The 60,948-nt window shown below is 34.3% G+C and overlaps 3 protein-coding genes across 7 annotated transcripts; 1 reads left to right on the plus strand and 2 right to left on the minus strand.

Moving 5' to 3' along the window:
- Positions 1-14,115: 14,115 nt before the first annotated feature.
- On the minus strand, positions 14,116-15,576 carry LOC115987916 (E3 ubiquitin-protein ligase PUB23-like). The gene has a single exon (XM_031111528.1). It carries the CDS (start codon positions 15,524-15,526, stop codon positions 14,288-14,290), a length of 1,239 nt encoding a protein of 412 aa, XP_030967388.1. The 5' UTR covers positions 15,527-15,576; the 3' UTR covers positions 14,116-14,287.
- Positions 15,577-38,369: 22,793 nt separating this feature from the next.
- On the plus strand, positions 38,370-47,943 carry LOC115986949 (MND1-interacting protein 1-like). The gene is made up of 4 exons (XM_031110383.1): positions 38,370-38,465; positions 39,081-40,715; positions 46,863-47,407; positions 47,709-47,943. Exons 1-3 carry the CDS (start codon positions 38,454-38,456, stop codon positions 47,379-47,381), a joined length of 2,166 nt encoding a protein of 721 aa, XP_030966243.1. The 5' UTR covers positions 38,370-38,453; the 3' UTR covers positions 47,382-47,407; positions 47,709-47,943.
- A 4,762-nt stretch (positions 47,944-52,705) lies between these two features.
- Positions 52,706-60,717, minus strand: LOC115983249 (DAR GTPase 2, mitochondrial). 5 transcript variants are annotated; one of them, XM_031105888.1, is made up of 8 exons: positions 60,480-60,717; positions 58,477-58,581; positions 56,474-56,551; positions 55,577-55,673; positions 55,271-55,341; positions 54,649-54,745; positions 54,234-54,439; positions 52,706-53,058 (listed from the first exon to the last, which is right to left on the minus strand). In XM_031105888.1, the coding sequence occupies exons 1-8, from the start codon at positions 60,624-60,626 to the stop codon at positions 52,810-52,812; spliced, it is 1,050 nt and encodes a 349-aa protein (XP_030961748.1). In that variant the 5' UTR covers positions 60,627-60,717; the 3' UTR covers positions 52,706-52,809. The 5 variants fall into 5 exon arrangements, with proteins under 5 accessions (XP_030961748.1, XP_030961747.1, XP_030961751.1 ...); XM_031105887.1 differs by having other exon boundaries at positions 55,523-55,673; positions 60,480-60,716; XM_031105891.1 differs by lacking the exon at positions 60,480-60,717 and adding an exon at positions 59,913-60,068 and having other exon boundaries at positions 55,523-55,673.
- Between the last annotated feature and the right edge of the window lie 231 nt (positions 60,718-60,948).

A 60,948-nucleotide genomic window follows, 5' to 3' on the forward strand; every position in this document is an offset into this window, starting at 1 on the left:
ACTAACGGCTTTAACAAACTAACAGAAAAAGGAATAAACCAATAGGTACAAGACATGTGGCTTAATGACATGTGGCTTAATGACATGTTTAAAGCCTAAACTAATAACAGAAAACAACTCACATGTCTGCCACACGTGTTTTCACTAATCCAGAAGACACCATTTTTAACTGCTTCTTTCTTTTAAGTGGAATGTCGTCGTTTGCTTCTTCAAGTTTTCCCTTCTGCTTATTAAGTTTCTGGACAGTTTTCATCTTGAATTTCAACACTCCCCCACAAGTCTTGAGCTTCAAACTTTAAGAGTTGATCTTCCAAACAAGTATCTTTAGCAGTTGGAGCAAATATGTCAATCATGCCCAGTTTATTCATCTATCTAAAAAAGGATGGTAAACCCAAAGCCTCGATGAAACATGGAAAGTCCTTATTTCTCCTTCTGCTATTTTGTCTCTCACAAGGTGGAAATCCACCTCTATGTGCTTTATTCTCTTGTGAAATACTGGGTTAGCTGCAATGTGTAAGGTAGCTTGGTTATCACAGAATAGCATAGCACTTTCAAGGTGATCAATTCTCAAATCTCTAAGCAATTGTAGTATCCAAATTATCTCACAAGTTGTGGTTGCCATAGCTTTGTACTCTACCTCAGCAGATGAACTTGAAACTGTGCTTTGTTTTTTCGATCTCCAAGACACTGACTTTCCCAAAAATACATGAAATCTTGTTAAAAACCTTCTAGTATTCGGGAAACCAGCCCAATCTGCATCACAAAAGGCCTTAACTTGCAAGTCTGACTTAGCAGGAAAGAAAAGTCCTTTGCCAAGAGAACCCTTTACATATTGAAGAACTCTATGAGCAGCTTTCAAATGTGGTTCTCTAGGCTCAGAAGGGAACTAACTTAATCTGTGCACTGCATATTTACTATCTGGCCTTGTTAAAGTCAAATATAGAAGCCTACCAATCAATTTTCTATATTGACTTGAATCTGCAATTGTCCTTCCTTCTTCCTCAGGGAGATGAAGATTCTGCTCCATTGGAGTGTTGACTGGTTTAGAATCAATCAAACCTGTGTCTTGTAAAATCTCCAATGCATATTTTCTCTGATTTAAGCCAAAATTCTTGTCAAGTACTTGCTTTAGATCAGCAATACAAACAGGATCATTCCCTGTTAGAAATATGTCATCCACATACACGAACAACACTGTAAAGGATGATCCTTTAGTATATGTAAAGAGTGAATACCCTCTTGATAGAACCATCAGAATGATATTTGATTCTGTATACCCTCTTACAGCCAATAGGAATCTTACCAAGAGGAAAAGAAGTCAAGATCCAAGTGTTGTTAAGTTCTATAGCATGGATTTCTTTGTCCATAGCAGTTCTCCAATCTGGAGATTGGACTACTTGATGGAAAGATGTAGGTTCAATAGGGGTAGCTTGGACAGCAAAAACAAAATGTTTATAGTCTTTATTAAGATGAGAGTAAGTAAGGAAATTTGAAATGTCACATGGCAGACCTAAAGGATGTTTGGATAGAACAGTGTGACAAGAATAATCTTGAAGGTAAGAAGGGGTTTTATGAGGTCTAGATGATCTTCTAATGGAAGAAATAGGCCTTTGAATAGGATTAGGAACTAAATCAAGTTCAGTACTATCAATAGTAAGTGTAAGTGTAGAAGAAGGGACAAAATCAGTACTATAAGTAACATCTGCAGAAACAGGTACCGCAAAATCAGAAGATCAGAATATGTGGAAGTAACAAATGATGGGGAAGATGGTGAATCTGGAATGCAGTGTGGAAAAACAAAAGTGTGAAGAAGATCAGAATTAGAAGGAGAGGAATGAATGGAGGCAAAAGGGAAAACAAATTCATAGAAATAGATATCTCTAGAAATAAAAATTGTGTTGGATTCCAAATCCAAGACTTTGTACCTTTGATACCATGAGGTAACTAAGGAAAACACATTTTCAAGCTCTAAGAGCAAATTTATTTCTGTTGTGAGAAAGAGTAGAAATAAAGCACAAGCATCCAAAGGTTCTCAAATGAGTATAAGAAGGAGGTTGGTTGAATAGAAGCTCATAGGGACTTTTATATTTCAAAACTTTTGAAGGCAATCTGTTTATGAGATAAACAACAGTAAGTATGCAATCACCCCACAAGTTTAAAGGTAAGGAAGATTGAAACTTTAAGGCTCTGGCAACATTTAAGATTTGTCGATGCTTCCTTTCAACAACATTTTGTTGAGGAGTGTCAACACATGTTAACTAATGCAAGATACCTTTGGATTTAAAGAAATCTTTTTAGAAAAATTCTGTCCCATTATCACTTCTTATACATTTGAGTTTGGTACTAAATTGGGTCTCAACCATAGCAGAAAACTATGGAATTAAGAATTGAGCTTCTGATTTGGTTTTTAACAAGTAGACCCAAGTGCATTTTGAAAAATCATCAACAATGGTGAGAAAATACTAATAACCTTCAACTGCAAGAACACAAAAAGGACTCCAAAGATCAACATGAATTAATCTAAAATGAGACAAAGATACATGAACACTAGAAGGAAATGGCAATCTCCTTTGCTTTGATAAATGCACATATCATAACAATGTTCTTTATTGACATGTACATCAGGAACAAATTCATTCAACAAAGATAACTTGGCATGTGAAGGATGGGCCAAATGAAAATGCCACAAATGAAAGGTATTACAAGTCACAGAATTAGAAAAACCTAAAACTGAACAAGCAGAAGAAACAAATTGACTGTGTTGCAGCAGATAAAGACCTCTTGATTCCCTACCCAGACCAATTGTGTTCCAATGAACAAGGGCTTGGATGAAACAAAAGGAATCAAGAAAAATAAGGCAACAAAGATTAACTCTGGTCAATTGAGTAACTGAAATCAAATTAAAACTGAAAGATGGAACACATAAAACACCATACAAGGTTAGAGTATTAGAGACTTGAATAGTTCCTATATGAGTGACAAGGGCCTTTTCTCCATTAGGTAGGTAAACAAAACTGTGTAAAGTGGAAGTAATAGTAGTTAGGAGGGAGTCTGTGGCTCCAGTGTTTATAATCGATCCAGTCTGAGGATTTGTAGGCTGTTCTATCAACAATATGAGCAGAAAACAATGAATGTGACATATTTGGAGGATACCAAAAAGCAATGCCTGAGAAATTGGACTGTGTGGTGGATGCACCAAAGGCATTGAGGGGGCTTATGGCAGTGGATGCTGCATTGAGAGGACTCATGATAGTTGCAGCCTGATGAGCAGCTTGATTACCACCACTAGTTTCCTTGTAGGAATTGAGAAAATATAACAGCTGCTCACTCTGGGACTGACTTATTAGGCATTGAGGAACACCAAATTGTGATTGTGGCATGTTGATATGTATTGAAGCACAACAATCTGATAAGGACTCAAACACTACAGCAGATCAGATTAACTCAAATTCAAATATTGCAAGAGATAAGAACAGTTCAAGATAAGCCAGAACAGTTTCATATCTCATCTAAATGTCTATCTCATCTGCAATTTGTATTTAAAATTTATCTCTTTGTATTCAAACATCTTATCCCATGTAACAAATCTGATTATATATATGAAAGCCACTTCCAACGTTGAGTGTGTGGGAGCATAAGATTTACCTCATATATTATCATTGTTCTTTTAATATGAGAGTGTGTACGCCACTGAAATGGGACTGTGGACTGATGTATTGAGGAGAGCAATTCAAAATGTCTGTTGAAACAGCTTGAGAATTGAAATTTTCAAAGCAATTGTTGCTAGTCTGGTATGGCACAGAATTCCCAAACATTCCATTTGTAGAAACCTGATTAGCTGATGATTTTCCCTTTGGTTTATAACCTGGGGGATACCCATGCAGTTTATAGCATTTATCTACAACATGACCAACAATTCCACAATATATGCATATAGGCCTTTCCTTCTTTCCCCTCTTTCCACCTTGATGACCATGATTTCCTCCTTGATGATAATTATGATTTCCACCTTGATAACTCCTAGGCTGATCAAAGTTATTAGCATACAAAGCAGTGGGTTCAACAGCAACCTCAACTACTTTACCTATACTCCTACTTTTCTCTTCTTGCAAAGATCAAAGAATACACTTTGCTAATTGAGGGTAGAGGTTCAGTCAACAAAATTTGAGTTTTAACATTTCCATAGCTATCATTTAAGCCCATAAGAAAGTGAAAAACATGATCTTTCTGTTGAGCATCTAACTGAGATTGTTTGGCACCACAAGTGCAAGCACAAGTACAAGCAGGAAAAGGATGATGATTGACAATGTCATACCAAAGAATCTTGAACTTGGTGAAATAGGAACTTACAGAGAGTTGGCCTTGTGAAAATTTCGCAATTTCCTTCTTCAATTCAAGCAGCCTTGGAGCATTCCTTGGGGAAAACCTACTCTCCATATCAATCCAAAGATCCCTAGCAGTATTGATGTAGATCACACTTGCTGCAATGTTTTTTCTCAAAGAATTAGTTAACCATGAAAGAATGGTTGTATTTGTTCTGTGCTAGGCATTGAACAAAGGAGATGAAGGATCAGGCATAGGAATAGCTCCATTTCACAAACCAAAACTTGTTCCTTCCACTTAAAGAAAGAAACACAGCTTTTGACCAACTAGGATAATTCTCAGTACAGACCGATAAGAGGCTGAGAAACAAGCACAACTTCAACAGTAGGAAGAAAATAAGGACTCGAAGGGTTTGAGTTTTCATCATTCATTGAGGTAGATGTGGTATTCTGTGGAGGAACACGGTTAGCAGTACTGTTTTGTGAAGAAGGAATTGGAATTTTAGAGGTTATGTTTTGGCCAGAAGCCATTGATGAGCTTCGAGCTCTAATACCATAAAAGAAAGGAGAGCTTTTTTGCTAAATCTGAATCTTATTGATTAGAAAATGAAAAAAATGAGAAAGCTTAATTAACAAAATGTACAAGCTCTATTTTATATACAACTAACAGCTCTGACAAACTAACAGAAAAAGGAATATACCAATAGATACAAGATACGTGGCTTAATGACATGTTTAAAGGCTAAACTAATAATAAAAAAACAACTCATGTGTCTACTACATGTGTTTTCACTAATCCAGATGACACCGTTTTCAACCGCTTCTTCTTCTAAGTGGAATGTCGTCGTTTGCTTCTTCAAGTTTTCCCTTGTGCTTATTAAGTTTCTGGACTTGGTTTTCATCTTGAATTTCAACAGCCTGTGAAGCATTGAAATTTTTTCTATAAATGTATGGCCAAGTAAACAATTATAGTTGCCCTCTGTTGTGTATGTTTTGGCCTTCTCATATGACTCTTATACTAGTGCTGCGTTAGTACCTTCTTAAGGCGGTAATGTAGTGGGTCCAGATCTTAGATTGATTTAAAAGTGGTTTTTAATTTTTAGTTTTCACTGTTAAGTTATAGCTAGTGGGACTTAAATCCATTCTCACACCCTCCACAAGTCCACCCATTGTTAAGTTTGGGAAGGAGGTGCCATGTTAGTTAGAGCCCAATACATTGTTGATTTGTTGTGATGAATTTCCAAGTTGGTTGTGCTAGTCAATACTCAATTCTAACCATGCTTTGGAAGCACAGAGTGGTTGCCCTAGCTGGGAGGTACCATTAGGCAGAAGAGACTCCAGAACTGCAAGGTATTTTTTTTTTTTTTCCAGACTTTGAAATCACAGAGTGGTGGCCCTAGCTGGGAGATACCATTAGGCAGAAGAGACTCTAGAATTGCAAGCTTAATGTTATTATTATTTTTTTTCAAACTTTGGAAGCACAAAGTGATGGCCTTAGCTAGGAGGTACCATTAGGTAGAAGAGACTCCAGAATTGTAAACTTAATGTTATTTTTATTTTATTTTTTCAGAATTTGGAAGCACAGAGTGGTGGCCCTTGTTTATATACCTTACAAAGTAAAACTAAATTGAATTTCTAACTTCATGTTTTTTTTTCCATACTTGTTAGCATTCAATAATTAAGACCCTTTAATTTGGAATTGAATAACTGTGTCTATGTTTATATTTTGAATAAGGCTACTAAATTTTGATCATGTGAAAGAGTGCATCCAATTTTTTTTTAAACAAATACTTATTTCAACGGTTACAAACTGTTGAAACTTATCTTAAGACAACCTTTATCAACTGTTCAGTGCATGTGGATAAAGGTAATAAGAAAATTAAATGTGCATATGTTTGTCAACTGTTGGGATGTTCATTTCATTCGGAGACCAAATGATTGGGAGATGGATGTTATGGATGAATTTTTTCGTACTTTGGGTTCTAATTTACCTCCAACTGAGAATGGAGACCGCATAAGATGGAAGTTGACAAAGAATGGGGATTTTGATATCTGCTCGTTTTATAATAAACTACAAGGTCCCTTGCCCATTATCTTTCTTTGGAAAGGTATTTGGAAGGTTAAGGCTCCTTGGCATGTTTCTTTCTTTGTTTGGACCACCATATGGGACAAGATTCTTACATGTGACAATCTGCGGGATAGAGGGTTTGATTTTGTTGATTGGTGCATTATGTGTCGTTGTAATGGAGAAACGGTGAATCATTTGCTACTTCATTGTGGAAAAGCTTATTGATTGTGGAGTTTAGTTTTTAGATCTTTTGGGATTTCATGGATCTTGCCAAGATCAGTTGCAGATACTCTTTTTGGTTGGTGGAATTAGTTGGGAAAGCATTTATCTAGCATTTGAAATTTGGTTCCGTTGTGCTTAATGTGGTGTATTTGGAGGGAGCGAAATTGGCAGACATTTGAGGACATGGAAAGCACTGAAGACTAGCTACTTGCTTCTTTTAGTGGCTCCCTTTTTTAATGGTCTAGGATTTGAAGACTCACCTTTAGTGATTCTCTCCCTAAGAGCATCTCCAACAGAATTTCCAAATTTTTGTACTACTTGGAGAATGAACAGTGACTTTTACCTTTTAACTACCCACTTTTTTAAATGCACTTTCAACAGATTTTCTATCCTATTCTCTATCTCATTTAAATATCATTTCTTCATTCATTCTTTATTCTTTCTTTAATCTTCTTTAATCTTTCTTTATTCATTCACAATAACTATATTTCAAATTCCTAACAGCTATATTTTTAAATTTCCCAACGGTAACATTTTCAAATTTTTCAACAATTATATTTTTTCAATACCCCTTTTTTAAAGGGTCATTTTTTCAAATGGTAATATTTCTCAGTAGTCATATTTTTCAAAAAGACTTGATAAATTTCAAGATTAATATAGATTTGATAAATTTCAAATTACATCGAATTTTACCTATACAAGACTAACATAAATGAAGAGAAATTTCAAATTACAATAAAGACTAAAGACATAAAAATTAATGCGAGCATAAAACTTAAAATTAAATGATCCTACAACTCGCCATATCATTGCCACAAGTGCTCAACGAGATCCAATTGGAGTTTAGAATGAGTTTCTCTATTTCTAATTTTTTCTTGGGCTGCAATGAACGTTGCAAATTGACTAAATTCTTCTGTAGGCTCGTGGGACACTGTTGTAGGGATGCTTTCAGGCACTTGTTCATAATCAAGGTCTTCTGCTCCATTGGCATCACGTTCATCTTCAAGTTAAGTGCTCTTGTAAGCTTGGGACTTTAAAGAACACGTTACAAAGTTTCATTTCATGCTGAAGTTCAACCTCATCAGGAATAGAGCAATGGGAACTTTTCTATATATTCCTACACACATACCTAAGCAACTAATACCTCATTTAGCAAGACCCAAAAAAATGGTACCAATCATAGCCATTTAATGCACAAAGTAATGCAAAACATCAACTAACATTCATATTGGTGAGAATATATACAATCAAAAAAAAAAAAAAAAAATTCACCTCAATAGCAGCATCCAGTTGCAGAAGTACAGGAATTGGTGAACCGAGAGTAGGTGTAATAACTCCTGCTCTTTCTCAAGCCTTATGGTCCAATACCTCCAACTTAAAAATAAGAAACTCTAACCTACAATTACAAATGCACCTCAATGATTACATTATGACTAAAATTTGTGCATAGAAAAACACATATTTAATCATTATCAATGAAAATCACATTCAAAAACAAAAATTCACAAAATCATATGGAAATTATGACAATGCTCTTTAAAAAGAACAAAAATAAGAATTCCCAGAAAACATTTTCCAAAAACCATTCCAACCACATAGATATCAAAAACCCACCAAGCAAAAATGACAAACATGCAAAACCCAATATGAATTCAGCAATCAAACATCATTTCCATTACTAAGAATTCTTTAAAGTCAATGCAGCAGAGAACACAGCCACAATCAGCAGAGAATTCTTTTGATTAGAGCTCGAAACCCATCACAATTTCAGCTACAAAAAAACCCAAAATTCAGATTCTCAATATTTCCACACAAAAAAAAAAAAAAAAAAAAAAAAAAAAAAAAAAAACAGGGACAAATATTACTGATAAACAATAAAAAATAATAGTTAAAGATCAAATAATGAAATAATAGTTAAATAGAGAAAAGATCAAGAATAGAGTGAAAGACAGACAGAGAGAAAAGAACCAAAAACCCAAAACCTAAACCCAGATAGTGGTGAAGAACAATAGAAAATCATTCAAAACCACTATTGTTGGGTACCGATTTCAAAACCCAGTATATGTGAAAGACACGATGCAAGTTTTTTGGATTCTGATTTTCGTTGTTGATCGATATTCTCAGATTTCCATTGTTGACCGATGTTCTCAGATTTCTGTTCTTCCTCACTGGTGGTTGAGCCATGATTTGGGGTTCAAAATATCTAGGCAAATCGTTTTGTGAGAGAGAGCTCTGTCGATTTTGTGTTTCACCGTTGTTTTCTGATGAGAAGCAAAGAGAGAGTTTTTTTTCTAAAGAGAAGCAAGAGAGAGACGGAGTGAAGAAGAAAGAGAAAGGAAGGAAAGAGAAAAAAGTATTTTTTTTAATTCAACTGGTATTATTTTAAGGGCAAATATTCTTTGCATAAGCTACAGTAGCTCTCTAGGCCTGGAGAGCTATTGTAGCAAATCTAAAAAAAAAAAAAATTAAAGATAGAGAGGCTATTAGAGGTCTTTTTTGGTGTGTTTGCTCTCCAAATTAGGCTTTAGAGAGCCTATTGGAGATGCTCTAAGTTTCTTAATTCTCTCTTTTGTAATCGGTATTCTCTTTGTTTTCTCTTTTCTCTTTCTGTAATATTTGATATGTCTTATGCCGTTATGCATGAGATAGTTTTTTGAATATACATCTTTATTACTTTTTAAAAAAAAAAAAGTTTTAACGGTTTTTAATAATATTTTGACATTTAATAACAATTGATAAAGGTGAACCACATTTTTCAACAATCTCATAGGCTGTAGAAAAAACCTCTCAACATAGTTTTTAGTAGTGGTTCTCAACGGTCATTTTAACTGTCGAAAATGCTTTTTTCGACGGTTTCTAGTACTTTTTTCAACGGTTTATCTTAAGGTTTATTGTGGGATTAATCTAGGTGAGAAGCCTAAGTTATCCTACATCATTTTGTTTCATCATATATTTTTGTTTTTATAGATTTTCCCAATAAACTTTGTAATTTTATAGAAACTAGTGCTTACTAGGATATTGCAAAAGATATTTTTCATTTGTTTCTTGAGTTATCAAAAAATAGTAGAGCATATTCAAGAGGAGAACTCATTCACTAACAATATAAGTTCTGCAATTAAAATCATCTTGGTACCATTTTAAATGGTGATCAAAGAAGGATGTTTAAGTACTATTCCCAGGTAAATATTTGCTTGATGTTTTTTTTTTCTTCCAATTTTAGTGTTCCAGCAACTCTACCATTTGCTTTGGCATCATCACCCAAAAGACACCAAACAAACAAAACACCATTGTGTCTAAAGACTCTAAATGTGTTCATGTACAAGAATCAACTCAAGCAAGCCAACTTGATTTCTTGGTGTTGCAACACATGCTTGGCATCCCTGAAAATGGCTGTTGGAATAAGGAAATGGTGCAAATTAAGATTCTGGCAATCATTAAAGGCAACAAAGAGAGAAAAAGAGTAAAATAAAGGAAACTGCTATTGCCTAACAACACCTCCAACCCTCTACAGAAGCAACTATAGGCATTTTGCAATTTGTAGTTACAATGAAATTTAATTCAAAAGGTAAAGAGTTTGTTAATAATAGGATTTTATATAAAAACCATAGAATGAATGAGCTTTTTCTGATTACTTCCACAAAAATAATGAGTTCATGAGACCCCGAGGGTCAAAGTTGGTGTTGATCACAAGATCTGATCGACCGATAGATCAAGCAAAAAAGAGAAATAGTCTGCTCGGCCCAAAAATACAACAATGAATTCTCAGGTGCAAAACCCATAACCTAAATTCTACATTAATTTCTATAACTCAACTGTACTTGTAGTTCCCTAAGCTTTCCTTTGATAAAAAGCTTCTAAAAATTCTTTGTCTCTATGAACCTTTGATTGAGATTAAGGGCCCGTAATTTGAATTGAGGGAGGAGAGAATGGGAGTAGAGTAGAGTTGAGTGAAAATAAACTAATTTTGGGTCAATTCTACTCTACTTCCTTTCAATCCAAACGAACTATAAAAGCTCCCAAACTTTGCTACTAAGTAGATAATTTTCAGGATTTTAATAAAATAAAAAAAAAATTCAAATTTCATTTTGATACGTGATTGAGTTTTTTTTTTTTTTTTTTTTTTTTGGGAGAAACCAAACCATAAGTCTGGGAAGTATTATTTTTCAATTATTAGTGAACATCAAATAAAAAATAATAGTCATTTTGATACATTATTGAGTTGAAATGTATTAAAAAATAATAGTTATTTTGTACATGTCTATTCTTTTGTTTATATTTATTAATACTGAAAAATGCTAGATTGTATTTTCATATATTAATTTAGTTTTGCATGCTAGGTTACTTTTATTCTTTAATTGTAATTTTATTTTGGTTCAGACTTTGGCTCCGATGAAAATGAAAAACCTTATTCTGTCCCTTGTACTTGAATGGTATTGCCCACTTCTTCGAGGAGAACATGGACTTGAGTCGCCCTTCCCACTTATATAAAGGGGAAGAAAAGAAAGAATGTCTATTTAACATAAATGAAATTATTTGATTCTAGGAGACTAGGCCAATAATGGGTGTTTATTGATTTTATTTTTTATTTTTTATTTTTTTGAATAATTTGATGCTTACAACATGAGGGGAAATTTAAAGTTTTGAATCTTAGATGCCTCTGTTAGTAACACCAGAAAGTGCCAACATGTTGAATTTTAGAACTATCTAATTAATTTAGGTAAAAATGTGAAACTTTCGTGGCTTTGTTATTATGTTTGTTTGTTTGTTTTTGTTGAAACGAGACTTTGTTATTTGTTTAGAAAGAATTGCTAGCATGCTTTAAGTGAAGTTTGGACTTTGGACAGATCTATCTAACCCCTAGACTTACAACACAGGTTGCTCGTGTTGTTTTTATCAACTCGAATTTTGAAGGTTGACAACTTGACTGGCCAACTACTACCCTCTAATGATGCAACCATGCGCATTTAAACATTGTTTTTCATTCAAGGAAACTAGGTAAGCTAACCACAAAACAATTGAATATGGTCTGGTGGGAAAATATGAGATTTCGCATATTTTCACAATTTTCCTCTTTCTTTAGTGAAGTGGAAATTAAGAAATGAGTTGGAAATTTTCTCAGAGGTGCTTTCCATATTTGGCAACCTTTCCTGTATTACAAACAATTTATGGAAGGTTGAGTGTATATATCCAACTAATAGACCCAATTTAGGACTGAATTAAAATATAAAGCTAAACGTTTTAAGGTGGAACACTAAAGACATTATATAACTTCAATATATATTTTTCTTTTTGGAATTTTTACAAATACATGCAACCCTTGGATTTTTAAGTTAATGCCAATTTAATTTGGTTTTTGAACTTTTAATTTAAACAATTAATCCTTTAGACTTAAGGTGTGGACAAATAGTCATTTGTAAAAATTTTCCATTAAAGTAAATAATTTAATTACATAATGTATACATGATAATAATGACATTTTAAAATTATTAATAGTTTGATAAAATCATATACTCATCACATAATATTTATAAAAATCCCTTACTTTTTTGTTAGCATATATTCATGAATTAATTAAATGGCATAAAAGTGTAGTATAGTATGCCTCTCGTTACTAATAATAATAATAACAATAATTAAAATTAACAAAGATGAGAGTTTAGATTTTTTTTTTTTTTTTTTAAAAAGTATCATAACAAATCAGCTTTTGGTGTCCAATTCATTAGTCCACTTTCATTTCCAATTTTCTTTCATCCAAAGGAATATCAATTTGAAGGTCCAAAAGAAACCAACAAAGCCCAACTCGTTTCTCACTTATATATTAATTGCAAATTGCAATGCAGTAGACATGCACTGTTTTAAATATTAGAATCAACAAAAAGCGAATAATAATAAAAATTGAATGCTGAGATATGCATGGACAATTCATATCTCGAAACTATCAAACCTGACAAACCCAGATTTTGACTTGTCTTAGTCAGACTTTGTAATAAATTCTTATCCCTCTCTCGGAAGGGAAAAGGAAAATCTAACCGTAATATAAATTATAATTACATTTTAGGAGTATTAAAAAAAAAAATTTCTTATACGTAATAAAAATATTATAAACGTAGTATTTTTTTAAAATTAAGCTCTTTTTTTATTATTATTAATTAGTATGGTTTGTTGTCGTCAATCAAGCATTACCATGCATTTAGCCTAAAATTTAGGGTCTGATAAGAGTGATAATGTTAATTTTTTGTGTTTCACTATAAAAGATAAAAAAAAAAAAATTAAAGGATAAATAATTGTATTCTTCATCCTTTGTTGGATAGGTAGCGTGAAAAGATGAGAGAAAGTTAAGTACGTACGTCGTATGTTAAGTTGCTATAATATTGTTACAATTCCAATCTTTTCGATTGCTCAACAGCTTTTGGGTAGATCAGTTGCCTAAGCCAAGTAGTAAAGAATAAGATATCTAACATTCAACTACTCCCTTACAGATATTGTAATACAATTACAATGTGATTTGCGGGTGATTGCATGCAATCTTGAGAACTAGCCTGACTCAAATAAGTTCCAAGATATTCCATATTATACATTTCATACTCTATCTGAAAATAGTCTTATTTCCCCCTCAAAAAAAAGAAAAAGAAAATAGTCTTATTTATTATAAAAACAAATGATGGGGAATTGAAATAAATGTATTCGTACTCGAATTATTTTAAAAATAAAATAAAACTGTGAGAAACATTAACATTTTGCAATATCTACTCTTATCATCTTAGTGCATATGGCATATGCACTTTGGGAGACAAGTGAAGAATGTAACTAATATTCTACCTGTTTTTAACTTTTTTAATTATATACATATTATTTACACACATCAATAATTGTGGTAGAGCCTGTGGAGGTATTTGAATCCCGGATATTCTCATTGAAAAGACATCAAAAGAAAAGATACCAACTAATTGAGTTACAAAATTTTTGTCAATCAAACCATTATTTTACTTGTTTAATTCGCCTATTCAAAGTAACATGTTATATATATCTATACACTGATCTACACACAGATCAATAATTGGAGTAGAGGGATTTGAATTCCGAATGTTTCTATTGAAAACACACCAAAAAAAATTCCAACCAATTGAGTTGTAAGGTTCTTGTCAACCTAACCATTATTTTACTTGTTTAATTCACCTATTCAAAGTAATTAATTGGTGAGACCTTGTGCTATTCTATTACTAAGGTGCAATGCCTGATGCTTCCATCATAATATGAATATAAATTAATTTCATAAATGATGCAATTAGAAGACTAAATTCATCGATCAAGATTCTCTCCAAAAAAAAAATCATCAATCAAGAATAGAGTAGAAATTTATTTGGACAAACAAATCTGGGTGTAAAGTATCTCTTACAAGATCAAACACACTTCCTTGTAATTAAAATAAAATAAAATTAAAAAAAAAAAAAAAAAAAAAGAAGCTAAAACGCAAGCACAATCATATGATCATTATAATAATAAAACAGGAATAGAAGGATGGTACGGCACCAAAATTCACACACTCCAAATACGCAATAGAAAGGGAAATTATTAACTCCAAATGTATATATTTTTCTAATTCAAACTTTCTTGAGAAAATTATATATAATTGAAGATATTACATCTAAATTTTTCATCTTTTAAGTTTTTACCTTTAACGAGAATCATCTACTAATGCCAAATATTCCTTCAATTCACAAGGAAAACAAGGGTAGCGCTTCCATAAATTCCCATGCAACTTGAACATCTTCAACACTTTATCCTTCGTTGAAGATCGGCCATCGATATGCAACAATGCCAAAAGCTTCTTCACGGATCCATAAACCAACATTTCCTCCAAAACTCTCTCAGTTGGGTGCAAGCTACAAATCAGCCATAGAATCTTCACCGCAATCTTTGTGGTGGTGTTGGAGACATGCAACATTTTCTTGGAAATTGCAGCTATGGCCATGCCATGTTCAACCAAGGCCTGCCTGCCTTCAGCGCATTCACATAGTAGTTTTAACAATACCAACACTTTCTCACATTTGGATGATTGATTCGAGTCTGGAAGAAGCTCGATAAGGACACAAACTGCGCCGGCTTCTATTGCTTTCAATCGGCTTTTCTTTGAACCTCCCAATATGTCTATTAGAACATCCAAGGCACGAGAACTTGCCTTGGTGCATATCTCATCGGAAACAAGCTCTAACAATGACTTGAAGAAATCTATACCTTGATCTTGAATAACAAAGTTCCAATCATAATTACTTTTTGACATCTTTTGGAATATGGTAATAGTGTATAGCCTGCCCTCAGCACTGCCTCTTTGAAGCATGATTGCCATGGACTTAATAGATTCTTGTTTGGATAACAATTCAAAGGTTCTTTCTTCCTCGGATAGAGGGAGTTGTTGCAACACTCCTAAGGCCTCCTCACAAGCTCTAAATGTAACAAAATCATGGCTCTCATAAAGAATTTGTACAATTATTTGGACTAGTACCTCGACTCCACTGGATAGAATAAAGTCGGTATTTATAATCTCATCACCAATTTCAATAATTGATCGGAGTTTCTTCAAGGAACTTACCTTGAATGGCGACGACTCGATGGTTTTGAGGAGTGATAGCATGTCATCATGCTTGACCGAAGGGCTTGGGGATGATGATGATGAACAAGATTGAGAAGCTTTATTTTGATTTTGCCATTCAACTATGAGCCTCTTGAGGTTGTGATTAGGAGTGACATCAAAATTCTTGATGCTTTGCATGGTAGCCGGGCAGGTCTTCTTCTTGTAAGTGAAGAACCATTTCTCAATGTTCTTTCTTTCATAGCTGAGGCCTGTGGCTATGGTGACAGGATCTTTCATGAGCTCCATGGAAATGGGGCATAGGAAATCTGGAGGAACATCCATGGTTGGATCTTGTTAAAGGTTCAGGTAACAGTAGGTATCGCTAGGTTATATATGACGATGGTGGTATTGAATATTGAAATCTCTAATCTTCTTTATATAAGGAACAAATCAAAGTCAAAGGACAATGAGTGCTTTGCAAGCTGTTAAACATGGAAACCACAAGGAAAGCTCATGGAAATTTTCAAAATTGTATTTTTTTTGTTTGTTTGTTTGTTTTCTTTCTACTTTGTATAAATCTTAAATACTCTCTCACTACCAATTGTTTACGCTATCTGTATTGGACGCAAGTATGTACATTGAATCATTGACACTGTATATTGCATTTTACCCCCCAAGAGTTTAGGTTTATTTCATTTGAATCCCTTTTATCAGATAACAGCAATTAGTCAAAGTCTACATTTATGGCTCATAAACATAAATGGATAGTTGTAACTTACGCAAAAAAGTATTGGCTGTACTGTCTTTTTGAGGGAAAAGTATTGGCTGTACTTGATAGAATTGTAGAACAAAATTTATGTCATTAACAAGTTTGACTTGAAAATTTATGTGATTTTATTGCCAAGGATTACTTAATTAACATGAACATAATTTCCCACAACATGAGCTGGTTGTTTAATTTATTTCTTTGCAATTAAACCAAGTCAGGCTGGATGAGGTGATTTACTTACCCAGAAAATAAAAAGGTTGATTTACTTACCAAATACTAAAAAATTAAGGTTATTTACAATAAAGGCAGTGACAGATTTTTGTTGGTGGGAGAGATATTCTTCCATGTATATATAATTGTATGTAATAAATATGCAAATAGCCAACTCATTGACACCTTTAGAATGAGATAGGCAGAATTTATTTTAATTTTAATTTTTTGCCAAAGAATATAGCTAGAATTTAATAAAATGAGTTTTGCTCATATGTAGGAGTAATTTAAAATCTTAATAACTAGCACTCCATAATATGTCTGGACTCTAGAGTTTTTAATTATAATTATAATTTTTGATACATAATTATAATTATAATTAACTACTTATATGGCACATCATTTAATAGGCTTCATTTATAGGACAACTATGTAAGAAGGAATTCTCTAAAACGAAACTATATATATAAAATCATCTTGCTATATTTTTTTCTTACATAGTTTTTTTTTTTTTTTTAAACCCTTTTCTCAAAATATTCATATGTCATTAGAACTGATTAAATTCATTTATTATTTTTATTAAAAAAAAAAAAAATAGAACAAGGTATTTATGTGTTTTGCGCACTTGAGATGCAATAAAGGATCAAAAGGGTTTGTTCGGAGACATTCAAGTGGTAGGTTCAATGGACTTTAGATGTACCATAAATTCAAAGGTTTCAAATTACATTCACTAAACTATCAGTACATGAGATTTTCAGAATGTCTCATAAGTTTTTTTTTTTTTTAATACAAAATAGAAATTCTACTTTACTCTAATCTAAATATATATGTGTATGAAACTCCCTCTAATGATGCACGGTAATAGATTGTCTCATAAATTGAAAATGAAATAATCGTGCAAAAAACTAAGACAGCATTTCATTTATATATATTTTGTAAATTTAATAATTATAGTTACGTAAAATGGTTAAAACTTTTGAAACATGGGGTTTAATTTAAATATATGTTTAAACTATGGGTTTAAAATGTAAACTACATCATTATATATATATATATATATATATATATATATCATATACAAAGGGGTTTTAACTAGATGAAATACATGAATCATGGCGTATATTGGGTGGACGACAAAAATAGATGGAGTTATAGGGACTTCAATTTGTAAACAGCCGACCGTTTTTGAAGGTTTGACTTTAAAAAGGTGGCCCACTAATATGAACAAATGAGATGAGATCTTAAGTTACGGACTGACAAGCATGGCTCAAAATTTTTTGTTCATAGTCCAAACTATTTTTAGGTTTTTTTTTTTTTTTAATGAATGAAAATCGATTTTCAACGCTTTCTAATATATTCAAACCCCACATATACAAAACATCGGCGAGGACTGCGAGGCATAATTATTTAATTTACATCTTATTATTTATTTATAATATATAACATTTTGTGAACTGTTGAGCGGCCTTGTTGACTATCTCTCTCTCTCTCTCTCTCTCTCTCTCTCTCTCTCTCCAGGTGAGAAATCTGATTAAAAATTAATTAAGGAAATAGAAATGGAATTGATTATGATAGTTAGCTGAATAAATATTGATAAATTGAAGTGTGATGATCCCAATTAATAATTTATATATATACAAAGAAGTACTAGGGAGTTGATAACGATAAAACTAATCAGCGGTGCCTTAAAAACTGACTAGCTAGTTATTATAAAATGTAATAGAAACAAAGTCAATGGCCGACCTCATCTTATATTTATTTATATCTGCATTCATATTTGCAATTTAGTTTATTTTAAGAAAGGAAAAAAAAAAAGTAAGAGAGAAGAATTTAAATCCAAAGTCTTCCAATGGGAAAAATTAAGCAATATTACTACCATCGCGTGAGATGCAGGGTACAAGAACCGAAATTCAAGTTTCCAATATAAAAATGCACTAGATAAAAAATTTACCCGATACAATTTGAATTATATCATAATATTTTAGCAAAAAATATATATATGTCATGATATATGATCAGAATAATAATCATAATACTGCAATTGTATGCCTTTTTTTTTTTTTTTTTATTGGATTGTATGCCTTTCATGGCATTAGTGCAAACACATACACATATATCGATAATTTGTCTAGCAGCGGCAGCTCTAGGATTATTTTTTAGGAGGTCAATAAGAAACAAAAATTATACAAAATTCAAAATAAAAGAGAACTTAAATATATCGACACCACAAAAAATATTTAGTCAAAAAAAAAAAAAAAACATCACAAAAAATAAAACCAAAAAAAAAAATACATAAAATTTTACAATTGCTTTCTATGATGTTTCATATATTGAAATTGTTAGATGATTTCTTCATTATCAATCCTACAAACTACATATTTTTCAATGTATATAGTCAAGCAATCATTCATACATTGATCTTCCATTATCCATTGGACTTATTAATTTTTTTTCCCAAATTTTAAATCAAATTGGTTTGTTATTGTGTGTGTGTGTGTTTAAAAATGCTAGGATATTGTTAAGAGGATCATATTCAAACTTATTTTAGTTGGGTTTAAAAAAATCCATAATGAAGGTGTTCAAAATTTTATTTTAGGGAAATCAATATATATAGGGTTGGGTTCAAGTTACACTTGGTGTAATTCTAAGTAATATTACACCACTTAACATTTTTTAATTGGATGCAAATTTTGACAAATCTACTGTTAGATTATATTATCTTCATATATTCTCTATGATTGCAAAATTTCAAGGTAATCAAAGATTAATAACCATGTCATTAATCAATTGTTTAAATTCAAATTTTTGTAGTTTAAAATTATGCATAAAAGATAAGTTTATGGATAGAATGGTAAATTACATTCAATTGGCATGAAAATTGGCATGCATGTTAAGAACATATAGAACATGTAATTCAACAGTTGGATTTTCAAAATATAAAATTTTATAACAAGTTATTGGATGGTGTAATATTGCTTAGAATTACACCAAGTGTAACTTGAACCCAACCCCCACACACACACACACACACATATATATATATATATATAATTACACCAAGTGGAGCCGTCCATGTTGTCTAGTGTATGGAAAAGTATTGTGACAAATACATTTTTATATAATATATCAATAATTCAAAATTTAGTCAAAATTGGTTTAGAGTTAAGTAATTTTTCTCCAATAAAAATTCTGATAAGTGAAATCTAATTGGTTTCCAACTAACATGTATTATCACTCCAAATCAATGGATTGGTAGAAAATATGTAGTTTTATTTAGAAAATACCAAACATAATTTAGTAATAATTTGTTTAGTGTTAGGTTACTTTATATATAAAAAAAAAAAAACTAAACTTTAATTGGTTTAACTTTTTCCTTATATGTAATAAAAATCAAATTAAAAAATTAAGTTAGATTTGGACAACTACAAATGTTAGACCCTTTTGTAATTGTATTCTGGTTATGTAATGTATTATAAACCCGGTTTAAAACACTAGTATTATTAATTTACTATATTCGTGTGTGTTCTAATAAGTATTACTATTTACTCAAAAAAAAAAAAAAAAAACTTTAGGTAACAATATAAGAGTGAGTTGAAAAAATTAAAAGTCAAAAGAACTATATTATATAATATATATATATATATATGAACAAAGTTAAAACTTTCGAAAACTCATGTGGTAGCACATGAAAAAAGCCCTAAGAAAAGTCTAACATATCTATTTTACTATTATACTATTAGTCAATAACCTTTGCAATATATTGAAAACTTAAAAAAATAAATCAAAATCTAACAGTTTCCATAGTATTATTTTAGGAATTATTTTGAAAATTTGACCAGTTGAATAATATTGTGTACAATTAATTAATATGCAAATTAATAATTACTTGATAAGATCACAAGGAACTCAATAATATCATCCACTTTGAATAAGGGTGATGAGCACAAACTCGAGGAAATTGATTTGCTTGACTAACTTGTTCTAACCTAGAGCGTCACGATTGATTTCAATCAAGTGAGTAGTTGGCAGCAAGTCCAATAATGTAAAAGAGATCGAGTTATTGGTAGGTGACAGCCAATTTTATTCATCTATTTCTTGAATAGTCCAATAAGTATTACTGTTTACTCAAAAAAAAAAAAAATACTTTCGGTAACAATATAAGAGTGAGTTGACAAAATTAAAAGTCAAAAGAACAATATATATATATATGAACAAAGTTAAAACTTTCAAAAACTCGTAGCATATGAAAAAAACCCTAAGAAAAGTCTAACATATCTATTTTACTATTATACTATTAGTCAATAACCTTTGCAATATATTTAAAACTTAGAAAAAGAAATCAAAATCAAACAGTTCGCATAGTATTATTTTAGGAATTATGTTGAAAATTTGACTAGTTGAATAATGTTGTGTACAATTAATTACTATGCAAATTAATAATTACTTGATAAGATCACAAGGAACTCAATAATATCATTCACTTTGAATAAGGGTGATGAGCACAAACTCGACGAAATTGATTTGCTCGACTAACTGGTTCTGACCTAAAGCATCACGATTGATTTCAATCAAGCGAGTAGTTGGCAACAAGTCCAATAGTGTAAAAAAGATCGAGTTATTGGTAGGTGACAGCCAGCTTTATTCATCTATCTCTTGAATAATCCAATCAAACCTACTGAACCCCTTGCCTTTCACTAGATCTACCTTTGCCTCAGTAGATCCAATCCTCTATATTCGATGATGGAGGCCATAGTTGACATTAGGCCATCGTCGCCTTGTCACCAAGTCACTAGATGAACGAATCACATTGCCATTATTTACCTACCTCAGTTATCTTTGTTGAAGAGTCTCCCATGTACTCGACAATTCTGAAATTTGGTTAGAAATTGTAGCATTCTCAATCCACAACGGATTGGGTTTTTTGAACTCAAGAACAACCAACCCTAGCTTTTTTGATGAGATTTTCTTAGAATAACAGTTTTTATTTCCTCTCTCTCTCTCTCCAAAATGCTAATACAAAGTAGCATTATTTATAATTCTTAAAGTTAACTTCAAATCTTAGAGTTTGGTCTGGAAGTGGAAGGAAGAAAGTTCCACCTGACATAGAAATTGTATTACAGGCTGACTTAGCCAATTTTTCTTAATAAAATTATGTTTTTGCTTCTAGATATGATATTGAAAGCTAATTTAACAATAAAGGAAAAGTTTTGAAAATAATATGACGCTCTATTTCACTATTATAGTATTATATATTATTTATACCCCCCCCCCCCCCCAAAAAAAAAAAAAGGTTTAGCCAATTGAGAATTTCTAGTATATGTTCAACATGTAGCTAGGTCAATATGAGTGGAGCCAGCAAAACTTGACCACCTAGGAATTTTTTGGTGCTTCGGGCAATGTGATTTGGTTGTAATAATCAATTAAATAAAAATCTCTTTTATTTCTTTTTTCACGTAACTCTTTTATTACGGAGTATAATATTACTTATTTACTTTCGGAATATTCATATAGCTTAGAAATAATCACACGTTTACTCATTTGTGATTATGACGATTTCATTTTGTAATATGTTGTTTAGAAAGTGCATTTTGCTCTCTTATCTCTTGAGGTTATCTCCATTATGCTTCCGTAACTTACTTCTCTTTGTTGTTAAAAAATAAAAATAACAAAGCGTGAAAATCATGAGAAAGAAACACAACTTCAATATCCAAGATTTAAAAAGAGTGAAATTCTTTGCATTTATATATATATATATATATATATATATATATATATGTTTGGTTGCTGAAAAATGACATATATGTGTTGGCTTTTATATGATGTGTAGTTGTGTACATCTTCATTAGTTTTATCTATTTATTTATTGTTATGGTTTTGTGATTATTTGAGGATTTGTGATATATATGGCTGAGATTTGTGTATAATGACGGTGTGGCGGCTATGGAGAGAGAGATCGAGAGAAAGAGAGAGAGTTGATCTGATTTGAGACCAACTTCGATCAATATGATGGTTTGATCGGTTCATTGTAGTGGCTCTTTGCTGACATCAATATAAACCACTGACATGATGATATGAGTCTAACTTATTTTGATAATTATTAGGGTCATGCTAACAAGTACCTTTAGGGCACTAGTTAAGGATCCATTTTAGGAAAGTTTTAACATCACTTTTATGGGAAATGAAAAAAACTGTCAAAACATTAATTATTTTTTTTTCTTTTTCCATAAAAACTTTATTTAGGGCACTCGTTAGCATTTCCCTAATTATTATTGTGTAAATGATGTTAAAGATATTTATATTGATTCCTATATTTGTTTGAGTTATTATGAGTTAAATTAATTTGGATTAGAATGAGTTATGAATGTTTTGTCAATAAATTCTAGGGAATAGAAGTTTATCTTTCTGAAATTTTGTGTAATTTTGATGTAGTCAATAAATAGAGATAGTCATGATTTCCCAAGTTCCATTGTTAACTTGCCTAACTTGTAAATTTGGACACTTAAGGATGATGATTACGTTAGCAAATCATGTGCGTGTCGTGTTAAGTCAACCCAACTCATTTAATAGTCATGTCAAAACCCCTTGACCTAACACATTTATTAAGTAACTTGACACAATAGGATCAGGATCCTGTGCAATACCAAGTGTATTGCATGGGGTGCAATTCCTCACATTTCTCTCACAACAAATTTTTACTTTTTATTTTTTAACCTTTCACTTTTACTTTATAAATTTTTTTATTGAAGGGTTGAGATAAGTTGCATTTTGAACTCTCAATCTCAATCATTGATAACTATTGCACTTACTCTCCATCCAACACAACACAACCCATTTCAATTCATTTAATAGACAATTTTAAAAAATAAATAAATAAAGCAGAAAGAGATTTTTTTTTGTTCTTTGTTTTGGGTAAAAAGGTTATGGATTTTAAAGTTTCAATGAAAAATTTATCAATATAACTATTAAAATTATTTTAATTACTCAATTATATTTAGAATTCAAATTTGTGTCAGATAAAATTGACATTTATTTATATGAATTGGGTTGATTGTAGTTAGACAAGTTAACATTAAATTGGCTTCTTTAACAATCATGTTAAAGTGTGTTGACAAACTTTAACATGAACCTAGTACACTAAACACTAACTTGTAGAAAACCGTCTTGTGTTCACAACTTGCGTAAAACATTGCCATCCTTAGTTTGTAAGTAACCAAAGTTGAGATCATTCAAAAAGCTTACACATCGCGCGGTATGTTATTTTTTTTGTTTTAAGGTTTAATTTGTTACTTTTTAAAATTTTAGGATTTAATTTGTTAACCCTAAACTATAGGGTTTAATGTAATTTATCAAATATATATCAATTGCCTTGTCTAATTAACTACAGGAGGCAAAACTTGATCAGTTTGCCCTATACTTATGAATTAAACACATTATTTTCTATCATTTATATTTAAAACTTTAAAGTTCGTGTGGATCCCATTTCGTATTTGATTATTCACATCCAAGGTACCTACAGAATAGATTAAGATATTATTAAAAAATAATGAACATGGTTTAGTAGAATATCATAGATTAATGTGGTTTTGTAATATCACGCGTTACTGTGATTTTGGATTACTATACTAAGCCTAATGTGTGTGTATATATATATATATATTATACTTGAGTTTATTTCTAACATACGTAGCTTAGTATATTAATTAAATATGCTTTTTGTTTTTGTAGTGTACATGGATCATTAGGTCAAACCGTATTAATTTCCTTGCTTTAATTTTTTATTTATATTTATTTTATTAAGCATGATTAAATTACCAAATCCATTTACATTGAATAAATCAGAAGAAAGCGATAATCATGGGCTAGGTGGGGACAAGGGAGTGTGGTAATTGAGTTGTGAGATCATGTGCGCCATGATGTAATTAATTTGTATTATATGGTTTGGTCACATTTAAGAGTTAACCCATCTGAGAGATGTGATGGTTAGAAGAAAAGAATCGTTTCAATCGCTAGTCAAACTTTATTATTTTATCATTTCTTATTAAACTAATTCATCCAAAGCAAGGAATATGTCATTCATCCATGTAGAGACAGAATAAAGTCAGAGATTGAAGCAAAAATAATAATTATAAGTTTCTAACAAAGAAATCTCTACAGGAACTTCCACAATAACTAGATTTGCTGCATGGGCTCCCTTATCAAGAACTCTTGAATCCATCTTAGTTATCATGTGTATTTTTTTATGGGTAAAATTTAATTACAAAATTGGTTATAACTTAAGGTTACAAACTCACTTAATAAAATAAAATATTACTATATATTTTGAAAATTTAACCGTTGAATTGTATATTCTTTACGCTCTTAATATACATGGAAAATTTTGTTTCAATCAGATATTATTTATTATATGGTCTATAAGTTTATATTTTATGTATAATTTTAAATTACAAAAACTTACAATTTAAAAAAATTATTAATGATATAGCTAGTGATCTTTAATTTTCTTGAAATTTTACAAGTATAGAGGATATAAGAAGATGTAATTCAACAATGAATTTGTCAAAATTCATCTCTAATAAAAAGATATTGAGTAAAGTTGTAACCTAAAGTTACGACCAATTTTGTAACTAAATTTTGTTTTTCTTTTTTCTTTTTCTTTTTTGAGAGAAATGTATAGTGAAAAATGTCATCATTGGTGAAGTTCACTTGATCCTCGGTAAGTTATAAATTTTAGTTTTTGGACATAATATGATATTAATACAACTAATAAAAAATTTTCAAACACATTAGTACCAGAAAAAAGGTACAAGAAACCACTAATTAATTACATTTGTACTTAGTAGCACTAGGTTGTAGGCCAAAGAGAATCCCGTAATATATCCTCTTCAGTAGGAAATGATTTACCTTCATGATCCTACATTTTTTTCATTCAACCCAAAAAATAAAAACAAAAATTTACATTTGTACTTATACCTTAATTAAGAGAATTAGTACAATTACATTTTGAAGTTTGTCGTAATCAAATATATCCTCAAGATTCATTTAATAAACATTAAAGGTATATATGTTTGCATAACATATACTCATACAATTCAATTCTATCAAATTCATACAATTTGGGCCTCTCTCTCTCTCTCTCTCTCTCAACACATACACAAACATAGGGATGGCAATGGGGTGAGCATTGGCAGGACCAAAGGATGGGTCTTCATCCCTGCCTCATATGGTTTTGTCTTGCTCTATTCCCGCCTTGCCCGCATGATGGGGAAAATTTTCGTATCCCATCCTCGGCCTACCCCTTGGAGCCCCATGAAGCCCTGCCTCACTCCGTAAAATTCTACTTCTTGTTAATTTGTCCCACAACTGCTACAATTTTAATAAAACTCGTTTCATTAATAAAAATATACTTAAAATTACAACTAAATTTATCCCATAAAATTAATCTAATTTTTAGTAAAAATTGTATAATATTATCCAAATGTTTAACAAGACAATATCACAACAAAAAGAAAAATGTCATAGTATAACACATAACAAAATAATCCAACTCCTAATACATAACAAAATAAAATTTGCCTATTTCTTCAAAAATAATTTCCACTTATTCAATAGAATAAAAATTTGTTTCTAATAAAGACAAAAAAAAAAGGTTAAAAAATCAAAGGTTAGCAATGCACACGTGTCCAAAATTGGTACCTTATTTCCAACCTTGCTAGATAGAAAAGAGAGATAAAGAGCCACGTTGGGTAGAATAAAATAAGCTAATATTAATATATTTATTTAAATAGTAGAAGTTTAGGGTATGAAAAATTTACAATTAACTTATGTTTATTTAAATAAGCTAATTTTTTTATAAGAAAATTTAGTTCTAGTCTTACAAATAATGTTTAGAGATAATATAATATGAAATTACACGACGTTTAAGATGTTAGAATAGATTAAGATATTATTTAAAAAATAATAATGAACATGATTTGATAGGATACCATGGATTAATGTAGTTTTGTAATATCATGCTTTATTGTGATTTTGGATTACTATACTAAGCCTAATCTATTTTATATATATATATATATATATATATTATACTTGAGTTTATTTCTAACATATATGTAGCTTGGTATATTAAATATGCTTTTTTTAGCGAACATGGATCATTAGGTCAAATTAACCATATTAATTTCCTTGCTTTAATTTTTTATTTAAATTACCTAATCCATTTATATTGAATAAATCAGAAGAAAGCTTAATCATGGGCTAGGTGGGGATAAGGGAGTGTGGTAATTGAGTTGTGATCACTAATTTGTATTATATGGTTTGGTCGCATTTTAAGAGTTAACCCATCTGAGAGATGTGATGGTTAGAAGAAAAGAATCGTTTCAATCACTAGTCAAACTTTATCATTTTATCATTTCTTATTTTAAACTAATTCATCCAAAGCAAGGAATATGTCATTCATCCATGTGGAGACAGAACAAAGTCCGAGATTGAAGCAAAAATAATAATTGTAAGTTTGTAACAAAGAAATCTCTACAGGAACTTCCACAATAACTATATTTGCTGCATGGGCTCGCTTATTAAGAACTCTTGAATCTATCTTTGTTAATGTGTGTGTATATATATATATATATATATATATATATATATTTTTTTTTTTTTTTCCCCTTCCTTTCTCGAGAGAAATGAATAGTGAAAAATGTCATTCATTGGTGAAGTCCGCTTGACCCTCGGCAAGTTATAAATTTTAGTTTTTGGACGTAATATGATATTAATACAACTAATAAAAAATTTAAACACATTTGTATGGAAAAAAGATACAAAAAACCACTATTTAATTACATTTGTACTTATTAGCACCGGGTTGCAAGCCAAAGGGAAACCTCTGGTATATCCTATCTAGTAGCTGTAGGATATGATTTAACTTTATGATCCTACATTTTTTTCATTCAGCCCAAAAAATAAAAATAAAATAAAAATTACATTTGTACTTATACCTTAATTAAGAGAATTAGTACAATTAAATTTTGAAGTTTATCATAATTATATATGTAGGGTCACGATTCGTGGCGGACCGTAACAGTGTCGGGTTCGCACGTAAAACGGCCCTAACAATATCATTTGTAGAGCGTGGGTTTGGAAGGTTAGGCCTTGGTTGATAGGCGGTGGGTTTTTCACGGTGTTCGCACCAGTTTAAGTTTTCCTACACTCCTGGAGTCTTTCTCCTGGAGGTGGGCTGGGAGGCTCAGGTTTCTGGCCATTTTTCCCAACCCCCCCTCTTGGCGCACCTTCCTTTTTATTATATAGTCCGTCTTGGCTGATCCTGACCCTCCACTTGTAGGTCAGGCAGGAGCTTGTTTCTGTATCCATCCCATCAGCTGTCCTGTCTAACTTTCTATTAGTTGCATGGACCGACGTTCGCACCGCCCAAACGTCTTTTCTCATTAACCAGCTCTGGGTATTGGCAGGTGCATTTACTGAAGGGGGTAGGCCGCACTTTCCCTGGTCCGAGTTCACACCCTGCTTCCCTATGGGCCTCATTCCGTTCACATCCCTTTGAGGGGGCTGTTTGGGGATTGCCTACACCAAGGTGTTGGTCTTCCTGTTGAAGCTATGGAATGCCGAGGACAGGGTAAGTTCTCAGCCGTTCCCCTTGCTACCTCGGCCACTGAGCATTTGTCTTCGGCAAGGTACCTCCTCGGCACGGGCCCTGGGCCCAGATAGAGTTTGGGCCGGACTGCAGAACTCTCGGACCCACAATAGCCCCTCAAAATCCTACTATCCGTCCCCTCGGACGGATAGGAGGGTTTTGATGACATCATGGATCTGCCAATGCCCATCAATCCTTGTCATCTAGCGATTCCCGAGGTTTTTCACCTGCCCAAGGCGCGTTCCTAGAGCCGTTGGAAGGCGAAACGTGGCCTCATTAAATACGGGCGGCTTGGTGCTTCCCACGTTCAACGGTGTGATGGGAATCGAACGGTGGTGATCTCCTGGCCTCTTTGGGCGGGAAAAAGGGGGTGCTGTTTACCCTAGAAAGTATAAAAGATTTTTTGGAGATGGATCCGTCTCTCCAGTTCTATACTTAAGAGTTTTAGTGCGTGTATCCAGGGTTCATCCGAACTTCCGCCCAAATTCAAGTCTATCTCAAGCACATATAGCCCATCCGAAGCGTAATTCTCTTTTTATGTAAGTTCCCTACCTCTATTTAACTCACGTTTTTTCTTTTCTGGATTTATTTCTCGTTAGCTCCCTTTCTTTTCCGTCGCGGGTTAGGTTTGTTTTAGTAAATGGCGAAGGCGGCTAAATTGAGATTGAGGAAGTTGGTTGATACTGAAGAGGCGATGAATAAGTTCATTGTTGATTATAGGATTCCCCCCAACGTAAGGCTGGAACACTGTAAGATGGGGGAATGGCACATTAAGAGGGGGACGGGCGCGGTTGTAATTCCCGTCCTCGCCTTTGTAGAGGGAGGTATGAGAATCCCCATGGGACCAGTGACAAGGGGTTACCTCAGGCATTTCCGTTTAGCCCCTACCCAGTGTGCCGGCAATGCTCTTAGAATTTTGGGTTGTGTGGACGCTTTAAACGAGAAGATGGGTTTAAGACTGACCCACCATGATGTAAACTGGTGCTATAACCTCCAAAAATTGAAAGGAAAGACCTACTACATGAGGTCGAGGGATGACAGGATTCGGTTGATCCAGTGCCTCCCTGATTCCAACAAGGGACTGAACAAGGATTTTCTTATCGTCTCAGGGGAGTGGCATGATGGCGATCCATGCCCCGTAGTAGAAGGAGAACCAGGTGGGGTATTAGGAATGGAAGAGGGATAACCCTTTAAACCATTCTAAACTAACTTCCTTCGATAGCTAACTATGCGTATATGTTTGTTGTTTTTGTAGATGAACGCGCCTATAAACGGCATTTTCATTTAGTCAATCGGGCAGATTTGGAGACCGTTTTACAAGCGGCAGTTTTTGTGAATGACAGTGATGGCCAAGTCCGTGCAGCTCACAAAATACTAGGGTACCCTCCAGTTCAGAAGTCGTTTGGGGACGCAAAGCACGTGATCAGTGCCCGCCATCCTTGGCTCCCAAAAATTACCGTAGTAGAGAAGGGATTTTTAATCTCTCAGGAGCCAGCTGTCCCCAAGAACATCCCCCTGGTGGGTCCATCTTCATCTCATCAAGCAGCCGAGGACGAAAGTGAACCCGATCTGACGGAGGAGGGGTTCGGGGTTTTTGATTTAGTCTACCAATCAGAGGACCCTCCTGGTGACCTAAGTGACCCAGCCTTGTCCGAGGCTGAATTGTCGTTAATAGGCACCTCTTCGCAAGCCGAGATGGGAGTCAAGAGAATACCTTTAACCCCCCTTCTCCAACTCCTCGAGGCCCAACCAGGGAAGGATACCCAGGAGTCACCACAACCCGATGCTCTTCCTCCACCGCCTCGACCCCTTACAATCCAAACCCGGTCATCATCCACCAAATCCCAGCCACAATCCAACCGCCCCGAACCTCCCACCCCCTCCCAACCAGCTCGGTCCCCCAGACCTGAAGGTTCTGATTCTAAGAGAAAGAGGAGCCCCAAGGGCAAGGATACCGCGGATGAGGGAAAATCCCAACCTTCAAAGGAGAAGGATGAGGCTCCGCGCACAAAACAACTGAAGCTCGGGCCCCAAAGCAAGGGCAAAGGACTCGCAGTTCAAACCCCTCAAGGCAAGGGGAAAGGAGTTGATTCCCAATCCCTACCGAGCGCCTGGCTCCCTGCCCCAATGCTTCACGGGGGTCCATTACTGGAAATGGCCTCCCTGAGGGCCCTCGGAGACGGCGAGGGTGAATACGTGGCGGACGCATTAGGGAGAACCATATTGCTCCCTAATGATATGGACGAGCTGAAGAGAATGAGGATGCAGGAGGTTTTTCTTAGCACCAAGAGATACTTGTGCATGGTAAGATTTCTGGCCACCTAACACCTTATCATCCCTTGTTACCGGCTTACCGCTCACTATGTGTTCATCTTCCTTGACAGGCTCTCCAGGCAACCTATAGGATGGAGGAAGAGGTGCATGACAGGAGTAAGGCAGCCGAGAACGAACGTAAGAAACGCATAACAACCTCTAAAACACTCGAAGCTTCTGAAAAGGAACTCGCTAAAGTCAAGGATGATTTAATAATGACTACTCGCGAGAGGGATAACGTCTCGGCGGGCCTTGATAGTGCCCAGAAACAGGCCAAGGACCAAACCAAGCGCGCAATTGAAGCCGAGGACCAGCTGCGAATAGCCAGAGACCTAATCGAGGATTTGAATAAGCAGCTGACCGTGGCCTTGCATGAAAAAGGAGTGGCAGACTATGCCCGGGATGAAGCCGTGCGGGCAAAGCAGGAGGCCGAATTTGCCAGGAATGAGGCAGAGGCCGCCAAGAATACGGCCGAGGATGATGGTTATAACATGGGAGTAGCCGAAACCCAAGCCACCCTCAAGGCGCAGATTCCTGGAGTATGCAGGTTTTATTGCTCCCAAGTCTGGGAAGAGGCATTGAAGCGAGCTGGAGTGGACGCTTCATCAGATTTGTGGAAGGCAGAGAGCGTTTTCTACCCGGCGGCCATCCGTGACACCACTTCCACTAGCTCTGTGACCACGGATGCTCAACCCGAGGAAGAGGTCACCCCATCGGGAAACTTACAAGCCAGTGATTCTACTAGCAAGGCGCCCAAAGAGGGAATACTTCAAGATGTGGTGATAATATCGCAGCATGCGGATTCTGAGATACCTACAGAAATGACTGAACCCAAGGTGGGCGTTCAGGTGTCGAGTACAGAAGAACTAGCCGCTCCTACACAGTTGCCACAGGCCATTCCCCTTGCTGTGGTCACTCAGGGTACCAGTGTTGGCCCTATTCAGTCTTCCTTAGAAGAAACCGTCATTCCAGGCATTGAAGCTGACCCTAATCCCACCTCCAAAAATGCAACCGACAAACAAGCAGAAAAGTAGAAGCCTTGGTTGGGCTTTTGTATTTGTTTCTATTCGAACAATTAATTTGTCTCTTTTCCTTTCGCAAACTTCCTAATTTATCAATAGTTTTCAAGTATTTGAACATGTATATATTTGTTATATGCCCTTGTTAATGCGCATTATTTGCTTATAAACTCTGCGCTGACTCATTTTAATATGTACAAATAACTATGCATGCAAGACATTTAACACTATGTTCCCCAAATTCTCATTTGCTTGTGCCCACAGAGGCCTTAGATTCATTTCTAACCTTTGTTTTTGCGAAGATATAAGCACCATTTTCGCCATCACGCAGAGTAGCTAAATCTCGTTTAGTGTTTAGTTTTCCTAATCCAAAACTCAGTTTCCCACATCCAGATAGTTGGTTTCCCCATAGGCTTGAGTCCGAGGACCATGCAATGCCTTGGTTCTGTCCAAAACCTAGTTTTCATTACATCCAGGTAGTTGGTTTCCCCAGAGGCTTGAGTCCGAGGACCATGCAATGCCCTGGTTCTGTCCAAAACCTAGTTTTCCACATCCAGGTAGTTGGTTTCCCCTTCTGTCCAAAACCTAGTTTTCCACATCCAGGTAGTTGGTTTCCCCTGAGGCTTGGGTCCGAGGACCATGCAATGCCTTGGTTCTGTCCAAAACCTAGTTTTCCACATCCAGGTAGTTGGTTTCCCCTGAGGTTTGGGTCCGAGGACCATACAATGCCTTGGTTCTGTCCAAAACCTAGTTTTCATTACATCCGGGTAGTTGGTTTCCCCTGAGGCTTGGGTCCGAGGACCATGCAATGCCTTGGTTCTGTCCAAAACCTAGTTTTCATTACATCCGGGTAGTTGGTTTCCCCTGAGGCTTGGGTCCGAGGACCATGCAATGCCTTGGTTCTGTCCAAAACCTAGTTTTCATTACATCCAGGTAGTTGGTTTCCCCTGAGGCTTGGGTCCGAGGACCATGCAATGCCTTGGTTCTGTCCAAAACCTAGTTTTTTACATCCAGGTAGTTGGTTTCCCCTGAGGCTTGGGTCCGAGGACCATGCAATGCCTTGGTTCTGTCCAAAACCTAGTTTTCATTACATCCGGGTAGTTGGTTTCCCCTGAGGCTTGGGTTGCAATGCCTTGGTTCTGTCCAAAACCTAGTTTTCATTACATCCGGGTAGTTGGTTTCCCCTGAGGCTTGGGTCCGAGGATGGCAATATGCCTTGGTTCTGTCCAAAACCTAGTTTTCATTACATCCAGGTAGTTGGTTTCCCCTGAGGCTTGGGTCCGAGGACCATGCAATGCCTTGGTTCTGTCCAAAACCTAGTTTTCCACATCCAGGTAGTTGGTTTCCCCTGAGGCTTGGGTCCGAGGACCATGCAATGCCTTGGTTCTGTCCAAAACCTAGTTTTCATTACATCCGGGTAGTTGGTTTCCCCTGAGGCTTGGGTCCGAGGACCATGCAATGCCTTGGTTCTGTCCAAAACCTAGTTTTCATTACATCCAGGTAGTTGGTTTCCCCTGAGGCTTGGGTCCGAGGACCATGCAATGCCTTGGTTCTGTCCAAAACCTAGTTTTCTCCTTGTGCGGGATCTTGGCTTTAGGGGAGTTAGCTCCTCAGCCAAGCCCCTAGAGTTTATCCATACGGTTAACGTTGCAAGGTACCTAGTTTACTCTTTACAGGGGACCTTGGCTTTAAGGGAGTTGGCTCCTCAACCAAGCCCCTAATCAAGAAACGTAGTTCCTAACAGAACTTTATACTTAGAACTCTGTAACCAACGGCTAGACATATCGGAGAAACTCTATCGACCCACTTCCTATACCAACACACAAGCCCTTCCCACAGACGGCGCCAATTGTAGGGTCACGATTCGTGGCGGACCGTAACAGTGTCGGGTTCGCACGTAAAACGGCCCTAACAATATCATTTGTAGAGCGTGGGTTTGGAAGGCTAGGCCTTGGTTGATAGGCGGTGGGTTTTTCACGGTGTTCGCACCAGTTTAAGTTTTCCTACACCCCTGGAGTCTTTCTCCTGGAGGTGGGCTGGGAGGCTCAGGTTTCTGGCCATTTTTCCCAACCCCCCCTCTTGGCGCACCTTCCTTTTTATTATATAGTCCGTCTTGGCTGATCCTGACCCTCCACTTGTAGGTCAGGCAGGAGCTTATTTCTGTATCCATCCCATCAGCTGTCCTGTCTAACTTTCTATTAGTTGCATGGACCGACGTTCGCACCGCCCAAACGTCTTTTCTCATTAACCAGCTCTGGGTATTGGCAGGTGCATTTACTGAAGGGGGTCGGCCGCACTTTCCCTGGTCCGAGTTCACACCCTGCTTCCCTATGGGCCTCATTCCGTTCACATCCCTTTGAGGGGGCTGTTTGGGGATTGCCTACACCAAGGTGTTGGTCTTCCTGTTGAAGCTATGGAATGCTGAGGACAGGGTAAGTTCTCAGCCGTTCCCCTTGCTACCTCGGCCACTGAGCATTTGTCTTCGGCAAGGTACCTCCTCGGCACGGGCCCTGGGCCCAGATAGAGTTTGGGCCGGACTGCAGAACTCTCGGACCCACAATATACATTTCCAAGATTCACCTAATAAACATTAAAGGTACATACGTTAATTTGCATAACATATACTCATACAATTCAATTCGATCAAATTCAGACAATTTGGGTCTCTCTCTAGCTCTCTCTCAGGCACATACACAAAAATAGGGATGGCAATGGGGCAAGCCCTGACGGAGTCAAAGGATGGGGTCTTTTTTCCTATCTTGTATGGTTTTGTCTTGCTTTATTCCCACCCCGCCCACATGACGAGAAAAATTTTCTTACCCCATCCCCAGCTTGCCCCTTAAGGCCCCCCGCCCCAAACAAAAACCCGCCCCACACTATAAAATTCTACTTCTTGTTAATTTGTCCCACAACTACTACAATTTTTTAATAAAATCTATTTCATTAATAAAAATATACTTGAAATTACAACTAAATTTATCTCATAAAATCAATATAATTTTTAGCAAAAACTGAATAATATTATATAAGTGTTTAACAAGACAATATCACAACAAAAAGAAAAATCTTATAGTATAACACATAACAAAATAATCTAAACTCCTATACATAACAAAATAAAAATTGCTTAGTTCTTCAAAAATAATTTCCACTTTCTTCCATCATGATTCAATAGTATACAAATTTGTTTCTAATAAAGACAAAAGAAAACATTAAAAAATCAAAGGTTAGCGATGCACAAGAGTCCAAAATTGGTATCTTATTTCCAACCTTATTAGATAGAAAAGAGAGACAAAGAGCCACGTTGGATAGAATAAAATAAGCTAATATTGATATGTTTATTTAAATAGTAGGAGTTTAGGGTATGAAAAATTTACAATTATAACCCTTATCAACATGGGACAGGGCTGGGTTGGTTTAAAAAGTCTAAACCCATCCCTACCCCGCCTCATGGTGTGGGGCTAAAATCTCACCCCATCCCTACCCCTAACACCTCTGCAGGGTGGAAAAAACCTGCGTGGGGTGAAGTAGAGAGGGGCGGGTCAAGCAAGACAGGGCAAAAATTGTCATCCCTACACACACACACACACTCACCAACACACATGTACAAAGGGTTGAGTTCAAATTATCTCTTGTAAGAAAAAACATATTTAATAGAAAGCTATTGAGCAGTGTAACATTGACAAATGTTACATCAGGTCTAATTGAACTTGTTACATATTAAAGAAGGCAATATCATATGTTAATGTTTAATATTAGGTAGATATATGAATGGTGCATACCAAAAAAAAAAAAATGTGTATCTTATTTCTCCTTCAATTGATATAAAATTTGACATACGCAATAACAATATAAAGAATATGAATCAAACAATGAGACTAAGTCCTCAAAGTTACAAATGATTCAAAGTTTAGTATGTGCAAGAGACAAATACTTCTATTAAAAATATCACCACGCGAGTAAGGCTCAATTTGACTATATGTAATATTATATATATTTATATGTATTAATGTATTAAAAATACTTATATAAGCTTGATATTGGATTGTGTAAGCTTGTTAATAATTCCATAAAATATATATCAAATTATTATTTGTAATTTATCAATAACCTAATAGTTTATGTGGTCGTAAAATTATGTATACTTTTTAACAAAATAAGGTTGGTGAACCTAATTTTTATAAATTCGTAATTAGAAATTATTCTTTTTAACTAACTCAAATAATATAATTTGAAATATGATTTATTCATTAATTATTATCATAGATTTGTGATGAGATAACCAATTTTAGTCATGTTGTTTACTATAAATAGAAAAAGGATAACTTTTTTCTAAGGACAAAAAAATAATAAGTTAATCAAGTATCTTGTTAACAACTTCAAATTTGTTTAACAAGAAGATGAACTCTTAAAAAAAAACACTAAATTTAAATATGTAATCTCAGTGGTAAACTCCAATCCAGCCCCTATTTAAAATAAATTTTATGAATTAATTCTAAAATTTTGGAGTAATATTATACTCAGTTACGTACATGTTCTTATAGGGTTATTTGGAAAACTTACCTAATCTATTAGGTCTTTACTTTGAGTTAATCTAAACTGTGTTGTCTTTTAGCAAAGGTTGTTTAAATAGAACACTATTGGTATCTTCTTTATACAATGGGTATCTTCTTTATATTTTATGTATAGTGATTAGGTCAATAGGTTATATAGTTTTGTTTGTTCTCACCATTTTTTCAGTAATCAAATATAGCTGTTTCTTCCTTGTAGGTAAGACTAAGTTGTGCAGTTGGGTAGGCAGGCTATGTAGTTGGTTTTTAGAGTTATATAGTTGCAGTTATGGTTACCAAAAAAAATCCAAGCTAAAATTACAAACGCGAAAAAATGGCAGACAGAGCAGAACTACAACTTGGCAATGTGAGAGAAATCAGAAAATTAATTGGTCAAACCCTAAAAGGCTATCAACACCGTTTGTTGATGTGACTCTTGTGTGAGTATTTAATGTACATGTGAAATGGCGTACCACTACCGAAAAGGCAAAGTGCAATCACTTTTTTTTTTTTTTTTTTTTTTTTTTTTTTTTTTTTTTTTTTTTTTTTTTTTTGTAGAGTCAACGAAAGCAAAATGACAGGAAAGTCACGTAGTTGAGATAATCAACTATATTTAGCTACTGACTTCACCATGACACCCTAAAGGAAATTTCTCAAGTCTACGTCATGCTGTATAGGATCCCTTTGGATTCATACTATCAAGTAAACTAGTTGCTTGATTATCAAAAAAGAAAAGAAAAGTAAACTAGTTGCTTTCTTTGTCTTATTTAAGGATAACAAAAGGAACAAGAGAGAGAGACAAACACTATTACCACACACACAATATTGTTTACAATTGTTGAGTTTGATAAGTTCTTATTAGTTCTTATATGAATGTCCATTACGGACTCTACTTTATTACCTATCATTAACAACTTCGGACCTTAACTGTGTCAAATATGTTGTAATAGTGTTTTGGGATCCCTAATTTTCTAGTAACTTATTTGGTAAAAAAAGGGAGACAAAATTGGTTTTACTTAAGAATATAAAGTAGTTCATTTTATAAATAAATAAAGGGTAAAATACATATTTGGTCCCTATCTTTTACACCATATTTTAATTTAGTCCCTAACTTTTCAGTTGTGTTAATTAGGTCCTTAACCTTTTAGTGTTGTGTCAATTTAGTCACTGTCGTTATATCTAGAATGAAAATTGCTGACATTGCAAAAAACCAAAATAAAATTTTAGTTTATTGTCACATCAATGGAAGCTAAATTTTTATTTTGGCCATTAGAAACGTCATCAATTATCATCCAAAAGATAAAGACATGGACTAAATTTACACAGTACTGAAAAATTAGGGACCAAATTGACACAATTGAAAGGTTAGGGATCAAATTGAAATATAATGTATAAGATAGAGACCAAATACGTAATTTACTCATAAATAAATAAAGCTAACTTATTTTGTTATTTATAGCCATCGTAAAATATGATAGTCTCATAAGTGCATTCGACTTTTGCTTAAAACTTTTTTGTCTTAATTTTTTTACAAATAATATAATTTTTAACATTTTGAAAATAAACTAATTTTTAGTGTTGTGTCACACATTTAATATAAATACTATATAAATAAGTTATCTAAAATAAGCAAAAGCTAAACACACTTTGGAAAATCAAGAAAACCCATTGAGGTGGGTTGTTCGCTTTTTCAAAAAGGGTTGTTGAGTCGAATTTCAAGGTCCATGGAAGGAAACAAGAAAGCACTAGTAAAGTGGGTCCCTAGTCCAGAAATATATATGGGCCTTATGCAAAGAGCCCACAATAAGCTCACATGGCTTGATATGGCAAGGTAATTAGAATTTAGAAGTGTAAACTACGTATAAGGTCTTTATTTTATATATTATATTTTAATTTGGTCCCTAAGATTTTAATTGTGTCAATTTAGTTTTTAAAATTTTAGTACCGTATTAATTTAGTCCTTACTGTTAATTTTTAGATGAAAATTGATGACGCATCTAATGATCAAAATAAAAAATTAGCTTTTATTGATGTGACAATACAATAAAATTTTATTTTGGTCTTTTAACATGTTATCAATTTTCATCCAAGATATAACAACAGAGGCTAAATTGATATGACATTGAAATGTTATGGATTAAATTGATACAATTAAAAGATTAAGGACCAAATTGAAATATGTGGTAAAGAATAGCTTATCCAATTTAGGAAAAGAAAAGCAAAACGGTTGGTTTATTGGGTCCCACTTGCTGATGATCCAGAGTTACCGGCCTGCAACGTGTCAACCATGCATGCAAGCCAAAAATAAGCAATCAAGTAACATATCTCACCTCAAAATTACATGACAGTTCAATAGATATACGCCACCTGTTAAGATGACAAACATTTTCTCTGTCTGGTGCTGAATTGGTATCATCTGATTCGTCTGTCTGGGAGCCCCAGTAGACGTGCCATGTCATCCGTCACTGCCTGAAATATAAAGTCAAGGCTGGTCTTGTTCTCCTATGACTACAAATACAATACCAATGTCTAACATCAACACAAAAGTCAACATTAATGACGTGGCAAATTTTGATTGGTTGAAAGTAAACAATTGTAACTAGAATATTTGAATAAAAATGTAGAGTAGAAAAACCCTCCATTTATTTTGTGTGTTTTTTTCACACAAAAATTCGAACTTTGTTAACAAAGGTGCGTCTCTCAGTGGCACAGTTTCACTCTTTGAGCTCTCACTCTCTGATACTCTCTCTCTCTCTCTCTCTCTATGAAGCAAAAGGTTAGTGTCTAAGCAACCATGAATCTTTTCTTTTATGTGGATATTTGTTGATTTTCTTTATTACTATGCTGTTTGGTTGCTGAGAAAAAAATGCAGGGTAGTGAACTATAAGAAAAACCAGCTTAAAGTGTTTAATATGTTCTTTTTTCCTAGATTTTGCTATGAGACATTGTTTTGTTAGAACTTAGAAGAAGAAAAAATGTGTAAAGGTTGAGAAAGTCTTTAGCTTTACATTTTATTTGTAGGTAACAAGAAAGAAGAAATTTTAAAGAAGAAAAAAAAAAAAAAAATCTTGTCTTGTTCAGTTTTTGAGTGATTTTGATTCTGGTTTCTGAGACCCTTTTATCTTTGGTAGATTACACTTTCTGCAAATGGGGTTCTTTTTTCTTCTCTGTTTGGTTACTGGGAAAAGCTCAATTGTCAGATTGTTATGATTTTTGTTCCATCTTATTTCTTTGGTTGTTTGGTTGGGATTCTCATATCATTTGTGAATTATGGAAACCTGAACCAAAAAGCTTTTAGAATCTCAGAGGTGTTGTTTCTCTGTGACCAATTGATGGTTTCAGGGTGGGGGTTCTTGATTTTCATGTTTTGTCTGTGTTCTGTGCATTTCAGTGTACACAAATGGGTGACTCAGAAGAACATGAGAAAAGCAAGCAAAAACCCCAAGCAGAGAAATACAACAACCCAATAAGAACAGTGGTGTCCAATCTTGAATTGGGTCCAATCAACGCTGATAAACTTAGTGTATTGGTTAAAGCACTATATCGTTCTGCTCCAAGAAAATTTGACCCAAATCCTGAAGCGGGTCTAGTATCATGCGCTAATCCAGGCAAGGATAATGATACCAGTAATGTAACTCTTTTCCCGCGTACAAGTCCGGATTCTGATGTCAAAAATATGGACTTCTACAGTGAGGAGCGGTTACAAGTGTTGCTTTTAAAGAAACTTGAAGCAATTTACAATGAAGCCTATACAATGTTAATATCATATGGTTATCAGCCTGATCATGTGCTGAAAGCAATCTTGACGAATGGCCATGTGTTTGGTAGCGGTGATATTTTGACAAACATTGTGCAAAATTCACTTAGTTATCTTAAAACTGGCTTTGTTGTTGATAGTGGAAATTATGTAGAAGGCCAACAAGTTTTTGAGGATATGGAGTCGTTGGTTAAAAACACACTTGCAGTAATGATTTACTTGATTATCAAAACGCGGCAGAACTTGATCAAAGGAGATGCCATGTGGTGCCTCCTGAAGGGAAATTTTAATTTGGGTGTTGCAAATTCCATAGCAGTGCCGTTTGAGATGAATGAAGATGAGAGTCAGAGGGCTGATAATAACAGTTCAGTTCTTGAATCTTCTGGGCTTTGTAAATTTGAAGGAAATAAGCTTTCTAGTGATGGTCAGGCACTTGATTTTAGCAAAAATGACTCTTCTGGGGAACTTGATGTTTTATTTGACAAAAAATGTAGCATTGTGAATAATTTTAAGAACACACCATCTTTAAAAGCTGATTTGAAAATGAGCATTGGAAATTTCGCAGCTGCTTGCCGTGCTGGTTTTAAGATGTCTCCAGAACAATGTCAGGCTTCAAAAAACTCCTTGTCAAGAAAAAATTCAACTAATTCATTTGAATGGGAGGACTCTTGTATGGCTAACTTAGTTTTGGGAGACAATGGTAAATTCAATATTCATGAGAATAAAGTTTGTGATCCCCGCAATCCTAAGAACAAAATCCTCTCAAGTTTACTCAGTAATATTAAAGAGATCAAGCAACAGGTAAAGGAACGCGAGGGATGGGCTCAGGAGAAAGTAATTCAAGCTGCTAAAAAGCTCAGCCATGATATGTCAGAGCTTGGGAGATTGAGACGGGAAAGGGAAGAAAAACTGAAGCTGAAGAACGGCAAAGTGGAACTTGGGGAAGAGACCATGAAGAGGCTTAGGGAACTGGAGGATGCTTTAAAGATGACAGGATGTCGTTCTGACCTTGCTAAAGCAGCTGCCCAAAAACTGGAAGTTAAAAATGCAGAATTTAGAGCAGAGGTGGAAGCTTTCAAGTTGAGAGCATCAGAGTCGGATAAAATGAGTGTGGAAGTTGTGAGGAGGGAAAAGAAGTGCCTCAAGAAGATTCAGGCCTTGGAGAAACAGAATAAAAAATATCTGGAGGAGATCGAAGAAGAGAAAAATCAGTCCTTCCAACTGCATCAAAAGTTGGACAACCTCAAGAAGGCCCAAGAGGAAATTGAGGTGAGTTACTTGCTTCTGCTGTAAATTAGACCCTAACTATAAATTTTCAATTTTCCTATGCAAAAGGTCATAAATATTCAATGTTAAGGTTAACAATGTTAACCTCCAATTCCACCCTTCCCCTTTAAAAAAAAAAAAATTACTTTTCCTATTATGCAAGTTTATCTGTCATGTCTTTCTGCACATGTTTGAGTTAGTTTTGGACAGAATGAGGGTTATAATGGAAATTTGAGTGAAGGGCAACAATTATCTCATTGAGCATTCATTCTTGAACTGAGCTTGATTATATGATCAGGATGTGAAAAACACATGAAACAAAGACTCCTCAATATGTTCTAGATTAATGGCTCGTGGCAACTGGCAGCATATGGGATCCATGGTCCAGTGTGATCTGTAATTTAAATTTAAAATAGAATAATAGAGTTAGTGGATCCTGAATTATTAATGTGAGTTATTCAATGTGACAGCATTTGGAAAGGAAAACAACACCTTAAACCATTTTAGGCATCAGCAAAATACTCGAAAGTAGGTATGAGGGACATATTGTCGACTTGGGCTGGAAAAAATAGAGGACATTATGCAGAAGCACAGTGGATGCAGTTCACTGCTCTGGAAGCTTTCATTCTCTTCTTTTGTGATAGTTCTGTAGTAATGAAAAATTGAAAATTTAGTTACCAATTACCAGGACATGACATTTCATAATGGCTGCTGTATTCATAAATATTTCATATAAGTAGAGTTTTTATTATTATTATTATTATTATTATTATTATTATTATTGTTATTATTATTATTATTATTTGTTTTACTCGGGCTTGATACTGAAATGACAACTATAATTGTGTTGGATTCATTACAGCACCTGTTCACATATTATAAAAAAAATTCTTTTTCTATTTTTTTCTTCTCTTTTCAACCGTAAATCCAATCTTCTCTCTCTTGAATCCTAACTCTTCTTCTGTAAAAATTTCTAAACCCCAAAATCCACAAATCTTCTTAAACCTAAACCCATTACAACCTCACATAGGCAAATTCTTCAATTTGTCCAACATCAAAGGCTTTAAACTACTTAGAACTTGGAAAGACAAATCAAAGTGACGCAGGACAACTAGAACAAAACTAAAACAACAATAAAATAAAGAAATATGACCTAGGAGTCAACATTTAGGCCTTGCTTGAAGTTAGCACCAAGGGGGGAAACCACTAGGAGTCAACACCTAGGGTAGATCTAGAGTCAGTACCAGACCAAAGAAAGACTAAACGGCAATTTTTTCATTCATCAAAATATCAACTATCTCTCAAGGAATACAATAGGTTACTTATAAAGGATTGCTAAATCTTAGTTCTAATTGGCTAGGAAACCCTAATTGCCTTATTACAAAAATAACCTTACTTCTAAATCAAAATACTAAAAGCCCAATAAACTAATAGGACTTAAAACATAAAAATACAATTGGCTTGCAAACATAAATAATACTAAATAATAATCTTCTTGCGTTTCCCGCATCACAAAGTACACCAGTTCAAAATCTCTATAAAATTCTTTCCAAATAAACCAAATGATAAACAACAGTGACACTCAAGATGACAACCCTTAAATTCACAAGGAGAATTTTAGAATCCACCAGAAGAAAGGAGAAAAATTCTGAAATTTTTATTGATGAAAATTTGAATTCCTTGGAGGCTAGAAAGCATATAAAATGGAAAAAAAGCACTAAGGATTACTAGGAGACCCCTTAGGAAACTCTAAAGTACTCAAGGAAAGTCAGGAGACTTTTCTCTAATAGTTGATGCAGGGTCAATCTTTTCCTGCCTTTAAGTAAAGGGCAGTATGAATCCACTCTACAACTAATGAATTCAAAAATCTGAATTCGTCTTATCATAGATAGCAAAAAGTGGATTGATTGGAAATGTGGTCTCTCTGTTCAAGGAAAGTCTGTGTTGTTTATCCTACATAAACGGATTTTCTCCACCAAGCTTTCTTCATCTTCTTGAGAAGCTCCTTTGCAAAAAATTTGTACCCTAGCACCAAGGCAATGTATTTTCTGTTTGTTTAACATGGATGCTCCTTGTGATTTCAAGTTTCTAATGGACTTGGAGCAAGCTACACACTTCATAAATTTATTAGGAAGACATTATTATTCGTATATATGTATTGTTGCAGTAGTAGTTGTATCACATCTATATCATGCCCCAGCTGTTGGTGACTCATGCAGGCAATTACCATCTTGTCTTTTTGGCCTAGCTATCTTACCATTCACCATTCTGAATAAAAAAATCATGAGTATTTTGTATAGACTTTATAAACCAAGGACTTGGCTTTGAATCCATGCATATTTTAATGTTTTTTAAGGAAAGCTGATCTGGTTATTCTATTATTTCTTTGTAAATTTGTAAGGATATAAGATAAATTAGGTGGTAATGATTTACATCATGGATTAAATCAAGTAATATCATACTACACACACACATAAGAGTGCTCAACCACTGAACCGGCACCTACAATAGCCAACCTCGTTGATCCAAAAAAAGGCAATGGCAGCTTCTGTCGAGATTGGTGCAGTGGTCGGTACCAAAATCTAAAAAACAGATGAAATTAGTCAAAAGCCTTATAGCTTAGTGGTATAGCCTGCTCTCCTTTACTAGGATAACCAGGGTTCAAATTTCCCCTCCTCCATTATTGTAACTATTAAATTAAATTAACCCAAAAAAAAAAAATCAATGAGGTCAGTGCGGTCCTCGGTGGGCAGGTTTAAAAACCAAGTGAAAGGGCATTGATCACCTCCCATTTCCCCAAATTCTTCTTACTGATCTAGCTGTTCTCCTCTCAAATTTCCCTTTGCTCTTTTAAATCTCCCTTTCTGCTCTTTCACATCATTCTCATTGCCTCCATTGTGTCCCTCATCATCTTTGCCATCCCTGACCCTCACATCTCAGACACCACCTCCGATTTGAAGGGGAGGAATTTCAAGAGCAATCGCGATAACACTCTGATCTCTAACCTCTAACCTCTAACCTTCGATCATTGAACACCCCTTTGTTTGGGCTCCTTTGCCAAGGACTCCTTCTCTTACAGTGGCTAGTGAGTAACTCCCTTTCCTCCCTTTGATTTTGTGAATTCTTTTCCCACTGGTGGCAACCAACCTCATTGATAGAAAACTACCATCAGAAGCTTGCTTTCCAATCTCCATGGTGTGGCATTGGTTTCCACTTTTGGAAAACAAACCGTGTTGGCGTGGTGGAAAATCTCACCCAAAAATCAGTCAACCATACCGATGAACCACCCCCCTACACATCTTTCTAGTACTTCTAATCATCTATATACAGTTATGGAAAAAATCTTGAAACAAAATAATAAAATAAGAATAGTTCTTTTTAAGTTTAGTAATTCTTATTAGGAGATTTGTTACCAAATCAAATTATGCATTGCAAAATATTTCAATCCATCCATTACTAGTTGTTTTTAAAATAGACCTTTATATTATCAAATCATAATGTAGCTAAATAAAAAAAAATTGTTTTCTGACCCATGCTGCTGATCAACTCCAAGGATGCATAATGCACTGGTGCTATTGCAATCCATTACAAGTAGTATGTTTGTAACGGAAGCCTTAAATCTGTATGGAATTTGGGGGAAAATTTTGAAGATTAGGTCCAATAATCAAAACTAGTTCTGCATAAATTTAAAATTGTAGAAAATTTCATAATACTTAAAATTTTCGGAAAGAAAAAATATTGATCCATTAGTTTGGTTCTGTCTAGCATCAATTTATTTAAGACAAGGCTGGAAATTTGAATGATATTGAGCACACTATGGATCTTAAATTATAATGCATTAAACATGTCTAACGGTCTATAATCTTGATGTTATGTATAAATTCATAATCTTCCATAATCTAGATGTGGAAAATGTAAGAAAAGATGTCCTTTTTAGGGGCTTCCACATCAGGAGTTATATATGAAAGTAAAATTGTCATCTTTTAGTACTTGCTTTATTCTCTACTGATAAGTTGAAATGCAGCTTCCCGAGGCTACTACTGATAAAAAGCACAAGAAAAGGGTCCAGTACACGTTGACAACTACTTAAAACTACTGCTTCAATTGCACAAATTGGATATACCCATGGGCAGATTTAAGAAAATTTCCTGAATAGTCCACAATTATCTGAATTTATTGAATTCTGATGCTGTAAAATATATACAAGTTTCTGATAACATTGATCAATGACAAATTTGAAGAAGGGTTTTAAATTATTAGTTAAAACCTGTAAATTCAATGAAATCAATCTAAATGATCAAAATCATAAAGATGAGCCCTTCATTAATAGCTCTCTTCTCCTCCTTTCATTATAACAAAATCTTTCTATGTTATTCCATATATTCTATAGTTTCTTACCATACCCGTGTCGTATCCTTGTCGGACCAACCATTTTTTGTTAAAATTTATCAAAAAATGCTCGCCTCACTGTGTCATACCCGTGTCCGTGTTTCCTAGGCAAGGATACATTTTGTTGAAGCAAAAGATGTACTCAGCATGTGGTGATTGCATAATTAGTACTTTCTGTTGTCTCACCTCATACGATTGTAATATTTATTGCTGATGCATGCATATTTGGATGATAATAAATTCCATGGTTGCAATGGTTAATATTTGAAAACATATATGGATAAGAATTTTGCGTTTAAATTGGAAGGCATCTTTTGGTCAAACAAGTAGGAACAACAATTGCTTGTGACATTCTATGTTAGGTAGATTTATATTTCAACATGTTTTTATATATTTTGGAAAAAAAATGATAACTTTTATTGTATTAAATTCTCTGCATATTTCATCATATCTATTGCTCTTCATTATTCCTGAAGTTCTATGTTTTGGGATGGATAAGCTATTTGACTGAAGATCATTATTACTACTACTACTATTATTATTATTATTTAATAATTTCTTTTATATTTTTCTCTCCATGCTTCAATGAATTTCGTTCTTATATTGAATTCTTTCTTTGTAAATGGTATTAAAAAAGTGTATTGATTAAACATCCCTGTTTCTTTTTTCTTTTTCTTTTTTAATAGTATTTTTATTCTAAAGCTTGTATATGTTGATGCATTGATTTTTTTTTTTTTTTTTTGGTTCGCTTGGAATCATGGGGTTGAGTTAATAAATGTTAAATTTTGGTGAAAGCTCTGGATAGCCAAAATGCATCCTGTCTATGGAAAATTCACACTTTCCATAAGCTCTTAAAAAAGTTTACATGAACCAATAATAATTTTCGACATACTTGTTAAATAGTTAACACATGGCACCAGTTTAATCTAGCTACGCGAAAATTTCGATGGATATCTTTATCATGCAAATGTCGAGTTTTTGTCTCTGTTGCTAGCAACCACATGTCCCCCCTCTCGGTGTGCATGCTATAAGACGCGGCATTACAGCAGTGCACATTAATGCTAGACTCAAAAGGCAAGGAGCTTTTGAAGAATACAATGATGTTTAGAACGGATTGCAATGACGTAGCCAGTGGGTTATATGCTGACTCGTGGGTCTTGGCCTAGCGGGTGTGGTAGAGGCTCAGTAAGAAAAGAATCTGTGCACCGTTTATCTCAAAGTGGCATCTGCCTTTTCTGAATTTTATCTGCTTGAGAGGAAGGGCATTAAGTCTTTATAAGCTGTAGCATAATGCATGATTTCTGTGGCCACCCCTTTTAATTTGTACACTGTGTAGCACAGTCACAGATACAGGACAAGAAGAGTAAACAGGACATATGTATTCTATGATATGGTAAAGGAGACATAATTGTGTAGGCATTATTATTTTACAGATAACAATTATTAGTTTATGATTAATTTATCTACACTAATATGGTAAGCAACACACCTGATTGCTGCAACTCTAACTTGTGAATTTGGAATTTCTACTCATTACACGTGTCCTGTAGAATTCGGTCAACCTTAATGTAGGTAAGGCCTTTTATATTGACAAGTTTGACTGTAATTATCTGTTGTTTTAGTAATTTTTATATTGGTTTATATATCAGTGTTTACTTTGGTTTTCTTAAATACTTATCTAAACTTGTCTATGAATTTGATAACACCCAAATATATTATTAAATTTAAGGGGAAAAGTTCATAAATTAGTTTTGATTACAGGAGATGTGGAGGCAGGAAGTGAAAGCGAAAGAGCTTGCCATAGCCCAGGTGCAGAAAGAACTGAGATTAAAGGACGAAGCAAAGGTCAATATAAATAGAAAGCGAGATGCCTTGCTCCGAAAGATGGAGATCAATTGTCAGCGTAATAAAGACGACAAGAAGCGACTTGAGCAGGAAATATCTCGTCTCCAATTGTCTTTGGATTCCAGCAATCTGCATCATCTACCAGATGCTTTCTACACAGCGGGACTAGAGCACACAAGACCTGAGAGGGACCCTTTTGAGATGCTTCCTTCTTTAAATGAAGCACTAGAGTACTGTGAGGAAGAAAAAATCTCTGATCGAGTATGCTTGTTCTGTCAGGAGAATGAAGCTTCTATTGTTTTCCTGCCATGTGCCCATCAAGTTCTATGTTCCAATTGCACTGAGGACCACTACAAGAATGTTGAAGCTAACTGGTGTCCATGTTGCCAGGACCGAATTGCACAGATAATCCGTGTTTATGGTACGGGCTCATAGATTCAGATTGGCTCTGTAGTTGAATGGTAAGACCCGAACTATGCAATTGCAATATCTTCAATTTATGGTCCCATCATTATCATCATTATCATTATTTGCAGTATGGAAAAGGTTGAGATTACCCTTACAAATGGTAGTGTAACAAATCCATTCATACTAATGGTAGGTTTGGCATAATATTAATCCAGTAAAGTACAAATGTCATACACAGAGGTGTAACTGGAATAACCATTGTTGTGTATATGCTTGCACTTCTAGACTGTCATGAGTCTTAATATCCTTAATTTTAGTTTTGTACTGATATATCTATATTTTTTATGTGTGCAGGAATACATAAGGCTGTTGTAAGTAAAGGGCAATCTATGGTTGATGTCACCAAAGAATTGTACATCTTCCTATAGCATGATAAGCAAGCATTAAATATGAAAAATTTGGATAGTCCATTTCCTAGCCTAGTTAAGTATCTCAGTTTACTTTCCAGTATCTGAATTTTGTACTTGGGGATGCTTTTTCTATTAAATATGTGGTGACTATTAACTAGATTAGCTCTTTTTCCTTTTTATCCCGTCTGTTTTTTCCCTCATAGTGTTTAATTAAGTTCTTCATATGTAGTAACTAAGGAAAAGCTTAACCATGGTTACTTAATTCTACTTTGAAGGTTGAATATGGTTTGATTGTTCTCGTTTGGGTTGAAAGATTGCCGGTAGGAGCTAGTGGGGTTTCTCCACAAATGGTATATGTGCCGTATTGAATTCGCACTGATCTCTAATCCATCTCCAATTGGAAGTTGGTCGGTTAAGAGTTTAGCATTTCATCAAAATATATAGATAGATTGTTGACAAATGTCAATGTGAAAAGACTACACCTGGGTCTCACTTTTAATTTCTTTGGTTACGCTTATTATTCGTTGAATATAATATAAACTTGAAGCTCCACGGTTGACAATGCTTACACTGTGTGGCTAATTGTGATTTTGATGTATTCTTGATCATGCTTATCATGCTGATTGCAATGAGTATTGCAGCAATACTAAATCTAGGTGCGCATGTTACCTCTTTTTTGACCTAGCATTGGAATTATTTCATTTATAGGAGTAAGATGTTATATGCATGCATATATAAACTTACTGATATTCACAATATTTTACTAGTTGAGCTAACTATAATATTCTACTGTTCATCAAAAAATAAAACTATAACATACTACTATAATTTCTTTCAATTGCTTGAATTGAACTCCTTGTAGGTCTTCATAAATTCTCGATTTTCCTAGTTTTATTGAAACCACATCTACCTCAGCGTTTGCCACTATTGCTCTTGCTTTCTGCAACTAATCATTTAAAGGAACTTATATGACCTGTGACTAGTTTTCATGATCAGTGCCCGGAACTGGTGGCACATGAGCTTGTGAATGACGGGCTCACAAAACCACAGTAACTGAGAACGCAGACAACCCCCATGAGCACAATGATCAACCCCACTAGGAACCACCCCGGATTGGTGTGTGAGTTTGATAATGGGGGAGTGGTTTCATTGGAGGTAGTGGCAATTGGAGTGATGTTGTTAAATGGGGGTGTTATTGAAGTTGAAATCAGGGGCGGCTCCACTTGGAGCGCAGGGGTTCAAATGAACCCCCATATTTTTAATTATTTTTTTATTTTAACCCCTTAAAATAAAATTTTGAACACCTTCAGATTTGTTTTAAGCTCAATTGAAATAAGTTTGAATATAATCTCTTAACAATATCTTGGTATTTTTAAACACAAAAAAGCCCAATAACAAACCAATTCAATCTAAAATTTAGAAAAAAAATTAACAAGTCCAACAACAAAAGTAGAAATTTGTTGGTTTTAAACCTTAGAAATGCCCATTTAGATCTTAATAAATTTGAAATAAATCAATCAAATGGGAGATCCATGGATGAATGATTGTTTAGTTGTGTATATTAAAGAAATGTAATTTGTAGGATCGATAATGAAGATATCATGCAACGATTTCAAAATATGAAACATTGCAGATAGCAATTGAAAACTTTTATGTATTTTGGTGTTTTTTGTTATTGTTTTGGTGATGTTGATAAATTCAAATTCTCTCATGTTTTAAATTTTATATAATCTATGTTTTTTTATTGACCACCCTAAAAAATAATCATAGAGCCGCCACTGGTTGAAATAAGAAGCATTTAACGTAGGTATGAATGACACATGGCTGGAGAATTGAGGTTGGAGAGAGTTTGGAACGCAGGAACTGAGAGAAAATCCCAACACCTGTTTGAGTCTTAAATAGATTTAAACTAATGAATGAAATATTGACATCAAATACTCTGACAAACATATATAGTACAATGTAATAAAGATGTTGCTAAAAATTGACACTGTTAATTATAAATGATGTTTATATCATAAAAAAAATATGTTAAATTAAAACTAATTTATGAAATAAAATATTTTTTTTAGTCGTGAAAATTGAAAATTTTATTTTGATGTATTTTTTATTTATAGATAGTTAGTGAGGGATAGGGCAAAGGGTTTATATTGATGTAACATTTGTTATATGAGAAACAATTCATATTAAGACATATTTGATATGTGTGTCTGTGTCTACAGTTAATAAATTATTTTTTGGCTATAATATTGTTTACATCGTTAAAGTTTAAAGTTTACATAGGTTTCATTTTTTTTCCTAAAATGTAAAAAATTCTTTTTTTTTTCCTAAACTTTTTCAAGAGCATTTTTCAATCATTTATGGGAGAAAATAGGGAGAAAAATATTTTATTTTCGATAGTTTAAAGATGATAGAAAGTCTTTGAAAAGTTTAAGGACAAAGAGTATAACATTTTTAATAATTTATGGAATAAAAAATAATTATTTAAAGGTACATAAACAAAATTCATACGAACTTTAGGAAAGAAAATACTAATATTTTATCTTTTTTTTTGTTTTTTTTTTTTTAACTTAAAAATTTGTTATATCTATTTGGTGCTAGTGTGCAACAACTACTTTCACAGTAATTATTTTGTGGTTTCCACTTTTGTTTCGAGTTATATATAATAATAAAATCACAACACAACAAATAGCAGATTTTGGAATTCCTTCTCTCTTTTGACAAGACTACAATCACAATTCCAATCTCTTTCTTATTCTTTTGGTTTTTAGTTTTTGGATAAATAACTTTTAAACAATGTTAAGAGCACAGTAAATCTACCATTTTGTCACAATTTCCTCGAGTGACAAGTTGTAAGTGATAGAGTAAAAGCACAGTGAATTTACAATTTTGTCACAATCTCCTTGAGTGACAAGTTGTAAGTGATAAAGTAAAAGTGATAAGTCTAAAATTCAACACGTGAACAAATTGTGGCAAAATTGTGAATTTTGTTATGATCCTAACATTACTAATATCTTTTACTAGTAATGCTAGGGATGCATAAAATAACATAATTTGTGTCACAACTTGCTCACGTAACGATTTATGAATAGTAAAAGTGTGATAGTATTAGTGGGTCCCTGTGGAAACAAATTATGCAATTTTATGTGTCTATGGCATTACTCTTTCTTTTATACAAAAAGTAATTTTTAGATACTCTCGGAGTATGAAGAATAGTACGCCCTCCTATAACTTTTATGATGGAGTCCATTCATTAAATTTATGACAGGGGTCCACTCATTAATTAATTCATGATGGAATCCATCATAAATGTGAGAGCAGAGAGCACCATTTCGGATGGATACCGGCATAGCTTATCAATATGCTTTAAAGCTTTTCACCATCGATCAACATCTTATTGTCAACCTGGTAGAGCATTGAATATGAAAGGAAGGCAGGCAGGTGAGCAAATTTAACGTGTCTTTGGATCACGCTTACCTATAACATAAACTCTTCATAGTATTAAGTAAAGATTTAATGATGACAATCATGTGCACTTAGCCCATTGACATTAATAGATAAAATGATCGTGTCAATAAGATTATAACTCGACATTTTTATTGGCACTATAAAGAAGAGAGCGTTGTGTTCTTAATCTTAACATACTGCTTTTGTCAATATTACAATGAAATACATTAATAAACTAAATAATAATAAGACCACATAAACAATTAAAACATAGCGTAACAGGAAAGAAGAAGAAGAAGAAAGCAATCATGATTAGCTACAAAAGTGTTTAGTTAAGGCGTGTTTGTATAAATTGTTGGAAAATGATATTTTGAATTTAAAATGACGTTTTTACAAAATAAAATACCATAAAGAGGTGTGGTTACATAACAAAGTTTTAGGTTTTAAAAAAGTTCTTTTAAACTCCTAAAACGTTTGACCAAACAGACCCTTAATTACAAAGGCCCACCTTTGTTTTTGGACTACGTTTTTTTATTTGGACTTATTGGCTTTGAATGGATTTTTATTGGCCTTAACTAAATGAGCTTTTGGGTTTTAATTGAGTGTGGTTTTCAAATTGGGTTTCTTATGTGTTTGGAATTTTGTTTAAAATGTGGGCTGGTTGAATCTTGTTTAGGGTGTGATATTAAATGGCCTTGTTGAGATGTGGGTTGGCTGAGTTTAAGTTGTGAGGTTGGTTGATGTAGCTCAGGTTGAGCTGCATTTTCAAATGGAATTTGGCCATTTGGTTTAAATCTAAATGTGTGTGTGGGACTCATGGGTCAAGGCATTAAAAAAAGAATAAATCAGATGGGTTTTGTTAAAATTAGTTGGTATTGTGCAAGAGTTGACTGGGTTTAATGAGTCAAACTTAGCCCAAACCCAATTTGAGGGTCAGGCTGAAGCCACTCAATTATTTGGCAGTGTAGATCTATTAGGCAGTGTATGAGTTTCGGGCGGGAGTATAGTTGCAAGGCTGAAACTTATAGGAATTAATAGAAGGGCATCACCAGAATTGGAGCTTGCGGCTTAATTTGACTCAACACAAGAAAACTTACTAGGTCTAGACATAGTAAGTATTGACAGATTGAGAGCACTTTCTTGATTCTATTTATAGTGGTGCATGGCCGTTCTTAGTTGGTGGAGTGATCTTGAAACTTACATTTGCACTCAAAGTGCATATGTATTGGAAAAATGCTAGGAACACAACAAATCACTTTGTGTTGTTGCTGACAGAGTGCATAACAAGTTTAAATTATTTATTAATGGGTTCTCCTCTGGTACTTTTGTGTTCCAAAAAACAATCTTCTAATGCCTTAGGCACAGACAGAGAAGGTGCCTACTATAATGGCTTTGTTAGCCAAAAGGATAAAATGCAAATGTATAATATAAACAGAACCATAGAGATTGCTTAAACAATAATAATAATTACAATAACTATTTTTTTGAGAGATAATTACAATAACTATTAGAAAGAGAAAAAAGCATCATTGCCAAAATCAATAAAAGAACACTTTCAAAATAGTGAATATAATACAATAAAGATTCAAAAGATAACACTAAGTGTGACAAGGTAAAGAATCTAAAGTATAATGTCCCAATCGCCCAGTACGATAAAGATTCAGTAACTTAGTAGCAGCTTTATTTTGAGCCTCCTCACCAAGTTCCACAGGAACCTGAAAAGCTTCACGCAATGAAGTAAACTGTGTCTCAATAAGCCTGCTCAAATCCTCTCCAACTTGCACATTGCCATCAAAAGAAGAAATTGTCTCAAAGAGAGTCCGACGGACATCATGTACAATGAAATCCTACGTCAACAATCATAATTTCATTTTAAAATAAAGAAAAAAAACCAAGAAACCACAAACTTAAGATAGGATTTAAAATGGCTAAGAAAGAGCAAGGCAAGAATTGATGACACAGAACAGATGAGAAATCGGCTAGCAGGTGCTTATGGAATGCTTTTAGGTTCAAAAGGATTTAAAATGACAAAGAGGGCTGTTTCATGAGGCAAATAGGTTTCAGAGAGCATTTCTGACAGCAGCAGGTTTGATATTTCTTGAAGCAAAGTGGTTTATGATAAGGATTTTGGTTTAACACAGAAAAAAGCTCAATCTCTACTGAAGACAAGCCCAGTATAAATAAATAACTAAATTGATTAATCAACAAAGCTACTCGAGCTCAAATGAGATGTTTAACAACCATATAATCTGCTCAAATCAGTTTGATGCTAACATATAGGTATACCAAACATTTGTATCCACTAAATGCATCCAGGGAAACAAGAGATTCACCAACAGCCACAAAATCGTAATGGTTTCATGAATTTTGAAGTTCAGTGGTTTATCAATACCATATTGATTCATGCTTAAAGAGTTTGTAACTTGGTGAGAAAGAGTAATAGAATAACAATCAATTTCACACACAATTCTAATCCCAGTCCCAAAAGAGAGCTCAATGCTTGTATTTTAGTTGTTTACCATATTACAAGTTTTTTTTTTTTTTTGGACAAATAGCCATATTACTTATTTAAATCTACATCATGAAAACTAAAATTACACCCTGAAAATAAGATCATTTCGTGATAAAGTGATCTCCTATTTCAATCTAGATAAATATTTACTAGAGTTATGTAGTTTGCATAGAAGTGCTACTGCTAGTAGAGGAATTGGTGCAGAAGAGTTGAGTGAGAGAAAAATGCGCATTTCTCTCTGAACTCCTAAAGTCTGTTTTATAAGTGGAGATTTCCCCCTCACACTACTAAAATGAGAATTTTCTGGCCCTGTCCCTACACATGTAATGCTCATAGCTGTTACTGTTCAGAACTATTGTTTTCTTGTGTCTTCTTACTAGAAGGTAGCTTACATAGCAATTATTGATAGTTACCAAAAAAACAGAAGAAAAACATAAATAAATATATCTAGATGAATATAATCTACAACATGTATAATTTTTTGAGATATGATGAACAAAATACTGATACCTGTGTATGATCTGTGGGGTATTGCCTTTTCTGTTTTTTGTCCAATTCACAGCTACTTAAACCCTCTACTTTGAGGTCTAAGAATATTCTGTCATTCACATTCATGGACAACTTCGCCCATTTTTTGTATTCATCACTTGAATTAAGAAGAGCTAGAAAATATTGAGCAATTTCCCTTTCCCCTACTAAGCAATCTCTAATTGATCCTGCAATATAGTATAAGCGAACCTGACTTCAAAATTCAAATTTTTGAAATAGTTGAAGTCTCAATATCATCCCATGCATCTTAGATATGACACTGATGTATACATGAGAGTTACTCCATTTACATACCAGAGTAACTCTAACACACTTAGACAAGCTATAGGACCATCCAAACCCATGGAAGAGCAAAATTTAGCAGGTAGAATCATACCTGTTAAAGCTAACTTGGAGTAGATCTCAGTGTCGAGAATTTTAGGAGGTAAAACACCTGGGGTGTCCAGCACATAAACATTGGGATGACTACCTATCTGAAATGAAAATGAACTTTCATTTACAAAAAATATAAAGTAAAATAAAAAGGAAGATGAAAGGAGCAGAAATTCTAAAAAGCTAATTGATTCTCCAAGAAATATTCAAAACCAAAATAGATGGACATACAAAAATTTATTCCCCCCCCCCCCACCCCACCCCCGCCCATTTTTTTTTTTTTTAATTTCTTGGCTTCCAAATAAAGTATCAAATGGAGTAAGTATAAATGACTGTTTTCTCTTTTTTGAGGGTTTAGGTTATGAAGGGATGCCAGAATCTTTTCAACAGGAAGCCAAATTGAACATAATATTACGTTGGTGGGGTTGTATCAAGTATGCAAATAGTTCTATGTGCCCGTTATCCCACCTTTTTTTTGGGAGGGGAGGAGGGGGGGCAGATATATAAATTATTCGAAGAGCTGATGCATGACCAGTAGATTTTAGTAGCACCAGCGCTATCCTGGCATGTACTTTATTTCTAGAAAAACTTCAAAGGCACACAATGTTATAATCAACGACACATACCTTCAAGCTGCTGATATCTTTTGTCTCACCTGGATTTGGACTCACTATTGCATGCTTCAACTTTCCTTTCTCTATGAGACAAGGAATATTCCAAAAATGAAGGGGAAAAACCCAGTAAATTTATAATAAAAATACAAATAAAAGAATAGAAGAAAATAAATTATTGTAAGATAGTATTGGCTAAAAACATTAAAAAAAAATTAAAAAAAAAAAAAAAATTGAACCCAACAGGTGTTTATATGGTTGAAATACCTGCAGCACTAATCCTCCCAATCTGATGCAAAGAGTTGGCAAGGGCTGACTTACCAACATTCGGAATCCCAATAAGCATTATCACTGCTGTATAATTGAAATCATTTGTCCTCTTCAATTCTCTGACTCGGGCTAGTAAAAAATTCAGCAACTGTAAGAAGTGAAAATTCCTTGAATTGGAGTAAATTTATATAAATAAAAACAAAGGCTTTATGAACAGAAACAGTATGAAAACAACAGATACAAAGAGTAAACCTACTAAATTGGTTTTTGACAAAAATTATCATAGTGATAGAAACACATTGTGATCACTAACACATCATTCTCAAGTGAAACAAGAAAGAAGAAAGGCTAGCTTACTCCAGCTAGAGATCCAATGACAAACAATAGATTATATTTTCTTATTCTATATAATACAAGTGGCAAACCTTTTGATATTTGCCAATGAGTACTACCTCTAGTGGTACCTCCTTTCATAAAAATGCAGTAGAGGGTGGTTTACCGAGCAAACTTAAAAAATATATAAATAATATGTTTTAAGAAAAATCAACACAGCAATAGAGACCCACTGTGATAATCAACGGAAGTAGTTTTCAAGTAAACATAATAGAACTAATAATTGTTTTGATCAGGTTTAGATATCTAACTATAATAAAATCACATCATTAAGTTTGTCAAACACATTTCAATAAGAAATTAGATGTGCACATGTACACCCAGGGCACACACACACCCACTTGAATGAATAGGTCATAGATAATGATAAAAAAGTACTGACACAGTGTTATTATCCATAGTACAAACATTGATCCTCACATAATATTCAACTCATTTCATACACCATAACAAAATGGATACATACAAAAGACTATCTAAACACACAATGGATTATGCCTAATGCTCCACAGACCTCTACACACTTGGGAAAAGAGAAAAGAAAATTATATTTACCTCCTTTATATTTTCCTTATTATGGGAATTGACTCCATAAGAGATGCAGTTTTGTTGCTCAAAATACCTCTTCCATTCCTATAAACCGAAAAAAAAGGAAGGGGGGGGGGGGGAACGAAGAAGTTACAAGATAACATTATTTGAAGGCAAACGAGTGAAAAAATCACTTTACAATTTCACTGTCCTAAAAGTATATAGAATTACTAGAGAAATTTATTTTGTCTATTCTGATGAAACGCATATATATAATCTAAAACTTTGATGATCCAGAATGACTGTTGTGTTGTGTTGTTGTTCATCATCATGAACATCTTGTACTTCTCTCTTCTTTTTTTTCCTCTTTAATATAAGTTTTCTAATTACCTATCAAAAAAAAGAATGACTGAGTTTTCAAAGAGCATGTTGTACTTGTTATGAAATCATCAAAGGAACAAAACAAGCCTATGACAATTCTAAATAATGATCACTAGTACATCAACATTCAACAATGACTTCAGAGTTGGAATCGTGACAAAATTTCACTAGTATTTAAAATTACACTCATTATAGACAATTTCAGCTGAGATATCTTTTACAATCTTGAAATAAAAAAGCAGTCAATACCAAGACTAACAAAGGCTGATATGCTGAGTACTTCTACAGAAGTGGCTAGGGAGATTTGGAGTGGAACAGGACCATCTTTTGAGGAGAGTTCCTGATCATCTTCCTCCCAGTGTTGATGCCTTCTGGGGGAAGGAAGGAAAGTGGGGCTTCCTTCCAGTACCTTCTGATGCAATAAGGATGGTGAGGCTGAACAACAGAGCATATTTGGGGTGCAGATGGGGTTATCCTGTGGAAGGATATATGTGGGGGATGGGATTCTTTCTCTAAATACGTACAGTTTGAAATACAAGATGGTTCTAGAGTGAGGTTTTAGACAAATATTTGGTGTCGTGATGGTTCTCTTAAGGACTTGTTCCTAGATTTTTTTGCCTTGACAATAGAAAAATGAGGCTTCGGTATCATCATATCAAGAGGGAGGGGGTGTTGACATTGGAATCTCCAATTCAGCTGGTCTTATCAAGATTGAGAGATGGAATCAGTTGATTCTTTTTTTGAGATTCTTTATGCTAATCTGCCCTCCTTGTTTGGCCTTGATCAAGCTGTGTGGATACCAAAAACAAAAGGAGTGTTTGAGGTTCAACTGTATTATAATGCCCTTAGAAGTATTAAAGGCTTCTTTCCCCTATAATGAGGAATCTATTAATCATCTACTTCTCCATTGCTCTATGGCAACAGGTATTTGGTCCTGGGTCCTCACTTTGTTTGGGTTAACTTGGAAAATTAGTGTTTCAATTGGTAGAATATTGACAAGGAAACTTTCAGCACCATAGAGCAGCTAAGGTGTGGGGAGTCTTGCCTCCCAACCCATGTAGTGAATGAGAGTCTTTCTCTATTATCTAAAAATATGTCAGTCAAGTTTGGGATATCTTAATGCAAAGACAAGTTCATCGTTCATACTGGGGTTAAAGCATTTGAATTTAAAATAGTTATGGATTTCAAAGAAGATTTCAGGCACCATAAAGCAGCTAAGGTGTGGTGAGTCTTGCCTCCCAACCCATGCAGTAAATGAGAGTCTTTCTCTGTTAACTAAAAAGGATCCCCAAAATGTTTACTAATAAAAAAAAATGTCGGTCAAGTTTGGGATATCTTAATGAAAAGACAAGTTCATAGTTCATACTGGGGTTAAAGCATTTGAATTTAAAATAAATATGGATTTCAAAGAAGATTTCTGGCAACATCATTAATTCCTTTCACATGAAAACTATCTATCATTTTATGGCCATATAGATATTATGACAAGTGCCTTCAGAGATATAGGTTGTGCTCAAGATATATTTGAACTTCCTCCATAAAGGACTGCAAGTTTCAGGACACTTTTGCTTCCCTCAAGAGGATTATCAACCCTTAGAAATTTCTTATTTAATTACTATAGAAAACAAAGAAGTGAACAAAATACCTACCTTAATCTGAGACCGATTTGCAAGGTCCATCTTGTTCATCACTATGATCCGCCTAGAGGAAGATGGGTAGTTTCTCAATTGCTCATACTCTGATGACAATGGAATCTAGAGAGCAATAACAATAAAAATTAAAATAATAAGAACTGACTTATCAAATTATCAAAAAAGAATTGACTTATCAAAAAAAAAAAGTAACTGAAAATAAGCCATTAATATTGGAGCAAATTTTGTTTTATTAAGAGCTCAAACGATGGATTGAATTAGTTCTTGCCAAAGGTGTGAGTTCATGCTCCCTTACTAAAGTTTCAACCAATTCTTGGTGGCTTTGCTTAAGTAATCTAGAATTGTATCTTACAAATTCTAAATGGAAATTCAGTAAGATTGCTTCCAACATAATTATCTCAAAACTTACAAACATACTTTCTGAAAAAAAATATAATTAAGAATTCATTTTTAGATAAAGCAAGCAATCACTTTTCTCTTTGTGGGTTGCTTGGGTTCATGAGAATCTACTGTGGGGCAATAGTTTTTGGTCTGTAAAGCTCCCACAGAGTATTACATACGGGGGTTGGAGAACTCTTCTGAAGCAAAGAGGTCAAGCAAGACGATTTATAAAACATGAGATTTGGGATGATGCCAGGTCTTCTTATGGCTGGATAATTGGCATCCTGATGGTATTCTAATTCAGACCTATGGGTGTATAGACCCATATATGATGCAGCAAGCTCAATTGAAGCTAAGTGAATAGTGCCTTGAAACAAGGAGAATGGTGCCGGCCCCTTGCTAGATCAGAAGATTTGGTGAGCATTCAAAGTAAGCTCAGCCTCATTTCTGAACTGCTTCTCCATATGGCAAGTTCAGTTGTGCTGCTGCTTGGAACCAATTAAGGCATAAAGAGATGGATGGAGGTGGTATGGTGGAAATCAGTATGGTTACCTCAAGCAATACAAAAACATGCTTTTATGGAGTGGCTTACTTTGAAAAATAGGTTGACTACAAAAAATAGACCGATCCAATGGGGGTTTTTTTGGGGATAGTTATCGTGCATTCTGTAGAAATAAAATAGAGAGTAGGGAACATTTGTATTTTGAGTGCTCCCTTACCAAGAGGGATTTGGAAGCATGTGATGGTGCTTCGCCTAGTAACTGATGTTCCAATTATTTGGGATGAAATAGTCCAATGGGAAGCGACTAATTTGGAGGGAAAAAATTTTAGAATTACCTTCTGCAAAATGGTCTGATGGGCCACAATCTATCACATATGGTAGAAATAGCAGATGTCACGGAGGAATTGTTTTGACAGAAGAACAAATTATACAGAGAATTAAATAGGATATTAGAGGTAAAATGGGGCATGTTGTTATGGCTGGAAATATTATGCTTCACAAAGTTCTAAGCTCTAGATGGGGCTGCTTGCACCTTGTTACCTGAGCATACCTCTTTGATATGCTAATGGCTCTTATGGCAATTATGACTACTAGTGCTTTCTGTAGATTAAGCAGTTGTTTAAGACCTAAGCAGTTGCTTTAGTCAGTTTGTAATCGGAGTGCTAGTTGGTATTTTTGTTGCTCTCTGATATCTGCATGTTGTAAAGTCTGCCAGAAAAGTTGGCAGTGTTTTAGCAGAATGTGTAGACTTGCTGTCTTGTTTGTCATATGAACTTACTGAATTATCCCAAAAAAAAAAAAAAAAAACTTTTCTCTTAAAGGCATGAAAATGAAAAAACAGAGTAGTATTAGACTATAAAAGTAGAGATGAATGACAGCTTTGAATCATTAAACAAAACTGAAGCAAACCCAAATCCAGATTTCATCCACCACCCACTTCTTATTGGGTTCCACACTGATAAGAAACCCAAACCCAGATGCTAAAACAAGTACATCCACACAAAGAAAATGAAACATAGATATACACGTACATGCATATGCAGACATTTTATCAAACAGTTGGTGTACAATACAGACTAAAGAAACGGAAAATGAAGAGATGAGAAGAGAAGGGTACCCTTGCATCTCTGATTTCAAGAACGAGATCAACCAATGGAAGTCGTTCGGCGATGGCACGAGAGGCCGCAGCCATGTGAGGGCCGTACCATCCTCCTCTTGTGGCCAATGCGCCTATTTGCCTTGCCAATTTAGCCGTTGCTGCCATTTGGGTTATTGGCTCCAGTATGCAAAAAGCAGTTTATTAGTGGGTGTGTTGGCTGATAGACCTTTGTTTGTTTTTGGGCTTGTTCAGCTATGTGTTTCGGACTAAACTCATAGGCTTTGAAAGTTTCAATTCATTTTTTTTATTGGGCTTAACTTGATGGGCTTTTGGGTTTTAATTGAGTGTGGTTTTGAAATTGGATTTCTCGTGTGTGTTTGGGTTCACTTATAAGCTGTGTTGCGTTTTGTTCCTGCGTTTTTGTTCTTCTTCTTCTTTTTCTTTTTTTTTTTTCTTTTTTTTTTTTCACGCGTTTTGGAGGAGGTAA

This window comes from Quercus lobata, chromosome 4 (genome assembly GCF_001633185.2).
Source record: "Quercus lobata isolate SW786 chromosome 4, ValleyOak3.0 Primary Assembly, whole genome shotgun sequence".
Lineage (NCBI taxonomy): Eukaryota > Viridiplantae > Streptophyta > Magnoliopsida > Fagales > Fagaceae > Quercus > Quercus lobata.

Coding starts and splice junctions, on each gene's coding strand:
- LOC115987916 (XM_031111528.1), bottom strand. CDS start 15,526: ATGGATGTTCCTCCAGATTTCCTATGCCCCATTTCCATGGAGCTCATG.
- LOC115986949 (XM_031110383.1), top strand. Junction 40,716..46,862: donor AGGCCCAAGAGGAAATTGAG/GTGAGTTACTTG, acceptor TTTTGATTACAG/GAGATGTGGAGGCAGGAAGT.
- LOC115983249 (XM_031105887.1), bottom strand. CDS start 60,626: ATGGCAGCAACGGCTAAATTGGCAAGGCAAATAGGCGCATTGGCCACA. Junction 55,342..55,522: donor TGGGAGGATTAGTGCTGCAG/GTATTTCAACCA, acceptor CTTGTCTCATAG/AGAAAGGAAAGTTGAAGCAT. Junction 53,059..54,233: donor ACCCCACAGATCATACACAG/GTATCAGTATTT, acceptor TTGTTGACGTAG/GATTTCATTGTACATGATGT.